At 53.7% G+C, this 51,971-nt stretch overlaps 2 protein-coding genes across 3 annotated transcripts; one reads left to right on the plus strand and one right to left on the minus strand.

The window, feature by feature from the left end:
* Positions 1 to 2,915: 2,915 nt before the first annotated feature.
* Positions 2,916 to 14,993, minus strand: MYBPH (myosin binding protein H). Of its 2 annotated transcripts, none has more exons than XM_069875639.1 (11): positions 14,517 to 14,993; positions 14,151 to 14,285; positions 12,078 to 12,245; positions 8,910 to 8,998; positions 7,739 to 7,934; positions 7,269 to 7,408; positions 6,960 to 7,119; positions 5,741 to 5,877; positions 4,895 to 5,081; positions 3,708 to 3,749; positions 2,916 to 3,166 (listed from the first exon to the last, which is right to left on the minus strand). In XM_069875639.1, the coding sequence occupies exons 1-10, from the start codon at positions 14,803 to 14,805 to the stop codon at positions 3,739 to 3,741; spliced, it is 1,512 nt and encodes a 503-aa protein (XP_069731740.1). In that variant the 5' UTR covers positions 14,806 to 14,993; the 3' UTR covers positions 2,916 to 3,166; positions 3,708 to 3,738. The 2 variants fall into 2 exon arrangements, with proteins under 2 accessions (XP_069731740.1, XP_069731741.1); XM_069875640.1 differs by having other exon boundaries at positions 2,916 to 3,169.
* Positions 14,994 to 30,004: 15,011 nt separating this feature from the next.
* Positions 30,005 to 43,942, plus strand: DENND2D (DENN domain containing 2D). The gene is made up of 12 exons (XM_069875642.1): positions 30,005 to 30,072; positions 33,997 to 34,181; positions 35,138 to 35,250; positions 35,358 to 35,427; positions 36,509 to 36,586; positions 36,681 to 36,821; positions 39,206 to 39,354; positions 39,675 to 39,852; positions 40,345 to 40,386; positions 40,720 to 40,810; positions 41,826 to 42,065; positions 43,673 to 43,942. The coding sequence occupies exons 1-12, from the start codon at positions 30,009 to 30,011 to the stop codon at positions 43,732 to 43,734; spliced, it is 1,413 nt and encodes a 470-aa protein (XP_069731743.1). The 5' UTR covers positions 30,005 to 30,008; the 3' UTR covers positions 43,735 to 43,942.
* Positions 43,943 to 51,971: the final 8,029 nt, after the last annotated feature.

Genomic DNA, 51,971 nt, shown 5'->3' on the forward strand with positions numbered 1-51,971 from the left:
CAAGGTGATGAACCCACCATCCACATGGAGCAAAGGGTCAGTCTCCAACCCCAATGCTACCAAAGAGGGGAAAGAAAATCCAGAGTACCCTTTGCTGCCTCAGTTTCTCCCCACAGACCCCAGCAGCACCCATCACCTCTGTGACCTGCACCCAGGCAGCTGGGTCTCCTCCACGTGCCTTTTCTCTCCTTTTACTTTGGCTTTGAGTCATTTTTCCCTCTTTTCTCCTGTCTCTCTTCTGTGAAAGGCAGAGGCAAGTGTCTCCCAGCTGATGTTTGTCTCATGTCTCCCACACTGCTCCCTACCGCCCTCCCTCCCTGTGCAGCCAAAGCCTTTTGACCCAGACTTTGTGGGTTAATGCCTCCCATTGCCCAGTTGAGTAGCAAGGTCCCTGAGGTTTGGGGCTGAGCTGGGGGAAGCTGCAGGCCACCTTGTTGGTGCTGATGTTGCCACAGAGGCATTTGCTTACTTCTTTAGATCTTCCTAAGGTTTAGCCATGGACATGGTGCTTTGTTGGTCGTATTTGAGGATGGCTGGAGATGAGCCACCGCCCCCAACCAGCTCTGTGGTCACTATGGATGCTCAGTCCCGGCTCTGCAGCAGGGCTGAAGTGGTGGTGAAAAGAGTTAATTTGAGTTAATTAGGATTTTTTTCTTATCAACATCTTCTGTTCACCAGTCTCCCATTGGAAACACACTTCCTATGACCCTTGCTCTGCCCCAGGAGGGTTGTGCCCCTCAGACGTCACTGACAGGCAAAGCCACTGCAGCGAGTTCCTGCAGGGGCTGGGAGGGGGTGTGGATCAGGAAAGGACCTTGGATGGCTGAGATTTACGGGTGGCTACGGAGAGCAATGTCACACACACGTAGCATGGCCAATAGGGCTGCTGGGTGTCCCCTTCGCCCATGGCTGCAACCACCTGGAGGGACCTCCTCCATTTCTCTGAGATGAAGAGGAGGGTAGCAAAGAAGTGGGGGAGGAAGGATGGGAGCAGATGAGGGGCTTACCCTCCCACATTTTGCATGGGCCTCAGTGTATCATCTCTAGGCTCCTGGCTTAGACCACACCTGGCAAAACAAGAGCAGAGCAGAACAATGGCAAGGAGAGGAGCAAATCCTTCCTTCCCTTGGGCCTCAGCATGAAAGAGGAGGCTTCCCAAGGTCCTCAAGGTGAAGAATCCCACATCCTTTATCAGTAGTGCCTAAAGATGTTGCAATCGAGGCTGGCACAGACAGGACCCCCCTTTGCCATTCCCATGATCTACACAGGAATAGCTTCACCGCAGGTTAGGGCTGCTGCTTACAGGGCACAGGAATGATTCCCACTTCCATCTCATTTCTGCAAGAGGCTGCTTTCCTGGAACTGATGCCTTTGCCTGATCCTTGCTAAGGTGCCCAGAAACCTGATGACGGGGATGCTCATAAATTAAAAGACACGTGGACGATTGCTTTCAGAATAAACATCTAGTGGATTTTTCCACTCCATGCTCTCCAGACCTTTCCCGGGGAAAGTTTGCTAAAAGTGGATGCTGTTACCCTCACTGGTCCCCCGTGGGGTTAGAGACAGAGTCTTTGCCCCGTAGGGCTGCAGTAAGAGTCTGGAAAGGGCACGGTGTGCAGCATAAGACAGCCTTGGAAATGCTGCTTCTCCCTTGGGTTAGCGCAGCCCCAGCCAACACAGCCTGCTCCCCACCTCTGTCCTCCAAGGCTCCCACCGGCCAAAGCCACATGCCAAGATGCCAGGGACATCAAGGGGAGCAGGATACCCCCATCAGTGTCCAAGGCGGTGGGAGAAGATCTCTCTGGACTGCGCCCTCCACACCATCATCGCTGACACCAACCACCTCAGTGACCCAGCCCGACAAAAACCAATCCAACGATGCCCTCTGATGGTAGAAATGATGTGCGCTGCGGCCAGTGCTGAGCCCCTGGGGTACCCCACAGACTTCATCTTGGGCACGGAGAGTAGGTGACTGGGGGCAGTTGGAGACAAAGCAGAGGGGCTGCAGGAGAGATGCCATAGGCACAGTCTGGCTTTGCTCTTCAGTGGCACTAAGGCTGGGAGGGGATCAAATCTACAGATGCACAGGCTGGATTTGCACCCGTGCAGTGCCACAGCCTGCTGGGCTGTGCCTTTCTCAGGGCAGGATCTGGGTCTGTCCCCATGACCGACCTCGCATGTGGCCGGGAGAGCCCCTGCCATCGCCCGCATGCCAGCACGGGCAGCACGGTGCGGACGGAGGAGGCACACGGCGATGCTGGCCCCTGCTTAACAACGCGCTCGCTCAGCTTGATGGATCTGTCTGAGCTCTCTGTTAATAAACAGCGTCTGACCCGAGCTGTCCCAGGGCTGGGAGGGACAAGTCATTTTTCTGCACAGGAGTTATCAGTACCTAACGGGGCTAATTCATCCTCATCTGGATAATGTATCAGCATGTCCTGCCCCCATCATCTCGTGCCATGGGGAGGGCATGCTGGTGGCAGCGCGTGGCGGGTTCACTGCATCACTGCCATGGATAAAGAAATTTGGCTTCGATGAAGATGAATCAACATGCCGCAGTTTTGATGTTGCTGTTTTTTTCTTCCCAGCCAGAATCATTCTCCAGCTGCAGAAGGAAACTTTCCCCCATTCTATTCCTTGTTGGGTTGCTTCTGGTTTAGTCATCACCATATGCACTTGTCACAGCTTAGCCCCAACCTGGCTAATTTTGGGCTAATTATAAAGGAGTCCTTTGTTTCCAAGCTCAAAACCCATCTTCATGTGTATTATAAAGCCAGTCCTTTCCTCCTGAGCTCAAACCACATCTCCTCCACCCATGGTTTGGTGGGATGCTATATGAAACTACAGCATCCCCAGCAGCTCTCTCCCCTCTACCAGCCTCAACACAAGCCAACCCCACAACAAAGAGAATAGAGTGGTTTGGGGTATTTTTTATTAGGACCAAAGCCCCTCAGATTGGGTTTTATTGTCGCAGCTAAGGACACATTCAGAGAGGACTATGTCACAGCAGGATGAGGTGCAGCCCCGCTCCGACCACAGCCAGAGAGGAAGGAGGCCAGCAGGCAGCAGAGACCATGGCCAGGAACATCACCATGTGCCATGCTACTGCCCAGCATCTGCAGCATCCACCTGGGTTAAAGGAACGAGCTGAGTCCTGGGAGCACCCCTGCTGAGAGACCAATGGTCAGGGACGAGAGGGGAAACCACATCCCAGCTATGACTCCAATGCAAGGCAAACCCAGCCCAGCTCTTCCCGCCTCTCCTGCTCCACAAAACTCAAGTGGAACTCTTTACCTCTGCTTTTGCACCCCACAGCCCCATTTCTCAACCCTTTAGACCTGCCCCAGCCCCTGTACCTGCCCCTCATCTGCATCCAACCCCTGGCACCCCAGGTCTTCGGGCTCTGCCTGCAAACTGGGTCTCTGCCCACTGCGCTGCCCATGCACTTGCCAGGCACACCAGTCACCACGTGGATCTTCATCCTCCTGGCCATATTTGCAGCCCTCCCTCCACCTTGCACAGGGCCAGGTTTCTCTCAGGCTCCACAGCATCCCACCCCACCAGTGCATCTCCAGCCCTGGGCTGAGGAAGACCCACGCTGGGGCTCCATCAGCATGTGACAAGGGCTTATCTAGGACTCTCAAACCACTCCACCCCGATGAAGTGACCTGCCCTCCCTCCACCCCACAGCCTCAACCCAGACCTACCTTGATCTTTGCCTTGCCCTCTGATCTGTCCTCACTGGGGCACTGCAGGAGAGCACAGGAGACATAAACCCCCTGAACTCCCCTTGTCTCAGCCCCCTTTTGACTTCCAAAAGTAAGCCAGGGCATAACCAGCCCACTTGCATTCCCACACCAACGTCCACCTGCCCTCACCCTCCCTGTGCACATGCACTCCAAGCCATCACCACAGAAGCATCACTGCCTGCTTCCATCCAGCACGTCCCCGAGACCCAGCCTGGATGAATCCCAGGTGCATTGTGTCTCCAGCGCAACAACAAGCTCATCCTCCTGGCTGATTGCGTGGTGCTGGCTGCAGCTAGAGCCCTGCCTGCAGGGCAGTGTCACCCGCACCGGCTGGGTCAGCGCTCGCTGCACCAACGGGAAGCCCTGGCATCGGCTGCTGCAGAGCCAAGCCCCAACCCTGTGCCACACCAGCAGCTCTGCACCTTCAGAAGGGACCGAGAGTGCCAGGCGCCTGCTGGATTGGAGCTGTGCTTGCGTGGGAAGTAGGGCAGAGCATGTCTCGGGGCAAGCATGTGCTGGGAATCCATGGGAGGAGAAATAATATAAATAACACGTGTCTGAGGACACACCGCTACTTGAGGAACGTGCATAGAGTGTGTATGGGTGAGCATGCAGCCTCCTGCATGCCAAGGCAGCTCTGCAGCAGGGAAGAGAGGCATCTCTGGGAGGAGAAAAGCAGGGCACCTCCATACAGGGCTGGGCTGGGTGCTCTGCTGAGGCAGGGAAATGTGAGCTGGAAAGGCTGGTCAAGATCCCAAGACATAAATTAGAACAACCCACGTGCAAGTGGAGGGGATTCAGCACAGAACACAAATGCATGGCTCGCAGAAGCCTTGGGACATAAGTGCTGGTGGGCATAGTGAAAGGCAAGTGACTGTCCTGGCCTCCACCAGCACCTCTGGCCCTTGGGCTCTGTGGTTTCTAGTTTCCTTCCCATTTTTTTGCTATGAATGTGGAAAGGAGGTTTCAAGATGCTTCAGGACAATAAACCCAAAAAGCCCTAAGGTCCAGCTCCATGGAGCAGCCCCAGGCTTCCCCACCAGCAGGATTGACACAAAACAGGGACAAAACACAACATTGTGGAATTGAAAACAGGAAAAGACAGACAACGAGAATGGCTCCTCTATCTCCTCGGCCAGTCTTACCTTTCACGTCAAGTTTGCAGTCTACTGAGGCTTCCCCCAAGGGGTTCACAGCTTTGCAGGTGTAGATGCCCCCATCGAAAGGGCTGGGTTTGCGGATTTCCAGGGAGCAGACACCTTGCTCGATCATCGCTATGTATTTTGGGTCTTCCCGTATCTCCATCTGATTTTTCATCCAGATAATTTTGGGCTGGAAGGCAGCAGGATTTATATACTTGTTTAAAGCAGGGAGAGAAATGAGAAACCTAACCAGCCCCAGAATGCAACCACCTCCCTCTGCCTTTGTCTTGGCCCTGCCTGAAGCTGGTGGCCATGATGTGATTCACTGTCGGAAGCGATCTGAAGGGCTAAACCACCCATTCTTGAGTCCTAATCACTGCCCCAAGTGTCTTGTGTCTTCCTCCAGTGAAGAAGGAAATAGGGCATGGCTTGAATTAAGACCAATCTCCCATCCTCATGGAGCCCCATAACCTCATCCAGCCATAACCTGTCAGGAAAACCTGTCTTCCAACACCTCCAGCCACCTTACAAAACCTTGGGATCATAGAACCAAAGAGGTTGGAAAAGACCTCTAAGATCATCCAGTCCAACCATCAGCCCAACCCCACCAGGTCCCCAAGTGACACAGCCACATAGTTTTGGAACCCCTCCAGGGATGGAGGCTCCACCACTGTCCTTGCCAGCCTCTGCCAGGGCTTCAGTGCTCTTTCAATACAGAAACTTTTCCTGATGTGTAATCTAAACCTCCCTTGGTGCAATTTGAGGCCATTTCCTCTTGTCCCATCTCTTGTTACTGCCCACAGCTGGCTGACCATGTGTGGAAGTGACATTGTCCATGGAACCACTGACCTGGGGGAAGCCCCGGACGCAGCAGAAAAGATGTGTGCTGTAACCCCGGGTGGTGGTTCTATCAGTCAGGGGCTGGGTAAATTTTGGAGGCTCCATCATGTCCCGCTGGGGGATCTTCTCTGGCTGGTAAGCAGCTTCTAAGAAAATAATTAATTCTAGGTTGAAGCAGAGCTCAGGCTCCTGAGCTGATAGGCATGTGGTTAGGGGAAGTCACCCCAAGATACCCCAAAATACCCTGCTCCCTCAGAAAATAATCAAGACACCAACTAGTTTGACTCAAGGAATTGGCCCTCAGGTCAGAACAGCCCTGCCTGCAAATCCTTTCTCATCCAACCATGTCACGTCAGTGCCTATAGCCCCTGTGGGGGACAAGGGAGATGCCAATGAGCAAACCCACCCTGTGATGCATGCTATGTGTAGCGTGTCAGATCTAGGCTAGGCGACTCTCTGGATCTCCTACTCCACCCCCAAAATTCTGAAGTAGGAGCTAGAGGTAAGCTCTGCAGATGCCAGGGACCCCAGCTCATTGTGTGCTACCATGGAGCAGGGTGGAAATGGATGGATAGCAGGGCTGAGGGATGCTGGATTAAAGATTTGGCCCTGAGACAGACCACAGCAGGAGTCTCTTCCTCTGCTGCAGAGCCAAAGCTGAGGCTGTTCCTCTCCCTCCTGCTTCGATCTCACCCCAGTGATAACCATGTCTTGTTCCCTCTCGAGGCACTGACCATGGCACACGCTTTCCCCAGAGAAGAAAGGAGGTGTAGAAGGAGGGCAGAGGACATCTGGACCTCTGCCCTGGGAATGCATGGCTTCACCTCTGCAGGGCTCATCCTGGAGACCAGCCAAGCGGCATCACCACTATAGCGATGAAGCCTCGTTAGCTTCAATGGGGATAGAATCATAGAGTCATAGAGCCATAGAGTCATAGAATCATGGAATGGTTTGGGTTGGAAGGGACCTCAAGGTCCTGCCATGGGCAGGGACACCTCCCACTGGATCAGGGGCTCCAAGCCCCATGCAACCTGGCCTTGAACCCCTCCAGGGATGGGGCAGCCACCTCTGCTCTGGGCAACCTGGGCCAGGGCCTCCCCACCCTCATCATGAAGAATTTCTTCCTAATGTCTAATCTAAATCTTCCCTTCCAATTTAAAGCTATCAGAGATAGGACCCCTCTTGTCCAACACCACCCCTGACCCCTTAGCCAGGGCCTTGTCCTCACTTGTCTTCTCGATATGGGCCACCCCAGAGGTGACGGCTGCTTTCTCGCTCAGCCCGCAGGCATTTTCTGCAAATACCCGGAAGGTGTAGGTGTTGCCAATGATGAGGTCAGAGATGGTGCAGCTGGTGCGGGTGCAGCGCTCCAGCGCCGTGAACCATTTCTGGGAGGAAAAATAGAGAGTGTTGAGGAAACACAGGTTTTCCAAAGAATGGAGAAGGTGTAGGGCGAGAGAAGGGTGTGCAGCTCCCCTTGGTCCATCAGGGCATCCCCAGCACTGGGGCACAGGGAGCCCAGGAGTGCCCAGCTCACCCCACTCTTCTTGTCTGACTTCTGCACCACGTAGCCCTTGATCTCGGAGTTCCCGTTGTCCACTGGGGGAGTCCACTCCAGGGCCACATTGAAGCCCCACACGTCCACCAGCTTCAGGTTCCGTGGGGGTCCAGGAGGCTCTGCAAATACAAACTCTCACAGGGTGGCATCCTTATTCGCTCTCCTCAGATTCCATGCCTTGGTAATGCCTTGCACCTCAATTCTAATCTCTTCTCACCCCACTGCAGCACAGGAGGGATGAGAAGCTGTGTTGGGCATGGGCTGGGACAAACCCTCCAGCTAAATTTCACCTCCATAATCATGGAGAAAGTTCCACTGGAAAGAGGACTCCAGAGTCCCTTGTCTTGTTGCTGGTGCTTTCCCATCCCACCCAGAACAAGAGCTACCCCCAGCCAAGGGGCAGAAATGACCCCCAGTGCAAAACTACAGAGACTCATCCCCAGCCTTACCGATTACTCGGATGTCCAGGGTCGTCTTGTCCTCTGCTCCATTGATCCGCACAGTGAGCTCATACTTGCCCGAGTCACTGCGCTGCGCCTGACGGATGTAGAAGATGGTGTCCTTCTCTGTGTTGCGGATGTTGATGCGGCTGGTATCCAGAGGCTGGTTCCCCTTGGTCCAGATCACCTCAGGCTTCGGCTTTCCCTGGAGCAATGCCCACAGGCAGGTTAGGGGCCACTCAAGCACACGGTCCCAACAAGTCCTGCTGGGAAGGATGGGTGGGCAAAGCCACTCCACTTTCTCCAGGCAGCAGTGGCTTGGATAAGGCCTCCCATCCAGCAGTCCCCACAGAAGAAACCGCAGCCAATCGCTGCCAGCATCACTCACAGGAAGCCACCAGGCTCCAGTGATGCTGCTGCTCCCCTGAAGTTCCCAGAGAGCAAGCCCAGCTCTACTTGCCCAGGGCATTGCAGGCAGAGCTGTGCTCCTGTTGCAGGAGGGACCTGAATTCATCATCCAAGGCCAAGTCATGCCTGGAGGATGGCCACCCCAGGCTTCCAGCTGCCTATGAGACATAGCATGGATGTGTGCCTCATCTCAGAGGCAGTTTTCTGCCCCTTGCTCAGCCCTGCTCGCACAGCATGTGCCAGGTCTGTTTTTTTTCACACCAGATGCAGTGGTGGAGATGCTTTGGTGATGCCCCAGGCTGCATGCAATAGATAGCTGAGGAGAGGTCCTCCAGCCTGCCCCACCAGTGCTAGCATCACTCCCCCCATCACACAGCCCTGGGGCTGCCCTGCTTCAAAGGCCATTTGGGGATCTCCACTGTTGTGCTGCGGGGTCCTGTGGTAACTGCCCAGATCCCTGCCGGGCTCGGCCAGCAGCATGAGCTCAACAGGGCTCATGGGCTGAGAAAGCAGCAATAGCTGGCCCATGCCCTAGTGTGTTTGAGATTGTCCCATTGCCAACACCATCAATAAAGACATAGCAGGAGAAAAATGAGGCCTAGGCAGGAATGGGAGAGAGGTTCCCACCCCATCTCCCACCCATGAGACAAGGGGATCAGGAAAAACAGCCCACAACAGGCCCCAGGCATGTCATGGTGGCTAAAGAAGTCACTGTAGAAGTTAACCTGTGGTGAAAAAGGCTGAGGGATTAAATATCAAATTGTCCACCTACCTGGAAAGGGATCATCACATTCACAGCATCGCCAACACGCCTGACGTAAGTCTGCCTCAGGTGACGTGGCATGCGGATCCTTGGGAGCTCTACAGACCAGAAAGTCATGCTATGGGGCCAAGGAAATCACAGCTCCCAACAGTGTGACCCACCCCACACATCCCCCTGCTTGGCCACCAAAAACCCCACCCAAGGTCACAGCCACCTCTTCCCTCTCATCTCCTGGACAGCGTTTGCTTCCCTGCAGGAATGCGTCCAACCCACCCTATTGCCTGCACCCCAAAATCACATCCATCCTTGAGATACCAGGTCACCAATCCAACAGCACCACCCCGAAGGACCATTTCCCCTCTTCGTTATAGCCAGGCCATGGAGACCAAAATGGACTTAACCAGAACAGCCACAGCACAGTCTATATGGTAGCAAGGCAGAGTACAGCATCTCCCACTTTGGAAATATTCCACCTCCCAGGTTGGAAAGCAGACTTTCCAGAGGCACAGAGCCCAACTTCCAGCAAGGACAAGGCTCAACAGACCTCTGCCTTCACTGTGCACTCAAGGCCATTGAGAGACCAAGGTGGTGCATCGTTACTCACAGCAGAGCTGTGAAAGCCCCAGGCTTAAAATGAAGGCTAACGTCCCCAAGGGAACATAACAAAGATAAGCAAAAGACCCACTGGAGAATGCTGATGGAGCATGTGTCTCCTTCCCAGGGTGAAAATAGCAGCCTTGTAACCCTACCGGCTTGGTGCCACTTGGTGATCCTTCTGGAGAGGCACTGGGTTTACGTGAGCCCCTCATAAAAGAGCTGTATGTCTCTGCTTGGATTAAACATGCTGGAGCTCAGCTCTGGGGAGGGGACATGGACAGAATTAAAGTGGGACTGAGCAATGGCAAAACAGCTGTGAGCATGAAACGCCGGCGGTGGGCTGGGGAGGGCAAGGAGATGCTCGGCGGTCCGAGGTGGCCCCGTCAACAGCTGAGAAAGTCTCTGCTCATGCTGCTATTCAGTCAGGGATCCACACAGCAATGCTACCACTTGGGCTTATCAGTCTCAGCAGGGCAGAGAAACCTGACCTCCATGGAAGAATGTTAATTCATGGGTGTTTTCCCCGGCACATTTTTCACTGGAGAGGCCTGGCCGAGGCTGGTGGCCCAGGTGACACGCTGCCATGGGTGGGAAGGCATTTCTCCTGCCCCAGCTCCCTGCAAAATGCAACTCCCACATCAAACCTTCTACTGGTTTCTCCTTGTCTCTCTCCACTTCCCAAACCCACTCGTCCCACCTGCTGTTAAACTCTCTGCCGTCTGTACTGCTGCTATTTAAAATCCCTTGTGATGCTATAAATGAACTGGTGAGAGGTACAAAATGCAGTCCCCAATAAGTTGTGAAGACCAGAGGTAACAGATAGGGCAGAGAGAAGCAGACTCATCCACCCAACACAAACCAGCACCACTGGGGTGGGCACAGGGGGCACGGGGATGTTGAGGGCTAAATTACTCTTCAGCAAAGCCAGGCACAGGGCTGGTTTTAAATGAAATGAAAATGTAGGCAAGTGCTATTTCATAGAATCATAGAATGGTCTGCGTTGAAGGGACCTCAAAGACCATCCACTTCCAACCCCTGTCATGGTCAGGGACACCTCCCATTGGATCAGGGTGCCCAAGAGCCACCCAACCTACTGCTGATGAACACTTTCAGCTGGCAAAAAGAAAAGAGAGAAGGGGAAAAAAACAGTAGTGCGGAGCAAAAGCAAGTTGTTTTGGGGGTTTCCCAGCTCTCTGGGTTTTACATTCCTCAGCCAGTACCCACAGCTGGAACAAAGCTCAGACGGCTAGGACAGGGGGGTTGAACAAGTGGCAGTGGTGGGTGACACTAGAAGTAGGAAACATGAGCTGTGTATTTGGCATCTTATGCCAGTCACCCGTGCCTCGGTTTCCCCAGTTCCACAGGCAGGCTGGGATGGCTTTGAGAGCTGGAGGTGACCATGACAGCATACACCAACCACTTCCTCCAAGCAGGCTGAGAGGACAGACCCTGCAGGATCCTTTCCAGATGCTGACAGCCTTCTCCAAGCCTTATTCTAGGAAAAGCTGACAGTTCCTGGAACAACTTTCTTTATTATTACTATTATTATTTTTAAGCAGCTGAAAAATCCGAGATGTTCTTCGAGTAATAGGAAACCTCATGCATTAATAATTCCTTGTAAAGGGAAAATAAGTCTATATTTGCTGTTTGATAAGTGGAAACCAGCCTTGCAACCGTCCATCAGCTCCAGTATATTTGCAGCACCCTGGGAGGAATGCGAGTCTTGCTAAGAATGGGAGCAAGCCCTTCATTAGTGAGTTCAGCATGGTTAAAGTTCTCATGCTCCAGACACCAGCTCTTGACTTTCCTTAGGTAAATAAACAAAGCCGGCCAATGTGCATGGGATGGCAGATTAGAGATGTATGCACGGCCAAAGAGAGGAGACGTGCTGACAGTGAGACTATTTCTGAGCTCTTGCAATGAAATGGGAAATTCATAGGATCAGAGAATTATGAAATGGTTTGGGTTGGAAGGGAACCAAAGCTCATCCAGTTCCACCTTCCTGCTGTGGGCAGGGACACCTCCTGCTGGATCAGGTTGCTCAAAGCCCCATCCAACCTGGCCTTGAACACCTCCAGGCATGGGGCAGCCACCGCTGCTCCTGGCAACCTGGGCCAGGGCCTCCCCACCTTCACAGCAAAACATTTCTTCTGAAGATGTCACCTCAGTCTTGCCTCCTTCAGCTGAAAACCATTCCACTTGTCCTATCCCTGCACTCCCTGATCAAGAGCCCCTCCACAGCTTTCCTGGAGCCTCTTTCAGCACTGGAAGCTGCTCTGAGGTCTCCCCGGAGCCTTCTCTTCTCTAGGCTGAACAACCCCAACTCTCTCAGCCACTCTGCATTTTGAGTCCTTCACCACTAATGCTTCACCATCTGCAAGATCAATTTCTTGAGGTCAGGAAGTTTCTCCATCCCACCCCAGGGGAACTGAACACAGTTGTGGAGAACAACATCTCAGTCAAAAGCTGGACTGTCGTGTTTGATAGGGCAGAGGCTGCTCAGACTGCAGGGATGGACTGTGATTGCTTTGAGCCGCTGACAAAGCACACAGGAATATGCACGGCAGGAGCAGCACTTACGGAGGATCTCTCTGATGAGGACAGGCTGCTCCAAAGTAGCTGGGACACTGGCACCACTTGCGCTGACAGCCTTCACTCGTACATGGATCTTGTCACCGGACCTGAGGTCTCGGATTGTGTATCGGGTGGAAAGAAAAGGCTCCTCGTTCGCAGCTGTCCAGTCTGCACCTACAAAGAACCCAGCAGAGCACTTCAGGCGTGCAATGAACAGGCAGCCACACAAAAAGCAGGAGCTGGGGCTGAAACTCAGAGGCAAAGAACCTCTTCCTTGCAAAGGCTGCATGCCTTGGGGCACCAGTCCCAAAAGGTGTTCTAGAGGGGCGGCTGGGCACCCCACACTGCCAAGGAGTGAGGGTACAAAACCATGACAGAAGGTCAATTGTTGAGCAGGAGGCTATTCACAAGTAAGAAAAGACATGAAAGCGAGCAAATATGGTCCTTGCTAACCTTCCAGATATATTTCTGGAAGTAGTTAAGATCCTTTGACCACCCTACCAGCCAGTCTGCTCCTCTTGCTGCCCCAGGATAACTCAGGGCTCACCATGTTCCCCCGTGCATCCTCCATATGGGGCAAAGTCTGCTCATCATCTGCCACCAGCCAGCTAGACCTCTCTAACCGTTCTTCCTGCTTGGAAGCGGCATGCCAAACTCAACCAAGATGTAGAAGCCCTCCTACATCACCCTTGCAATGTGCCAAACCTCTTAAGAGATTTGTCAGTTAGAAAACAGACTGGTCCAGTCACCAATGGGCTGGCTGTCCCAGGCAGACAACTAGAGCAACCCATGTGTCCCAGGGTTTGCTGAGCCAACATGTGCACCTTCAAACCAAGAAGGTTTTACTGTCAGTACCATCAGACCAGCCAAATCCCACCAGCTCTTCTTTCCCTTCACCACTAGCATTATTCAACCAGCCCTTACTCAAATCTCCCCATGGTTTAGACAATCAGGGTCTTGCAGCAGCCCAAACAGAGCAATCATGGAGTCCATGTGGTTATCATCAAATGAGTAGAGCTGACCTGTTATACAACCAAGCTCAAAGCAAGCCAGGAGAGTGTCCAAAACTGTGACCTTTGGGTGGCTGTCAGCCAGCATGCTCCAGGAACAGCTTCATCTTTCCTTGTCCCACGCAAGGGCCTCCTCATGCATCCCATCCAGCTGTTGTTACCTCCTCAATCCCCAGCCCAATGATGAAAGCCTCCCATGATGAAAGCCAAGCATGTGTTGATCACGCCTGCTACAAGCTATACAGCTGAGTGTCGTAGTAGATCAAGTTCCCCAAGGCCCATGGATCACCTGGGTCTCCCAAACCACTGCAGCCTCATGCAGCACCCAGCCCAACAGCCCCAGCCTCCCCTTGCAGATCCCCCATCCACACAGGTCATTCATTTTCACACCAAAGCCTAGCAGAGCTTCAAGAGAACCCACAGAACACCAGTCTTTTCCACCGACAAAACAAACCACAAACCAGCAAAGTCCACAAACCAGCAAAGCAACTGGAGAACCACAGATAACTGTTGCATCCCACTAGTCCACCTCTATCCACTGCAGCCATTCTCCTGCAGGCACCTTGAGCCCCAAGTCATTTGGCAGAGCTTGCCTCTTAATGCATGCCAGCCCTCCTCGTGCTGCCCAGGGTCTCCTCCTCCCTCCTCCTCCCATCTTATCCCCATTCCTTCTGCACTTCATTTTGGGCAAGCATGGGAAACCTGCATCTTCTTCCTCCTGAGGTCTCGAATCACCATCCCAGCCCCAGGTCTCTGCAGAACAGGAGTTCATCAGAGACCATTCTCAGCGGATATGCTAGTCTCTCCTCCACCCTCTAGATGGACATGGCAGCAACATTAAAACTTGTCCAACCCCCAACTAAAGACATCACTACTATCTGAAGCCAATGAGAAGACCCTTTCCACCAGGTGGAAAAAAAAGTGACCATTTAAAATGAACCCGTTTGGGCAAGGAAAGGGAAATGGTGCCCAGGGAAACGTGCTGCCAGGTTCTGCCCAGCTCCGTCCCATGTCTCTGCAGCAACACACCAGCACTCCATGCTTTTAAGGCAGGAAAGCCCAAGCCTACTTCCATCTTTGCAGATCTCCACCACATATCCATCCAGGCCCGACCGGCCTGTCTGCTCCGGGGCTTTCCAGGTCAGCGTAACCGAGTTTTCACTTACTTCTTCCACAGTCAAAGACAAGGGGGAGCTGGGTGGCTCTGTAACAAAACCACAGTGGTGACGTCAGGCTCTCAGGCTGCTGAAGGACAATTACCCAACTTCCATGCTGGCCTTCAGCCCCCTCATCCTCCCAGTCCCCCAGCCCTATCCCCTGCAAAAATATCCTTCATGACTTCATCCCTCCATCCCTTCTCTCCGTCACCCTCACGTGCCTCCTCCCAGCCTCACATATCTCCTCTCCCCTCTTTAGTGTCTGGTCCCATCCTCACCTGCCTTTGGTTTCTCAGGCTTAGGTTCAGGAGCTGGGGCTTGGGGTTCAGCTGGAGGTGCCGGGACACCTTCCTCAGGGGCTGGAGTTCCTTCTGGCATGGGGGCAGGAGCAGGCTCGTCTGCAGGGGCTGGGGGCTGCTCCGCGGCAGGGGGATGCTCTGAGGCTGGGGTCTCTTCAGCAGCTGGAGCTGAAGCTGGTGCTGGTTCTTCCTTTGGGGTTGGCGCTGGCTTTTTCTGTGGAGCTGCTGGAGCTGGGCTTGCGGCTGGAGGTGCTGCTTTGCCAGTCATTGCTCCAAAGACTGGGGGATGAGGAAGAGGATGCTTTGGGGTCTCTGCTCTGGGCCAAAGGTCTTTCCTCCAGATATGGAATCTCGACTCTGAAGCTGGGGTCCCTGCTGTGGATCAGGCGTCTCCACTATGGATGGATGAGCTCTGCTTCGGGACAGCTGTGCTGGGAGGAGGGAACCGGGTCACTGAGCCAGAACAGGGGCTGGGAGATTTTTATAGGCTTCGGCTGGCACTTGTCACCTCCCTGCAAACCAATCTGCCTGCGCAGGCGGGGGCTGCCAGGAATAGCCACGGGGACCTGCACATTCAGCAGCACGCCCCTACCCTCTCCTATGGGGCTGCAGCATTTGGTTAGGGCTCCCCCACCAGCCCCCCCAGGTTCACATGGAACCAGGCAGGCCAGGACCAGGTCACTTTTCTTTGGAGACGTGGCTGCTTCTCCCAGCACCAACACCCCTCTAGCAAAGGGCTTCCCGGCCTCCCACTGCCACCTCCTCAAACCATCCACTGTCCCCCCGGGTCCTATTCCAGCCTCCCCATTAAGCCTGTACCCCCATGCCTTCCCCTAGCCCCCATTAACACCAGACTGGCCCACCCCAATCCTCCTTCTTAACTGACCCTCCTAACCCATCTGCTCCCTCACACGGTCCTTATTGTAACCCCGGACCTCTCTGCTCCCCCATGTCCTCCTCCAGGCTCCATCTCAATACTAGAACTGTTAAGGTTGGAAAGCAACTCTTCGGATCACCTGAACCAACCCAGCTGCTCGTTCCCTTGCCCCACATTCCTGGAGAAGGTTAATCACTGGCCAGCCCTGCACCGTGTCTTCCATCCTCTGCTCTGCTCACAGGACCTTGCCCATAGAGTTTACTTGTAAGCAGCTACCATTCTGTTATTCCCCAAACTCAAATTTGCCCCAAAGCCCCCCTCTAACCCAAGAAAGCCCCTTCAGTATCATAAGATGTAACCCCACTCTCCGCCTGCCTGTCCTTGTTCCCCTCTTAGCCATGCTGTGCAGGAGACACTACTAAAAATGTCTCCATAACCTATGGTCTAATTCCCTAACCTTCTTCAAATTTGGATCGACAGTGTTTTCTCCTGTTCCCCAGCTACTTGCCTGCCTCCAAGGATGCTCCTACAGAGGAGCTAAGCAAGTCCAACCCACCTGGGCATTGGTCCAAAGGCTCATGGTTCAAAGGCCCCCAAAGAACACCTTGAATATGGACATCAGGGCCCAGGGACACCTCTGAGGCAGCCAGAGCATGAAGCTGTGTCCTCTGACAGGGCCAGATGAACTGAGTCTTGTTGACAAAGGGGTGGTTTTCCAGGTGGGGGGAGCTGTGGTCACCTGAGAAGGGGAGGGAGAGAAGAAAGAGCAAAACCCCATGAGCTAGGCTGGTCTTTGAAGGGATGGAGATATCCCAGAAAAGAGCCATGGGGCTCTGAGGGTTCCATCCCAGCTGGACTGGGTGGGAAGAGGGTAAGGAGAGAGGAGGTCAGGGCAGCAATACTGGCTCTTTAGTCCATTGGGGGATCACAGGGGTGCTGGGTTTGGCCAGACACTAGGCTCGTCACCTATCAGCAAGACAGCAACAGGCAAGTACTGATGGTTGCAGGGAGACATTGCCCCAAGGACCAGTGCCCATAGTGCTCCTCATAGACAGCAGGATGTGGAGACGACAACTGCCAGCCCCTAGGAAGAGCACAAAGGAGACCCCACACTTACTGCTAGCCCAGTTTCTCCTGTAAGCTAAGGAAGTTCATCATGCCATCAGCCTTACAAGTCACAGGGGGATCAGGTAACACGAGTGCAAACCTGGTCCCCCATGGTCTCCAATCCTGCCCAGAGGCTGCAGCCTTGCAGCATGACCTTCCTGCTCCAGGGAGAGATATTTTTTTCTCCCCTGGTTATTTCAGAAACAGTGTTTGGCAGTGGGACGAAGCCAGGACAACAAGATTTGGTATCAGTATCGCAGAGAAGGCATTTTTCCTCCAAAGCTATGTGATAACCCAGATGTTCCTCGATTACTTTCACCAGTGAGGAGGAACATGACTAAGAAAGTCTCCTCCTTCCCCAAAATACCTTTGGGATGCCTGAGGGATGAGAACCCTGAGGCAAGAGAGAGTGACATGGGGCTCCCAGCCATTTTTGCTGTCTGCAAGCCATGGATGGGTGCTGGCTGTCCCCCTGGCCACCAGAGCAGCTCAGTGTGACGCAAACTTGTCAAGTGGGTCATGAACCAGGAACTTTTCTGCAGCTGCTCTAACAAAGCCTTCTACAGCCCTGCGCCCCAACACAACAAAGTAGGACTGGAGGAAATTGTCCATCTGTCCTTCTCCAGCAACCTTTGGCTCCTTTGTGAGTCTTAGGCACCCAGAGGGGAGGATTAGACAAACTCTGGTTTCTCCATACCTTGGCCCACAGGGATTTCATCCTGTCAGATGTTCTTGGCACTTCCTTGACTGCCCAGCATTCACACAGCCCATGCCTTGATGACTTCTTCCATCAGCTCACTTGTGGCCACCTCCAGACTCCCACAACCATCAGCTCTGTTCAGAAGTCTTCCAAAGTCTTTCCCAAAGGCAATCATGAAGTCTTATCTAAACCAAAATGCTCTGCAAAAAAGCAGCTTTCTTTTGATTTTGTGTTAAACCAAGCAATTTAAAAAGCTCAGAAAAAAAAAAAATCAATATCCAAACCCAAGCTCATAAGGAAATGAGCTCTCAGATTTCTCTCCCATTTCAATTTGGGTGAGTGCAGTTGGAAATTATTTTCCCCGGGAAGACTATCAAGGCAATTATTTTGCTTAAAGTTCTCAATTTGATCAAAACTTGAGTTTTTCAACCTGCTGAATGATGTTTAGATGCCGTTTGCTCTGTTGACTCATGGATGACTCATAGGTTAAAAGAAATGAATCAATGTGGTTTATCACCCAGACTTATCTGGGCGGCATTACTGTAGTATATTGGCATCTCGTTTATTCACACATTGCCTGCAGGACCGTAGTATGTTGAGTGAACTCAAGCATGGAAACACTATGCTCCCTGCTGTAGGTGACAAAGGCATCATGGCAGGCTGCAGAAGTCTGAAGTCAAAGGGTTTTCCATAGGAATCAGACTCTGGAGCCAAAGGTTTTGTTACCCACTGCGATGGCTTCACTTGCAAAGCAGGGAGGGAGAAACTGCATCTGTGGAATCATTTCACCAACAAGGACTGGAGTAGGGGGTCTCAGTCCCTGACTTTAGAGGAGCTGGAATGCATCTGGCAACAGAAACAGAAGGAAATGTCCACCAGTGCGGCTCCTCCTCCTCAGCATGGAAAATAAGAGCACATCGAGTGGGCTGTGCTGGCTGTTCCTGCAGGCAACTGGGAGGGTTGAACATTAAAATTTTAGTGATAATTTAAATCTCAACACATTTTTGCCTGAAACTCCATGGGATATAGCTGAAATACAGAATATTCATGCTTTCCAGTGAGAAAAGATTTCTTCTCATCAGGAAGCAGATATCTCTTACAAATTGGGTTTGACCCATATTTCCAGCCCACTGCACCCATTATATTGCTTTACTTATCTTCCAGGTGTAATATAGGTCTAACGAGCGTATCGTTTCTTCCTTAAAGGATCAGATCTTCCTCAGGCCACTGTAATTCAAGTCCCCCGAAGATGCAGCACGGTCATCTTTCAAGTGGATTTATTGATGGGATCCCATTTTAAAGAGATAAATTTTGTTATACCCCAAAAGCATCAGGCCTACCCATTGACTCAGATTTGCCAGTTTAGGAAAACACAGCATCGAGGATCTGCCAGGTGGGACACGGGAAAGCCTCGGCAGCTCTGTTCCCCATCCCAACAGCTGATGTGTTGGTGCAGGAATACAGAAGATGCCTCTGACAGCTGGGGGAAATCCTGGAGGCTTTTGGAGATTAGGACCAGCCCCTAAAACAGGCTCCAGGATTAGACAGGAGGTGGCGAGACCTTCCCACTTGCACATCATAAAGCAAAGTGGAGATGCCAAAGGCCCAGAATAAATGATGGGCCTGTGTCGTCCAGGTGGGAAGGGTTGAAGTCATAACATCCTCCACGCTCATCTCCTTTTGCCCTTGTCCTTGTGAACACCTCTGGAGACCCCGTGTGGGCTCTATGCAACCCAGGAGGACCATGAAAGCAGCAGTGTAGATGTCACACACTGTTACCTGGGCTACTGCTGACTGGCATCATGAGGTATCAGAGCATGGCATCACGAGGCCCTTGGCACAAGCCATGTGCTTCACTGGAGCAGAGAACGGAGCCAGGCTCCAAGCAATGGTATCATAAGTGTCAACAAGAAGCTGTCACCCATAGCCTATATCAGGGTGAGGAAGGGGACACCCAGGACTGACAGGGTCCCCATTATCACCCCCCAGTGGGATTTATTCAAAGCCATCCAATGAGAGAAAGCAGGGTCCGTCCTCACCTCCCTACAGACACATCCAGCCATGAACATGATTCATGGGCTGTGAGTCCATAGGAGACACCACAAATGGCTGGAAAAATGCCCAGACCCCCTGGACTTCAGCAGAAAGGAGATGCCCAGAGCCCTCTCAGGGAGGACATTGCTGCTGCTGGTTACAGATGCAGCTGGAAACGGGTCCTGTGTGGGGCTGTGTCCTCATTTCAGCTCCTTACCCTGCTCCTGACTCTGCCTGTCCCCTTTCCAGGTGGGGTTAAGTCAGTTCTCCAGAAAACCAGGGAGGTCATATGGAAAAAACACAGCGCCCCACCACAAATGTCAGCAGGGTTGAAGCTCAGGTCTGCTCAGCACCACGCCACATCTCCCCGGCTCCCAGCAGCATTTCCAGCCTCCGTGTCACCGTGATATTCACAGCGCACTGAGTCAAGCAGCCGGGGCAGGCAGCAGGTGGGCTGGGACAGAGGCAAGATTTCCACTCTGTGTCGCACACAAGTGGACACTTACTTCACCCCAAAGCAATGACTGCAGGCCGGGGCTCCTGGGGCCAAGCTGGGATGTGGGCTTGACCCCTCTCTCAAAGCCCCCCTGGGTATTGCTCATTGCAGTGCCGTCCTGGAACGGGAGTTGGAAAAAAATACTGCTTTAAAATGTCCTTCTCTGGTCTAGAAAGCCTGGCCAGACAACAGACATGGTTAGCATGATATGGGGCATCCCTGAGGTCCTACTGGGAATCCCTTGCTGGGCACAGAAATGGGGTTCATGCAGCCCAGCTGCACACTCCAGAGTTATCCCTGTCGTGTGGTTGCACATGAGCCTCACCAACACTCAGTTGTTGTAACTCAGTTGTTACAGTTTGATTAATTATCGAAACATTGAATCATAGAACCACTAGGTTGGAAAAGACCTTTGAGATCATCGAGCCCAACCATACCTGTCCGCTGCTAAACCACATCCCTGTGCACCCCATCCACTCAGCCTTTAAACCCCTCCAGGGATGGGGAATCAACCACCACCCTGGGCAGCCTCTGCCACCACCTGAGAACCCTTCCAGGGAAGAAACTTTTCCTGATGTCCAATCCGAACCTCCCCTGATGCAGCTTGAGGCCGTTCCCTCTTGTCCTGTCCCCTGTCACTTGGGAGAAGAGCCCAGCTCCCTCCTCTCCACAACCTCCTTTCAGGTCGTTTTAGAGAGCAATGAGGTCTCCCCTCAGCCTCCTCTTCTCCAGGCTAAACAACCCCATGTCTCTCAGCTGTTTCTCATAAGACTCGTTCTCCAGCCCCTTTCCCAGCTCTGTTCCCTTCTCCAGATGCGCTCCAGGACCTCAATGTCTTTCTTTTAATGAGGGGACTAGAATTGGACACAACAATAATCCTTTCTTCTTAACAAGGGTTCTCAGGCACTGTCAGAGGCTGCCCAGGGAGGTGGTGGAGTTCCCATCCCTGGAGGGATTTGAATGCCATGTGGATGTGGTGCTTAGGGACACAGTTTAGTGGTCGACGTGGCAGTGTGAGGTTAATAGTTAAACTTGGTGGTCTTCAAGGTCTTTTCCAACTTAAATGATTTTCCAATTCTCTGATCAGGCAGGCTGAGCAAGGGGCTCATGCACCAGCAGCTCCGCCAGCACCGGCTTACGGAGCAGCACAGAGAGGGCCTGGAGCAGCAGCCTGTCCCCTGGGATCAGGAACTGATGATGTACACAGGACCTGCGGCTGCAAACACCTAGCACCACCTCCTTGAGGGGGTATTTTGGGACTATGATGGGATAATTACCCTCTGAGCTGTCAAGGGGAGGGAAACAGAGAAACCCGTGTGGGGATGCCTTCGTTTTGCCCAGTGCATTACTGGGAACTGAACCAGGGAGACCAGTGCCAGCTCCATATCCCCTCCAGCAGAGGAAAACCCATTGTGGAGGGGCATCACCCACTGCCTCCAGCCCAGTGATCCCACCAGCCCTATGCACGGGGCCATCGCACATCACAGCCACAGCGCGAGGTGGGCAGCACCCTCTGACTCGGCGTGGGGACCCCCATCAGCTGCACCCAGGGCCAGCCAGGACAGGATGTGATGGGCTGGCAGAAGCCCTCATGCACCTTGCACTGCCTCAGTACCTCCTGTGCCTCCAGAGCCCAGAAGCAATGTCAAAACCAGGGCACTGCTCTGCCTTTGTGGATTGTTTTTCAGTTCTGCCCTACCTGTGGGGATGACAGCAGGAGCTTGCCCAGGACAGGCAGGCAGAGAGCCCGCAGGGGCTGAATCCATCCCTGCTGTCCTCAGCCTGCCAGGGGTCACCTCTACTGAGGGCTGGGGACAGCAGCTGGGGACGCCAATAAGGCTCTGTCACCACCTGCCCTGCCTGGTCCCACTCTGCAGCAGAGGAAGGCTACAAACAGCAGCTTGGGTTTTCCCTTCTGCATTAGAAGGCAGGTGCTCAGAAACTCCAAAAACATTGCAAGCCACCCTTGCTCTTTTATCCAGGACATGCACAAACGGTTGTCACACCTGGGGGACAGAGCCAACCACCTGACTGCTTCTGTCCCTGAGCTGTGGCAACAAGCGTGGGGCTGGGAGGCTCTGCAGGAGAAGGGGGAGGACACAGCTCAGCCCCGGGCTCCACTGGCACTGAGAGTGAATTTCTTTATCATTAAGTATCATTAGGTTGTTGAAGGGCTGGCTATCGGCTGCCCACAGCAATGCTGTACCCAGACCCTCACTGTACCCGTCTCCACACCCGCAGTCCCAGGCAGTGCCAGTAACTGCTGGTCCCCAGGAGGGTGTTTAGCCCTGACGTAAGGACTTCAAGGCACTGGACCCCCTGCCAGGGTTACCGTGCCATTGCCCAGTTACACCCCAGGCACACGGTTGCGGTCTTACTTGGCTTCCAGCATCCCCTCAAGTCCCCTTACCTCTATCAAGGAGGTAACACCTTAAGTGTTCTTGAGGCCATTGCTCCTCTCCAGTCCCTCCTATAGGACCAACGCTGGACGCTGGTGTCTGCAATTCCCCTTCCAGCTCCTCCCTTATTTTCTCACATCTCAAATGCTTTCACTTGCACTTTGTCCTCTGCTCTCCTGTCCGCTTCTCCTACCTTCACCCTCCAACCTCCTTCTCACCTCGTGCAGAGTCTCTGCAGGACACTGCTGCTCTCCACCCACCACAGCTGGAGCAGCCAAAAACTTGCCTGGCTGAGAGCAGCACAGAAGACAGGGACCAGCACAACGTCCTGCCCTGACGGCCCTGGCAGCAGCCGTGTTCCAGACGGGGCAGCCAATAACCCAAGGAGGTCATAGAATCATGGAATCGCTAAGGTTGGAAAAGACCTCTAAGCTCATCCAGTCCAACCATCAACCTGTTCACACCGTGCCCACTAAACCATGTCCCCAGGTGCCACAGCCACACAATTTTTTAACCCCTCCAGGGATGGAGACTCAACCACCACCTCTTCCAGTGCCACTTACCCTTCCAGTAAATAAAATTTTCCCAATACCCAACCTAAACCTCCCCCGGTACCACTTGAGGCCATTTTCTCTCGTCCTCTCCCTGATGCCAGACTGGTGGTGGTGGTGGGCACTGTAAGGGCTTCCCACACCCTGCCCAGTCTGAGGGTTTTGGGGAGGGCTGTCCCTTCCTAGGATGCTCTGAAGCAAATGAGATCTTCTCCCTTACAGGGGTAGCATGACCTAGCCCCACTCCCTGTACCTCTCTAACCCAGGCACCCTTGTTTGGGAGCATCCCTGCTATGTCTCCCTCCCTGGAGATTCGCTGGATCAGGGGAGGTTTGGACCATCCCCAAATCCCAGTGGCTCACTCCAGGACCCAGCAAACTGGGAATACAAACCAGTTTGGGGCTGTCCAAACGTGGCCCAGCTGCACCCTTCCCTGCTGCCACCAGGGAGCAACATGGGGACATTTAATCGGGTAGTCCTCATCTCGGCTCCATCTGAAACCCTCCAGATACTGTTCCAGGCTTTAGGAAGATGCTGTTTCTTTTCTGCCTGGTTCTTGGTGTCCTCGGTGTCCCCACAGCCAGATTTGACCCAGCCCTGCTTTGGATGCAGAGGCTCCACCTGTCGCAGGGTGACTGATGCCATGGTTGGGGCACCGAGCCGCTTATCCCTGCCCTGACCACCCTGGTTATCCCAACACGGCACAGAGTGACAGCCCTGTGCCTTCCCTGGAGAAGCATCACTCCAAAGCATCTTCAGAACAGCTGGGTCAGGACACGGGCTTCAGAGAGCAAATGGGGTTTGATCTGTTGATCCAATCTCCTACAAGGAAACAGTCATGGAAAAGGATGCCCCATCCTCCTCCTTGTCCCTGTGCATGTCAACATGGGAAGGACACATATTTTTACCAGGGAAGGCCACCACCTCCATGCTGCCATGACCAAGGAGATTCAAGGCTGGGGTTGGCAGCAGCTTTTGCCATGAGCGCATGTGATGGGCTTGTTCCCATCTGCTGAGGGTTAGGAGGTGGCAGAGATCCCAAGGGATCTGGGAACAAGGCGGAGAGATGGAGAGGTGCCGTGCCTCCCAAGTGTTGGCCCGTAGGATGAAGGAGAACTTCTCCAATGAACAGCAAGACAGATGGAGGTACTGTACCCACCACCTGCCCCATGAGAGAATTCACCCATTCCAGAGGCTGGAAATGCCCCAAGAATGCACCAGGCAATGGTAGCCAGAGGCGTCGTTCCTGCCCAGCACCTGTAAAGCCCTTGAGGATCCCATGGGTGGTAAAACACCACAGGAATGCAAAGCAACGTGCAGGGCTCTTGCCCAGCCCTGGGTGCCACTGAAGGTGAGAAGCTGATTTAATTTCACAACCTGCAAAGTCCCTGGGGAGGTGAACACAGCCACGCTGGACACCAGGGCTGGTTATTTTCTGTCCCTGCCAACATGACTTGCAAAGCAAAGTGTTGGGGCTGTCCATGAGTTCACATCTTCCTGCAATCCAGGTCACAACCTCCATCCCACTTGGACAAGTGAAAACACCCTTGGCAGTCCCTTTTTTCTGCTGCTCATGACTGTGTTCACCTCTTCTTTGCAGGGCATAGGAGAAGCTGATGTCCTCTTGCACCCCTGCATGGCAACCAGGAGGGATGGTGGGGGGCCAGACAACAGAGGGAGCTGCCAGCGACCAGTTATCTGATCCCGGCAGCCCCAGTGTAAACTTAGCATGGCCTTTCGGAAAGTACTTGCTGTAGCAAAACACGCAGTAAATCACTGTTCTGAATGCCAACAATATTTTGAGATTAGCAAATCTAACAGAGCTACTTGGGTTAAAGCTCAGTTTGGGGTGGTGTTCTGCAGCCCTGCCAGTGGAACTGGGGGGCTCTCAGCATCCCACAGCCCCAGGGGGTTGCACCAAGCTGCAAAGCTTCTCAGAGATGGGACAAGGTCTGGGGTCAGCACAGGGTGTGTGGCTACAGGACATGCAGGTGCCCATCCCATGCTCCCAAGAAGCAGTACTGTCCCTGATTTCCCTGCCCAGCTTGGAAAATCCCATTTCCTCCTCTTTTTTAATTAAGTAGCAAACTCAGCTCCCCACTAGCTGCTCAGCCCCCTCCACCATTACCCCACACTCCCTGGGGTGAGGCAGCATCACCCTGCCCAAGGTTCCCCTTGTCCCCAGCACACTGGCAGGACACCAAATTATGATGCTTCAGGGTGGGGACATCCAGGTCTTTGTAAATGCCACCCAGGAGGTTGGATCTCAGTGTCACCACCTTCCTCCAGATATGTCACGAGTTTCCCAAGCTCAGCTGGGGGCTAATTCTACATCAAGGTCCTGCCTGGGGGACAAAGAGGAGGGACAAGGGCTTTGACTTAGCCAGGAAAGGGGGCAGCAAGCACCTGGGAGCCAAACCCAGGGCCTTCCAGATGGAAAATCAGCCACAGGCTTTGCATGCTGCAGGAAATCAACTCCTGACACATGCTCCCAAGGCCAAAGTGGCCCAGAACTGGCATTTTAACCCAGGACGAGTGACTGGCTCAGTACGAGAGGGACTGGGGAAAATCGCATGCTACACCTGTGGCCAGGCTCTGCAGCTTGACCCTTTCCATCTATGGATGCCCGCTCGCAAACAGCAATGCCAGCCTGGGCAGGAGCTTGTAAGCTGAGACGTCTTTGCACCTTCTGACCATTAAGTGGCTTTGGAAAGGAGCAGTTCCCCTGCACTATATTTGCAAGGGGGCTGCAGCCCAGCACCAGTCCTCCCTGTCTGCCCAGCACAGCCTCTGCCAAACATCACCTTCAAGAAACCCCAAAGGTGGATTGAAATACTTGCAATTAATACCATTACATGGAAGGAAAAATGGTCAGATTAGTTTTGTTTTCTAACTGCTAGGAGTTTTGCAGCCCTTTTCGTAACCACCGTGCAAGAAACAGTCCCTATGGCTCTTCTTCATGCAAAAAACATGCAGCCTTTGGAGTCTGTGACTTGGACTTGGGCTCTCTGGTACCACAGGACAAGAGGAAACGGCCTCAAGCTCTGCCAGGGGAGGCTTAGGCTGAACATTAGGAAAAAAATCTCACAGAAAGGGTTATTGGGCACTGGCAGAGGCTGCCCAGGGAGGGGGTTGAGTCCCCTTCCCTGGAGGGGTTTAAGGCACAGGTGGACGAGGCGCTGAGGAGCATGGTTTAGTATTTGATAGGAACGGTTGGACTCGATGATCCAGTGGGTCTCTTCCAACCTAGTGATTCTGATTCTATGATTCACAGTGATCGGAGCAGGGAGGGCTTTGGGGATATGGGATGCACTTTCCTAAGAAGCCATGTTGGTGTCCTGTGAGAGCTGACATCTCTTCTCTTTGCCCAGTCTGGGTCTGCTTTGCTCCTGGCCATGGGTGGAAGCATCCCAGCTGTCTCTCTTCCCCCCCTTTCTCACAGGTTCCACAACCATCAGGGGGAAGAGGAGCAGGTAGAGGGTGTTTCAGGGCCCCAGGTTTTGGAGAGCTGGGAGTGATCACAAAGCACCAAAGAGGGCAGTGAGTGAAGCATCAGTGGCAGGAACAGTGCAAAGACAAGTGAGCTGAACCCACACTTCCTCAGCCCAAGTGCAAATCTCTCTGGAGCTGAATAACCAGAGAGAAAAATCCTGGAGGAAGTTTCCCCTCTCATAAGGTCTCCAAGAGACGTTTCTTTGCTCTAATGCTGCCATCCAGTGGGAGAAACTCCCTGGCATAGGAAAGCCTGGAAGCGAGGGCCTTGGGGTCCGCAGCCCGGAGGGGGCAGCCACCACACCACCAGCTGCCCTCAGGCACCTCCCTGCCAGGGAAGTTGTGGCCAAGCCCAAGCCTCCATCTCCAAGCCCTCACCCCAGCCTGGCTGCAACGGGCAAAATGAAAACCCCTCACATGCCACATGTTTGAGATGCCCCAGCACCTCCCAAAACGCAGCAACCAGTGAGGGGACAGGGAAGGGGTAAAGATGCACCAGGATGAGGCAAGAGGAGACAGCTGAGCCCTCCTCAGGAGGAGGAGGAAGGCGAAGAGCTGCAGTGCAAGCAGGATCCCAGTGGCAAGGACACCGCAGTCTGGTGCGATGCAGCCCCATGGGATGCTCACAATGGTGTCCCCCCAGCCACAGGATATTTGTAGTCTAAGCACACCCCGCCTGCAGAAAGCCAAATTCCAGAGCGTATTCATCAGCACTGGGGCTGCAATAAGGCATAAAATCAAATACAAAACTCCCTGGGCTTGGTTCAGGGAAGCAAAATGACTTTGGCAGCAATGACTGAGCAGCACGACAGCAAGTGCTGCATCCGCGGTGGTGGCAGCTCTGGGCTCCCACAATGTGCCCGTTTGTTGTCCCGGTGGGCGGCTGGCTTCCCGCAGAAAGGAGCTTTCAGTGGGAATATTCACAAGTTCAACCTCTTTCAGCAGGGCAAGGTTTGCTGGGTTGCACGACAGGCACAAAGAGACAGTGTTTCCTCTGGAGCCATGGAGGTTTTCTGTCTGGAAACACGAATCTTTTCTTCCAAGACGGGATCACAGGCAGAGACCTGCCTCAAAGGGTGAAAGCAGGAAAGATCTGTGTGTATAGGGAAAAAAAATCAAAGAACTTAGGGGTTTCTTTTGGCTGAAGGCAGCAGCTGTTTCTCCAAAGTGGCTCCATTTCCAGGAAAGCAGGGATTTTCCTTCAAAATCAAGGGGGAAATCCCCTAACTTTTCATTTTCCCTTCATGCCAAGAGGAAATTTCTCCTGGGAACAAGCCCTGTGTGCAAACAAACACACTGCCCTCACCTCCGGGAAGCACAAACACTCTTCCACCCACTCACCCGCTGATCTCAGCCAGAAAGCAGCGCCCAGACCAGCAATTCCCTGATAACCCCAACAGGCAGCAGCATCCTGGCCAGATTCTGAAAGCATTTGCCATCTCTGCAAGCTGGCAAAGGCCATTTCTCCTGGCTACAAACCCACAATCAAGCTCCAGCCCACACGCAGGGAAGGGGAGAGGATGGGAGATGTTGCAAAACATGAAAGGAGGAAGTCTGGTGGAGGAAATCACATCTACATCTGCAAACAGCCACGTGCCAGCATTAGGGCTGAGAACTGCGCACAGCTCATCACAACTTAGGTCCTCGTAACCCACAGCTGTGCCCGAAGCCCCTTCTGTCTGTTTAATTATGGCAGAAGTGCTGCAGAGGAAATGTTAGGGGTGTGGCTAAGGATGGGAAAGGGGAAATGTTTAATTAAAGATATCACTGGTTTTAAAGAGACTTTGCTCGTTGATGGGTTCACAGCAGCAAAACCACCCAGCAGCTCCACAGGCATTCCGGCTGCATGCCCAGGATGAGGCGGCTGCCGTATCGCAGCACTAATGAACTGCTCCTCCTTCCTGTAACGAAGACAGATGGCAACCGGCCTCAAGCTCAAGAGTTGGCCAAGGTGCCTCTGAGTCATTCTGCAAGGGGGAATAAATCTCTGCCTGGTGGAGAAGCGCCAGCCCAAGGGAAAGTACAACCCAGCCAGCGTTCCCAAATGGAGTCAGGACAAGCTCACAGCTGATGACCATGGAAACAAAAGCACAGTGGCACCATCAGGGCAGCTCAGCTGACTCCCCATCACATTGTGGAGCAGGACACCCCAAAATCCTCCATCCGCAAGCCCTGCAGCAGCTGTGCTGAGCACTATTCCTCACACTTGATGTCTTGACAGGGAGAAAAGGGCTTGGAGGAGGTGGGGAGGCCAGAGCTGGACTCAGGCCGGGATGCTGGGGGTATGGGACAGGGCGCTTTGTCCCCTATGGTGTAGGACAAAGCCACCCCTTGTCCATGGGGTCCCTGCTCCTACTCCCACCCTACTCTGCATGCCAGAATGAGGGTGCTGGGCTGCCTCTGTCCCCAGTGTGCCAGTCACCCCTTTGCCCAGGGTGCCCCTATGCCGCCGCCAGCTCCCCACTGGGATGCCGACCACACGCACAGGGATGCACCCCTGCTCACCTCCCACCATGCCCAGTGCTGCCAGTATCCCCACGTCTGGTGCTCCCAGTTCCCCTAAGCCCAGCTCCTCCAGGTATCCTCGATCCCAGGGGTGCTCCCAGCTCCCGCATGCCCAGTGTCCCCGGGACCACCCGGGAAAACTGGTTGGCTGGAGGGTCCAGAGAGTGGTGGGAAATGGAGTTAACGCCAGCTGGAGGCCAGTGACAAGTGGGGTCCCCAGGGCTCAGTGCTGGGTCCAGCCCTGTTCAATGTCTTTATCAATGACCTGGATGAAGGCAGCGAGTGCACCCTTAGCAAGTTTGCAGACGACAGTAAGCTGGGTGGAAGCTGGATCTGCTGGTGGGTCAGGAGGCTGCAAAGAACAGGGTGGATCCATGGGCTGAGACCAATGGCACAAGGTTTAACAAGGCCAAATGGCGGGTCCTGCACTTGGGGCACAACAACCCTGAGCAGCTACAGACTAGTCTGTCTAGAAAGCTGCCTGGAGGAGAGGGACCTGGGGGTGTTGGTTGACAGCGACTGACCATGAGCCAGCAGGGGCCCAGGTGGCCAAGAAGGCCAATGGCATCTTGGCTTGGATCAGAAACGGCGTGGCCAGCAGGGCCAGGGAGGTTCTTCTCCCTCTGGACTCGGCACTGGTGAGACCGCTCCTCGAATCCTGTGTTCAGTTCTGGGCCCCTCACCACAAGAAGGATGTTGAGGCTCTGGAGTGAGTCCAGAGAAGAGCAACAAAGCTGGTGAGGGGGCTGGAGAACAGGCCTGATGAGGAACGGCTGAGAGAGCTGGGCGTGTTCAGCCTGGAGAAGAGGAGGCTGAGGGGAGACCTCATTGCTCTCTACAGCTACCTGAAAGGAGGTTGTAGAGAGGAGGGAGCTGGGCTCTTCTCCCAAGGGACAGGGGACAGGGTGAGAGGGAATGGCCTCAAGCTCCGCCAGGGGAGGTTCAGGTTGGACATTAGGAAAAAATTCTTTACAGAAAGGGTCATTGGGCACTGGCAGAGGCTGCCCAGGGAGGGGGTTGAGTCCCCTTCCCTGGAGGGGTTTAAGGGACGGGTGGACGAGGTGCTGAGGGACATGGTTTAGTGATCGATGGGAATGGTTGGACTCGATGATCCGGTGGGTCGTTTCCAGCCTAGCGCTTCTATGATTCCCCGTGCTCCCGGGACCCCCACACCCGGTGCTCTCGACTCCCCTGTTCCCAGCGCTCCCGGTGCTCCCGGCAGGCCCCCCCGGTTCTCGCTGCCGCCCACGCCGGGCGGGTCCCGGTGCAGGTGCTGCCCCCGCCCCGTCCCTCCCCCCGGCCGGGCCGGCATGGCCTCCATGGCCTCTCTCGGCAGCTTCTGGCGGCGGAGCCTGCGGCGGGCGGCGCGCGGCGGTGAGCGGGGCCGGGACGGGGCTGCTTCGGGTGTTCGCGCCGGTGTCGGGGCCGGTGTCGGTGCTGACGCCGTCCCGGGGCCGTGGGAGCCGGCTCCAGCCCCGCATCCCGGGAGCTGCCCCGCATCCCGGGGCTTCAGCCCAGCCCGGAGCTGCCCCGCATCCCTAGGGGCCCCGGGGAGACCAGGGTCTGCCCCCCGCCCCCAGGCTTTGCCCCCCCCCCAGGCTTTTGCCCCATCGTCCCAGGCTTTTGCCCCCCCTCCCCAGGCTTTTGCCCCCCACCCCAGGCTTTGCCCTGTCATCCCAGGCTTTTGCCCCCCACCCCAGGCTTTGCCCCCCTCCCAAGGCCTTTGCCCCCCCATCCCAGGTTTCCCCACCCTTTTGCCCACCAGCACCAGCGTCTCAGAGCTCGCAGGAGGGTGGCACTGAGGGCATCGGTGGGAACACGTCCCCCCGGGGCAGGGCAGCCTGGCCGGGTGACAGCAGATGGGGCAGAAATCAGTCCTTTGGGATTTAGTGCAACAGAACTGGGAAGGGGCTGGAGAACAGGTCTTATGGGGAGCGGCTGAGGGACCTGGGGCTGTTTAGTCTGGAGAAGAGGAGGCTGGGGGGACGCCTCATCACTCTCTGCAGCTCCTGCGAAGGAGGTTTTGGTGACGTGGGTGCTGGGCTTTTCTCCTAATTAACAAGGGATGGGACAAGAGGAAATGGCCTCAAGTTGTGCCAGGGGAGGTTTAGATTGGAAATATTTTGGGAAAAATTTCTTCCCTGACAGAGTGATGAAGCCCTGATGGAGGCTGCTCAGGGCAGTGGTGGAGTCTCCATCCCTGGAGGGGTTCAAAAACTGTGCGGCCATGGCACTTGGGGTTAAGTGGGCATGGTGGGGTTGGGCTGGATGAGCTGGGAGGTCTTTTCCAACCTTAACAAATCTGTGAGTCTATGATTTGTGAGTTTTTCTCAGGTATGGGCCGGGTCGTCGGGGGGTTCTGGCTAGCCCTGTCTCCAGGCGCAGCAGAGCAGGTTGGGGCAGGTTTTAGGGGTCTGAGTGCAAGTCCCCCCACCCCTCTGATTTGTGCTGGCTGCCTCTTGCTGTGGCTGTGAGAGGTGTTTTTCCAAGCTTAGCAGAAAAGGTTCGATAAAGCAAAAGCCATTTCCTCTCTGCTGGGGTAGGTGGGTAGCTGCACGGTGTGGGAAACAGAGCTCCCTGCAAACCCTCATGCCAGGCCAAGAGGTTTTGGCACGCCGCAGCCCGGGAGTTTTCCAGGAGGAAAGAAACAGGTTATGCCACATTGCAGTGTGGGTCTGAGTGCAGCCCTGGGCAGATAAGAAACCCCCACGCTTGTTGGGGAAGCTGTTGTGCAGCAAAATGTCTTTTTCTTTGAACGCCGGCAGCGCCAGCGCCGTTTCCGTGTGGGCCAGGGCACAGCGCAGCAGCCTTTGCCCCCTCCATGCCTGAGGAGGGAGGGGTGAAAATGCACAGCACCCGCAGCTGCTTAAAATCCCGGAGCTGCGTGGGTCCCCCAGCTGCCTGGGTCATTCCCCTCTTTGCAGGGGATGCTTCTGCTGGTGGGAGGTTAGGGCTCATCCCCATATCTTCCCTGCTTGGGCTACAGGAAAGTCCTTGGCCAAAGCTCTTGTGAGGTGGCTTGTGTCTCCAGGTAACACGTGGGACTCCACATCCTGCCGGTTTTGGGCAGTGCTCGGGCCTCTGATGCCACATTCATAGAATCACAAATGGGTTGGAAGGCACCTCAAAGCCCATCCAGTTCCACCCCTGCCATGGACAGGGACACCTCCCACTGGATCGGGGGCTCCAAGCCCCATCCAGCCTGGCCTTGAACCCCTCCAGGGATGGGGCAGCCACTTCTGCTCTGGGCAACCTGGGCCAGGGCCTCACATTACACCCATCTTATGCAGCATGATGGTGCACAGCCCCGTATGTCTCCAGAGCTTGTCTTCTAGCCCAGGGATGGGGGATTGTGGTCCCAGTGGGATTTAAGCTCTGCCAGTGAGAGCTCTGCCACCAGACCTGGCAGAGGGGAGCACTGCAGAGAGGAGCACTGCTGGGTGACGCCGCGCTTTTGGGTCACACTTCGGGCAGGCGCGTGGGTCCATCTGTGGGACCTGCAGCCCTGCACCACCGGCCCCCCAGGAGGGGCAGGTTGGGAATGTGCTTGGATTCTTTGGAACTCCACGGACGTGATACAAATCCAGCCCTTGCTTGAGGACATGCCTTGTGTTCCCTGAAATGCAGGGTGGGACTGAAGAGGTGAGATTTAACTGGGCTTTCACCTTACCTGCAATGGGATCGCAACGACAACAGCATCCAGTGAGAGTGGGGGACACCAGCAGCCATCGCCCTGCACAGCCCTCATCCCTGGGGTCCCCCCAGCACAACCTCCTGTCCTGGCCCCTTAGGTGAGGTTGAACCACTGGAACACCCCAAGGAGGAGCAGGAGTAGCAAAGTGGACCTAGTCAACCCTTTTCCCTGGCTGGGGCACCTCCCTGGGCTGTCACACAGGTGATTCCCACTGAGGACAAACCAGAGGTGTCTGCAGCTGGGTCCCATCCTCAGGATGCTCCTGGACTTGCCCCTGCTGTGAAGGGACATTTCTGGGATGAATTTCACCTTGCTGATATTACATGCGGAGGTGGAGCAGCCTCGGGGTGCACATGGGGGGCAGCTACGTGCATCTCCCCACCTCAGACTGGGAAAGGTGCTTCTCTTCCTTGAGAAGGAACATCCTATGTTGGGTCTGTGTGTCACCTCCTCAGATGAGCTTTCTGTTCCTGTTGGCTCCCAATGACCTGGAGACTAGAAAGCTGTTTCCAGACCAAATGAGGCAGATGTGGAGCCAGAGGGATACGTAGGTTGGGGTGTCCACCTGCCCTACTTTTGGAGGAGGATGTTGTACACAAGGGAGAGGGATGCTGAGAGCAGCCAGCCATGGGCATCCTTGGCGCTGCTGAGCTGAGGCACAACCAAAAGAGCCTAGGGCCAAACTCCAGGATGAACGGAAGTATTTCATCCAGCCGTGCATTTATTCTCCTGCCTGTCATTCCTAGAAGCAGCTCAAGCATTTCTGTTCCAGCTCCCTGCCATAGTCAGAGCCAAGGCCAAGCCCAGGACAGTTTCAGTGCCAGGAACTGGAGATTTAGAGAGTTGTAAATGGCTGCTGCAAGAGGGAAGAGCTGTGGCATGGTCTGGCTGCAGCCTCCTGCTGGCATTTAACTCCCCCCACTATCTCCATCCCAGGGCTCTTGGATATGGAGGCTTGGGCTCTTCAGACTCCTATTCCTAGTTTGTTGAGTTGTCACTGCTGATGCCCCCCACCTGTCTTACCCAACTGGCTGAAAAATAAATGGGATGTAATCTTGGAATTGCTTTGCTTTGGGAGCCGTGGTTTAGGGGAAACCCTTGATTATCTCATCTGCGATCAGCATTTCCCAGGACTGAGAACATCTGGCAGGGAGAGGTTGGGATTCATCTTACTGGAGCTATTGGAGGTGCTCAAACAAGGTCTGTGCTGTTTGTGGGGGTTTTTTTCCCCCTAAGGAAAAGAAATTAACTGCTCCGAAAGAATTCCCACACCTTCCTCACAGATGTTTGCTGCAGAGACTCTATTCCCACCATCCCATGTGCTGGCTTCGCTTTGGGTGTCCTTCTGCTCTCACTGGGATGGAGCAAAGGATTGCTGGAGGTGTCTAATGCACTTTGATTTCCCCCAGAAGCCTCATCAAAGCTCTTTCCTTTCCATGTCCCTAGCTGTTCACTGTCAGGGAACAAAACGCCCCGTGCACCAGGTCCTGGTTCCCTCCAGCCACACTGGCTGGTCCATGGCTCTGCATCTCCTGTCCTGCCATCAGAACATCTCCTGCCCTTTCATTTCACTCTGCTTTGGTTGTTTTTTTTTTTGGCTACAGAAGGAAAACAAGAGGCTCCTGCTGCGGAGAAAAACCCTTCACAGGTGTCACAGGGGAAGCCAGGAGAGCGGAGCTCTGCCTTCTATTCTGCCGGGCAGTTTTTCTTTGAGTACCTGGTGGTGGTATCACTGAAGAAGACGCTAGATGGACGTTATGAACCCAAGATAACCTATCAGTTCCCGAAGGTACTTAGTTTTGTGTTTCTGGGAAGATGAGTTTTCCAAAATTAAAGTAAAAGAGGGTGTCCTCTGTTGTGAGGACAGGCTAAGAGAGTTGGGGTTGTTCAGCCTGGAGAAGAGAAGGCTCCAAGGAGACCTTAAAGCAGCTTCCAGTGCTGAAAGGGGCTCTAGGAAAGCTGGGGAAGGACTTTTTACAAGGGCCTGGAGTGACAGGATGAGGGGAAATGGCTTTAAATTGGAGGGGGGAAGATTTAGATAGACACTAGGAAGAAGTTCTTCACAATGAGGTTGGGGAGACCCTGGCCCAGATTGCCCAGAGCAGCACTGGCTGCCCCATCCCTGCAGGGGTTCAAGGCCAGCTTGGATGGGGCTCCCACTCTGATCCAGTAGGAGGTGTCCCTGCCCATGGCAGGGGGTGGGACTGGGTGGGCTTTAAGGTCCCTTCCAATCCAAACCATTCCATGAGTCTATGATTCTATGTTGCTCCTGCTCCACCACCAGATCTGGGGTAAGAGAACAGAAAAATGCCCTGTGTCCTGGTGTCACACCAGGTCTTTCCCATTTGCAGGCTGGGGTTGCTGCGACTGTTCATCCCACCCTGCGATCCCAGCCCAGGGCTACAAATCCCAGGAGGAAAATTGCAGGGTGCTCCCTGGTGTCTTTTGCCAAAAGGGGAGCCCATGGCAGTGCAATCACACCGGGGGGCAGGTGGCACAGGAGGAGAGCCCCTCTCTGCAGGCCCTGGGTGCCTCTGCTTTGCTCCACTGTCCTTAAGGCAAAAGAGCAAAAAATTGGATTTTGGGGAGATACCTGTGCAGGGATGTGCAGGCACTCTGCTTCATTCTGAGCTGGAGGTTGCTTTGGGACACACCTCGTTCCACCCTATTCTGTCCCATCATACCCCATCCCCTGGGCTGTGGGCACTCTCCATCCCCCTGACTCTTGGCATCCCTTTGTTCCAGCGTGAGAACTTGCTGAAGGGCCAGAAGGAGGAGGAGGAACGTCTCTTGCAAGCCATCCCCCTCTTCTGCTTCCCCGATGGCAACAACTGGGCCCCTGTCACTGAGTTCACCAGGTACCTGCCCCATTGCGGGGCCTTGGCCGTGGTTTCCCACCACGTGCTCTCACACCCCTGAGGGCTGGAAGAGCCATCCCATCCCCATGTGTTGTCTCTCCTTGCAGTGAAACCTTTTCTTTCGTCCTGACCAATGTGGATGGCAGCAGGAAGATCGGTTACTGCAGGCGGCTGCTGGTGAGCATCCTACCGCTGTACACCCATTGCTGGGTTGGTGGTGGCCTTGCCATCCCATCCCCATGGTGGGACGCGGTGCCATGCCTGAGGAACAACTCTTGGCAACATGCCTTAGAAAGCCACTTTCCCTGACAAAGAGGATGACAAGCAGCCAGGGCTTGCTCAAGGGGAGTTTTAGAGCTTTCTTCTGCTGGAGTATCACTTAGGTGCTAGATGGAGGAAAGCAGCATTTGCTGGAGTCCAGGGCTGGCCTAAAATGCAGCCAGGAGATGTGATGATTAGGAAGTGCTGTTCCCTGTACCAGTTGTCGCGACCTCCCCACTGATCTCCCACAGCTCCTTTCCCTTGGCCACAGAATCAGGATGGGGGTGCGAGTTCACCCATCCAGGTGCCAGGGAGCCAGGTGCCCTCAACCCTGTCCCCAAACATTGCATCTCAGCAGTAGCTGCCTTTCTCAGCTCACGGATTCAGCCAGCCTGGGGGCTGTGTGACATGATGAAGGTCTTTCTTGGCTGCTGATTTACACTCAACCTGTTTAAATAGGGACATAAAGACATGGGGCCGTATGCCACAGCTCGATGACTCAATGGATCTCACCACCCTTTCATTCCCTGGCAGATTTGCCTACTTCTTCATCCAGATTTGAGCTTTGCCTTTCTGAACTGGATCTCTGAGGGCTGAAAGTGTAAACAGTCCCAGGAATTGCCTAGTTGGAAAGAGAAAAACAGTCTGGGACCTCACCCCACTTGTCCCTGTTTCAGTGGGAGGCAGGATTAACCCCAGGGATGGTGGGGCAGGAGGTTGTGAAGGACATGTATCTGGGGTGGAGGAAAGTTTGGGAATGTGCCACAGGGCTTAGCACAAAAATGGTTGACAGCTTTTGCATCTGAATTGTCTTCTCTGGTCCTGGGTACCCTCTGATTTTATAGCATCAACTATGTCCTTGGCCTCCGGCTCTGAAAATCCCCAAGTGGGTGATCGGGCATGTTGAGAGGGGAATGGGGCCAAGAGGTCTCTGGGAGCAAGGAGCTGGCCCAGTGGGGCTGGGAGATGCACAAACCCTTTTCCCATCCTCTTCCAGCCATCTGGCCGTGGTGTTCGCCTCCCTGAGGTCTTCTGCATCATCAGCTGCCTGGGCTGCTTTGGGCTTTTCTCCAAGGTAGGGATGTGGTGACTCCATCCAGCATAGTGGTGCCCGGGCAGTGGTGCCATTGCCTGCTGGGGTTTCATAGCTCACTTTTTTTCTCCCCTAGATCCTGGATGAGGTGGAGAAGAGGCGCCAGATCTCCATGGCGGTGATCTACCCCTTCATGCAGGGCCTTCGCGAATCCTCCTTCCCAGCTCCAGGGAAAACTGTCACCATTAAAAGCTTCATCCCCGAGTCGGGCACGGAGGTTGGTGTGAGGCTTAGTGGCACCCTCTGGGCTGCTCCAACACATGGAGCCTGGGCGATCTCCGTGAGCATCCTCCACGCCTGTGGCACCCATGGGTGTTCCCTGGTGCACTGTTGGTGGGTTGGGCTGCTGGGGGCCTTGTGCCCTAGGTAAATGGGTGTCACTAGGTCCAGGAGAAAAGAGCAGCAAGCGGTGAGGGTGAGGATGGAATCCATCAACACGTGATGCTGCTCCATCTTTGCATCCTTGCAAAGCAGCATCTTTGCAGCTCCATAACCCCTGAGCTGGAGCTGCCAGCACTAAACCTCCCCAAACGCCATTTCTTAACATGTTGGTGCTTGCTCAGCCTTTATGTCAGAGCCGCGCGTCCTGCCGGGGGCCATGGAGCGGGGTTGGCTGCACTCTGGGTGCAGCAGGCAAGGGTCTTAGGGTGTGTGGTGGTGCCGGGGCTGTGGTGGGCTGCAGCTTCCCCTCTGCACCGCGGAGCTCAGCTCTCAGCCTCAGCACCTGCCCCGGGTCGGCATCGCAGGGCAGGCAGCTGCCGTGACGCAGGCACGCGGCAAGCTCAGACCTTACCTGTGGGAAGAGGATCGGGCATGGGCACGGTGCCCATGGGCTAGGCTGCCCACGCACGGCTCAGGCTCCCACAGGCAGAGCCTTGGCTTTTGTCTTTTCTTTCTTTTATGGCAAAGCCAGGGTGGGAAAAGGGGGAGGATCTACCTTGGCCTGGAGCAAAAGGGGCTGGAGAACAAGACTTATGGGGAGCAGCTGAGGGGCCTGGGGCTGTTTAGCCTGGAGGAGGCTGAGGAGAGACCTCATTGCTCTCCACAGCTCCTGGAAAGGAGTTTGTGGTAAGGTGGGTAGTCTCCCAAGTGCCAAGTGATAGGATGACAGAAAATGGCTTCAAGTTGCACCAGTGAAGATTTAGATTGGATATTAAGAAAATATTCTTCACTGAAAGGGTCCTCAGGTACTGGAACCACTGCCCAGGGAGGTGGTAGAGAACCATCCCTGCAGGGGTTCAAAACCATGTGGTCGTGGCACCTGGGAACATGGTTTAGTTGACACGGTGGAGTTGGGCTGATGGTTGGACTGGATGAGCTTAGAAGTCTTTTCCAACCTTAGTGATTCCATGATTCTATGAAAATAACCTCAGTGCTGAGTATCCATCCGCCAGATGGGTCTGAGAGCAAGATCCCTCATTTCTAGTGCAATTCAGAATCATAGAATTATTAGGTTGGAAAAGACCTTTGAGATCGTCAAGCCCAACCATACCTGTCCGCTAATGAACCAGATCCCTGAGCACCTCGTCCACCATCTGTTAAATCCCTCCAGCAATGGGGATTCCACCACCTCCTTGTGCAGCCTCTGCCAGTGCCTGAGAGCCCTTTCCGTGAAGGCGTTTTTCCTGATGTCCAATCTGAACCTGCCCTGGTGCAGCTTGAGGCCAGTTTGGCAGCTGGTTCTCAAACTGCAGGAGATTTCTTCATCCAGGAAGGCTTGTGCAAGGGCTTTGCGCATTGCTCAATGTGTTGGCCCTGGGTCAGGCTACGGGGAGGGTGTGCAAGTTCGTTCTTCGAAAGAGCTGGGCTCTGGGGTGCTGGGCAAGGTTGAAGCAAGGCAAGGAGATCAGTGAGGAAACAGGAAAAGGGGTGCTGGAAGGGCCGAGAGCTGGGAATCACGCAAGATTTGTGCTGGAAAGGGGTTGCAGAGCCCACTAAGCCTGGCATATGGAGGAGGGTGACTCTACCCCTCCTAAAGCTGGGGAGAAGCACTGGGGCTGTGTCAGGAGCTGCACAGTCCTGTTAACCCTTGAGCAGTCACCGTCTAGGGATGCCTGCAGCAGGGCAGGGGGGTGGACTGGGTTGGGGAGACTTGTCTGAGACAAAGTCAGCAGAACAGACCTGCAAATATCCATCAGATAATTCACTTTTGTACCACCCTAGCTAGGAAAAGGTGAACTGGCCCTTCCAGAGAGGCTTTTGAGGAAGCTTTTTATAGCAAAAATCAGGCTGTCATTCCTCCTCCCTATCCTGGGAGATGCTGTTCACAGCTGAGCTGTCAGACACTGAGATGGGGACACATCACTGCCCATCAGGGGCTTGTGGACACTGGAGGAAAGAGACATTTTGGTTAACACTCTAGTGCCCCAATAAATAAATCCCACAGTGCACATTGCTGTTGGCTTCCCCTGCATCCTTAGTGCTGCACAGCCCAGATCTCCAGGTAGGACAAGATAAGGTTTGTCCCTTGCAGAAGGATGTGATGCAGAGGCTGCGAACTATGAGTCATTAATTGGTCCCAAGTCACCTTCTCGGGGGCCAGTGTGGTGTAGGGGAAGCATTGCACCTCCTCACCGGGCTTTGCTGGGTCTCCCTTGGCAGCTCATCGAGCTCACGCGGCCTGTGGATGCCCACCTGGAGCATGTGGAGTTTCAGGCTCTGCTCCAGCGGCTCAGTCCCCACCTCATCTTGCACATCTTCGCCTCTGCTGTGTTGGAGCGACGGCTCATTTTCCTGGCAGAGGAGCTGAGGTGAGTCCTGATCTCTTTATTTAAAAAAGAAAACAACCACAACACTGTTGAAGGAGTGCAGGACACGGCTGAGCTCAAGGTGGGATATTTGCCCAGAGCAGTGGTGGCTGCCCCATCCCTGGAGGTGTTCTAGGCCAGGTTGGATGGGGCTTTGAGGCCTCTGATCCAGTGGGAGGTGTCCCTGCCCATGACAGGGGTGGAACTGGATGGCCCTTAAGGTCCCTTGCAACCTAACCCATTCCATGATTCTGTGGTTCCCTCCATGCAGTGAAATTCCCTTTCCTCATTCAATGCCACCATGATAGCTCCTTGTCCCACAGTGTCCTCTCACAGTGCATCCATGCGGTGGCTGCTCTCCTCTACCCCTTCACCTGGGCTCATACCTACATCCCTGTGGTCCCTGAGTGCCTGCTTGACACCGTCTGCTGCCCCACGCCCTTCATGGTTGGCATCCAGAGGCGGCACCTGGAGCGTGTCCTGGACCAGCCGATGGAGGAGGTATTTTATCTGGGCTGGGGAAAGCTTCTGAAGGGAGCCTTTAGTTAGTCAGTGACCCTGGGTTTATGTTGGCACCGGGGCTGAAGGCTCTGGTTGTGCCTTTTTCTCATCCAGGGAGGCTGGAGATTGTGACTTCTTGCATGTCCTTTCCTATTGGCACCTTGGGATACGCCTGGGTGCTGGCGGCCACCCCAGGACCCGCAGCCCTGAGAAGGTGCCTCAGGGAGCTGCTGTGGGCCAGGCTGGCTGCTGGCATCGTCCCACCCTTGCAGAAGTGGAGAAAGGCTGCGCTGGGACGAGCCACTGAGCCTGGGGCAACCATGGTCCCTGGGGAGATGCCCTGGTCCCTCTGCCCGGGTTCCTCCTGCCCAGAGGGACCAATCCATCCCCTGCCACCCCTGTGGGCTGCAGACAGAGTTTTGACCATAAAACGGGTGGGAGGAAGCCTGGCTGCCTCGGTCAGGTTGACCTGGTTGCTCTCTGCTCTTTCAGGCCCTGATGGTTGACCTCTGCGAAGGGAAGATTCTACAGGCGGTAGGTGCAGGGCGAGGGGTTGGCTCTCCTGGGCTGGGTAGTGCTGGGATGGGTCCCTTTCCACCCTTAATCCCAGCTTTCACGTGCTGGGGGCAGAGACACCTTAGTGACAGCATCCCACAAAGGGATGTCTCCATCCCCTGTGTCTCCCTTCTTGTGAGCCAGAGTGGCAGGGTCTGTGTGTTGCACATCCCGCTCCCAGCATCTCTGCAGTGATAATTAATTAATGAGCTCTGCAGGAAGCCCCGCTTAGGAGCTCCACTAATCATTGCCCAGGGCCATGTGAGCTGTTCCCCCTCGTGCAGGGTGCTCCATATTCCCGTTGCTTTACAGGTTGGCGATGAGGAGGAGATCTTGCCCATCAGGCAGCAGAAAGAGATGCTGACCTCTCTGAACAGGCTCAACAACAACAACAATGTACACAGTAAGGGCCTCTCTTTATATATTATAAAACGAGGGTGAGCTGCCTTCTGTAGATGGGCAGAGTCCTCAGTGAAATGATTGTCCTAGAGACACCTGGCCTGGGATTTTTCTGCCTTGATTTGCAATAAAATGCAGCTACAGGAGACCCTTGGCCTTTCCCCTGTCCTGCAAAACATGTGACCAAGAAGGCCAATGGCATCTTGGCCTGTATCACAAACAGCGTGGCCAGCAGGACCTGGGCAGGGATTGTGTCCCTGGACTCGGCGCTGGTGAGGCTGCACCTCAAATCCTGGGTTCAGTTTGGGGCCCCTCACCCCAAACACCTTAAGTGGTTGGAGCGTTTTCCGAGAAGGTAACAGAGCTGGGGAAGGGTCTGGAGAACAAGTGTTATGAGGGGCGGCTGAGGGCCCTGAGGTTGTTTAGCCTGGGGAAGAGGAGGCTGAGGGGAGACGTCAGCACTGTCTACAACTGCCTGAAAGCAGGTTGTGGAGAGGTGGGTCCTGGTCTCTTCTCCCAAGTAACAGGTGATAGGAGAGAGGGAACGGCCTCAAGTTGCACCAGGGCAGGTTCAGATTGGCCATTAAAAAAAAATTCTTCCCTGAAAGGGTTCTCAGGCAGTGTCAGAGGCTGCCCAGGGAGGTGGTAGAGTCCCCATCCCTGGAGGGGTTTGAAAGACAGGTCGATGAAGTGCTCAGGCATCTCATTTAGTAGTGGACAGGTACGGTTGGTCTTGATGGTCTCAAAGGTCTTTTCCAACCAAGGGATTCTATAATTGCTGCTGAAGCAATGAAGTTTTGCTGATATTTGGCCTCAAAGATGCCACCACCCTGGAAAACAAACACAGCCAAGGCTCCCTCAGCAAAATTAGTCTGATCTTCATTTACTCGCAGAGGGAGGTTTTAATCAAATGATTTCTCAGGGTGCAAACAGAGACTGTGAACCAGCCAGGTTAGAACAGGTCCATCCTATACTCATAGTTCCTATCCCCACATCTCATGCTCCATGTCCTCTTCCAGCATCTGAGCAGGTGAACGCGCTCGTCTCCGAAGCATTCGTGAACTTCTTTGTCCGAATGGTTGGCCACTACACCTCACACATCAAGTGGAGTAAAAATGGCTCAGGCACCTTCCAGGAGCGAGCCTTCTGCAAAGCCATCACCTCCAAGACCAGCCGCAAGTTTGTGAAAAAGTTTGTGAAGACAAACATGTTTTCCCTCTTTATTGAGGAAGCAGAAAAGAGGCGGATGCCAGAGGAAGGTAAACGGCCCCATCCCTCCTTCCTTCTTCAGTCAGATGAGCTCTACAAACTCCTGGGCTGTTTGGTTAGAGGAAAGGAGATGCCTGGTGCCCGGAGAGGGATGCAGCTCAGGGCTGAGGGTGCTCAGGGCAGTGAGTGGCCCCTATTTGCTCTCCACAGCTGCATTTCTCCATCTCTGTCAAGCACTCCAACAAAATCCCTGGGCTCATTTTAGATCTTGTTGCTTGTCTGGGGATGGGGCGGGCTTACCGAGAGCTCAGTGTCCAGGGAAACATGCCAGGGGCAGCACAAATATTTGGCTTGGATGCAGTCAGCAGCAGGGGCCTGGCTCAGCCCTGACTCAGCTCTGCCACCAGCTCCCCGTGGCAGCAGGCATGGTCCTTTCCTCTTCCAGGGGATTTACAGAGCATGGGATAGAGCTGAGCCTCCTTCCCACCCAGGATAAGGACAAACAGGGCGCTAGAGGTTGAGGGAACAGCCTAAAACATCTCTGCTGGCCCCAGACATCCTGGCCCAGGACTTGCCACCCCTGAGGTCTTGCTGCACTTGGTGAGAGTGCAAGAGGGTGCAATCATTGCACTCAATCTGCTCAACTGCTGGAGTAAAGCGCTCATCACCTCAGATGCTGAGAAGCAGATGGTGCCCATAGTGAGTCCCTCTCTGGCTCATCTGCAGCCTGGCTGAGTGACTCGGAGCCCGGCACGACCTCGGCTGCTGTGTTCTCTACACTGTTGGGTCAGGCTTTTTATAGGGCAGACACAGACCTGGATCTGCAGGATTTGGGAGAGAGGGATGGCACAATTCCAGCTTTATTGTTATATTCCCAGTCTACATCACCTTTTTGGCTCTTTGCGTTGCCAAGGTGTCACGCTTCCTCTCTTCCTTGCTTGTTGAAAACACAAAAACTGAACAGGACTGAATGTATGGGTTAAAGACTTGGACTAACCCAGCATAATGAAGCCCATTTGGAGAAGGTGGGAGGGATGGGTGAAATTCTGAAAGGCAATCTGAAGTCTGGAGAACCTCCTGTCCAAGGACAGGCTGAGAGAGTTGGGGTTGTTCAGCCTGGAGAAGAGAAGGCTGCAGGGAGACCTTAGAGCAGCTTCCCATCCTGAAAGGGGCTCCAGGAAAGCTGGAGAGGGGCTCTTGATCAGGGAGGGCAGGGAGAGGATGAGAGGGAACAGTTTTCAGTTGAAAGAGGAGAGATTGAGACGAGATCTTAGGAAGAAATGTTTTGCTGTGAGGGTGGGGAGGCCCTGGCCCAGGTTGCCCAGAGCAGTGGTGGCTGCCCCATCCCTGGAGGGGTTCAAGGCCAGGTTGGATGGGGCTTGGAGCCCCTGATCCAGTGGGAGGTGTCCCTGCCCATGGCAGGGGTGGAACTGGATGGGCTTTGAGGTCCCTTCCAACTCAAACCATCCCGTGATTCCATTCTGTGATTAGGTGCAGCAACACCAGTCTCACCTCGGTCCTCACCAGGGAGCAGTTGTCCATAACCCAGCAGGGTTTGGCTCCTGGTGTCCTTGCACACTCCCAGGAGCTTGGGCAGCCTTGCATCCTTCCCAGACCAAACGCTTCCATTTCACTAACGACCTTTTCTCCTCCACAGCATATTTCCAGCAGAAGATAGCAGAGTACCATGAACAGAAGAAGCACAGAAGAGACTCTTGAAGTCCAGCCAGGGTGCACACAAGCTGGGACCAGGCAGCCCTTGCCGGTGGCACCAACGCTGTGCAGACTCAGGGCAGAGCACGCCGGACTCTGCTGGCTCTGCCTGCCCACTTGTGACTCCTGAGACTCACGGGCAGCACTGAACACGTTTCTAGCCTTTCTTTTTCCCTCAGGGCGTCATTGCACTGGAAAACTCTTTTGCACAGAGCTGGCGAGCAGGCTGTGATTTCGTTTCCCACCTTGCTAGCGACGGGGACAAACGGCGACTCAGTGCCCAGCCCTGTGCAGTCTTCGGCCCCGTCAGGACCTCACGCAGGGCAGGAGGGAAGTCGGGGAGCCGTAGAGTCATTGTTAGAAGGGGGAAAAAAAAATAAGGATGAGTAGGAAATAGTGTTGATTATAATTAAAACAAATCTAGGTTTTACAAATAGGTAACATCCTATTGAATAACTTTGTGAGGTTTCTATTATTAACAGCTCTTTCACTGTGTTTTCTCATTGTTTTGCTAATTGTTAAATACCGGCAGGAACAGTTGCCCTGGGTTTTAGTGGTTTCCTCTCTAGCGACTCTCTGCTTCGGGTGTCGGTACCACTGACAGCTCAGTTTAGCTCTTTAAAGAAACAAAAACATTCTTTTCCAACAGGTTATTTATTCATGCTGTAAGCAAACTGTGAAGGCCACAGGGCTGTGTTTTGTGGGAGAGGGAAACGGACAAGCAACAGCTTTGGGTATGGAGGAAGTATTTGTTAAATCCAGTAGTAAAACATGTCGACATCCTCCTCGTTTATGATGCCAACTTCTTTTGAAGCCTTGCAGTCCATTGAAACGCTGTCTGAAATGTGATGCCTGCAGCAACCCCAAAGCTGCACTGAGGTTCCCCCCTTTCCCTCCTCAAGGGAATAAGTAGCGCAGTGGGGGAAGCTGGTGCTCACTGCAGATCCTCCTGGTTCCTTCCCAGACAAACCTGAGCCAGATACTTCCCCCAGCAAGGGCTGGGGTTGAAGGCAGAGCTTCATCCTCTCCTCTCAGCACCTCTGCTATGAGGCCAGGCTGAGAGTCGTGGTTGTTCAGCCTGGAGAAGAGAAGGCTCTGGGGAGACCTTAGAGCAGCAAAGGGGCTCCAGGGAAGCAGCGGGGGGGCTCTTGATGAGGGAGTGCAGCAATAGGACAAGGGGTAGTAGGTTTAAACTAAGGGAGGGGAGATTTAGACTGGATATCAGGAAGGGTGGGGCTTGGAGCCCCCTGATCTGGTTAAAGATGTCCCTGCTCCTGCAGGGGGTTGGACTGGGTGACCTGTATAGGTCCCTTTCAACTCAAACCATTCTCTGATTCTCCCAAGTGACAGGCAATAGGACGAGAGGGAATGGCCCCAAGCTGCACTAGGGCAGATTCAGATTGTACATCAGGAAAAATGTCTTCACTGAAAGGGTTTTCAGACAGTGTCGGAGGCTGCCCAGGAAGGTGGTGGAGTCCCCATCCTTGAAGGGGTTTAAAAGACGGGTGGATGAGGTGCTCAGGGATCTGGTTTAGTAGTGGACAGGTAGGATTGGACTTGATGATCTCAAAGGTCTTTCCCAACCTAGTAATTCTAAGATTCTATGACTCTCCAGGATGTTCTAGCCAAGCTCCTATATCACTCAGGACCCACTAGAGCTATGTTAGCAAAAGCACAGTTAATACACCTTTTGCAGTGGTATTGAATGTGACAGTGAGATTGTACATAAACATAGTGCATAAGCAGGCTGGCTGCCAGACAGCATTTGCTTTCAGAGCTGTTGAGCATCTAACGAAAACAAGACAGATGTAAAGGGCGTTTATTTTAGAAGTGATGATTTGTGCAGTCAGGCACAAACGTACGTGACAGCAACACAATTTGGGCAGAGGGCACAGGCTGAACAGAGGTGAAAGCACAGCCCTTCTGAGAGAAATCTGCTGAGGTTTGTCCAGCCCCACATGTGTTTGAGGAGGGAACAAGAATTATTCATTAGGAAATAGAGAAGAGTTGGCAACATGCACTCACAGCCCAGAAGGCCAGTGTGTCCTGGGCTGCATCCAGAGCAGTGGGACCAGCAGGGCGAGGGAGGGGATTCTGCCCCTCTGCTCCACCCTGGTCAGACCCACCTGGAGCCTTGTGTCCAGTCCTGGAATCCCCAGCATAAGAATCATAGAATAACCAGGTTGGAAGAGACCCACTGGATCATGGAGTCCAACCATTCCTATCAATCACTAAACCATGTCCCTTAGCACCTCGTCCACCCGTCCCTTAAACCCCTCCCGGGAAGGTGACTCAACCCCCTCCCTGGGCAGCCTCTGCCAGTGCCTGACGCTGTTGGAATGAGTCCAGAGGAGGCCACAGAAATGATCCGAGGGCTGGAGCACTTCTGCTATGAGTACAGGCTGGAAAAGTTGGGGTTGTTCAGCCTGGAGAAGAGAAGGCTCTGGGGACACCTTAGAATCATAGAATCACTAGGTTGGAAAAGACCCACTGGATCATCGAGCAGCTTCCAGCAGTGAAAGGGCCTCCAGGAAAGCTGGGGAGGGACTTTTTAAAAGGGCTTGGAGTGACAGGATGAGGGGAAATGGCTTTAAATTGGAGGGGGGAAGATTAGATTAGACATTAGGAAGAAATTCTTCACAATGAGGGTGAGGAGGCCCTGGTCCAGGTTGCCCAGAGCAGTGGTGGCTGCCCCATCCCTGGAGGGGTTCAAGGCCAGGTTGGATGGGGCTTGGAGCCCCTGATCCAGTGGGAGGTGTCCCTGCCCATGGCAGGGGTGGAACTGGATGGGCTTTGAGGTCCCTTCCAACTCAAACCATCCCGTGATTCCATGAAAAGAGGGGAGTTTTTAGCACCATGGGGATGTTCTCTGGCTCCACAACTTCCCCCTCCTGGGTAGAGAGAGTGCTAGAGGTTAACTACAGGAAATTAAAGGTTAGTGGTCTCTTGTGGTTTTTTTTTTTATTTAAATAAGTTCCCCAGCCAGCTGAATATTGTGTGGGTGGAAAAATCACAGGCACCTAACATGAACTGTTTCTTTCAGGCCCACCTGCCTCCCCATCTCCTCCGTTCATCACCACTGTGAGAAGATGCCAGCCTTGCTGGGTGTGAAGCATTAACACCATCTTTTTGAGAAAAATGGGCAGTGGTCCTGGGTTTTGCAGTGGCTCTTTAGAAAAGAAGAATTAGAAATCACATAAGGGATTCTGTGGTTGCGTAATCCCTGCCAGATAAAGATTATTCCTCAGCTGCTGAAAGGAACAGGTACACAAAACCTGACCTTTAAATGTTTAAGGCAGCACTGCAGAGGTCAGCAAGGGTTAACTACAGGGAGTCAGAAGGGTTGCTGCCACCTTGTGCAACTTCTGAGCAAAGAACGTTGAAATATCACGTTAAGTTACTTAAAGCACTTTTCCTTTTAGTCTTGTTCTGGGAAAAGGGATCCATTCCCAGTGACCAGCCCAGAAATGCACCTTCAGAGGAGGGAGCACAGCAGCTCTAAGCCCAGCTTTCCAGTCACTGCAGGAAGACAAGAGGAACAGGTACAGAGGAACAGGAGCAGGCAGGCACTTTTTGGGCACCAACTTCTCTCCCCACCATCCAGCAACAGCTCCAGACGTACGGGTGGTGGATATTCCAGGGACATAATATGCTCCACGCTCCTCTCACACCCTTTCCCTTTCAGTGTGCTGCTCCTCTACCCGACAGCTCTGTCCTTGTTTCCTAAACCTGCATGACTGATGCCATTGCTGATCAGCAGGTTTTAAGGGTTTCTTGAGTTGGGTTGGCCTGAACATTGGGAAGTGGCTTGATATGGATATGGAACTGATGGAGTGGGTCCAGTGATCTGAGGGCTGGAGCACCTCTGGCAAAGAGAAGGCTCTGGGGAGACCTTAGAGCAGCTTCCAGTACTGGAAGGGGCTCCAGGAAAGCTGGGGAGGGACCTTTTAAAAGAGCATGGAGTGACTGGACAAGGGGAAATGGCTTTGAATTGGAAGGGGGAAGATCTAGATTAGACATCAGGAAGAAATTCTTCATTGTGAGGATGAGGAGGCCCTGGCACAGGTCACCCAGGGCAGGGGTGGCTGCCCCATCCCTGGAGGGGTTCAAGGCCAGGTCGATGGGGCTTGGAGCCCCTGATCCAGTGGGAGGTGTCCCTGCCCATGGTAAGAGAGTAGAACTGGATGGGCTTTGAGGTCCCTTCCAACCCAAACCATCCTATGATGCTATGACGCTCTATCACCTTGCTTGCTTACTCACCTGACGGGTGCAGTCTGGTGAGAGCTGAAATCCCCTCCCTGTTAATGCCCAGAGGCTGACAGGCTGCACATTGCAACAAGGATTCACATCCCTGTGATCAATCAAGGTCAGTGAAGAAAGAAGACACTGTGCTGAAAGGGCAAATGCTGAATAAAATACCCTATTTATTGCTTTAAATTCCTTCTGCCTCTCTTAAACCACCTGCTTGTAGTTGGGGGCACAGTGTTTGCTGCTGGAGACATGGATAAATTCAGCTGCTGTTTGCCCAGAGCACGGACACATCCAGCTGGGCTCAGGTCACCCTGCAGCTGATCAGCAAAACTCAGTGTATTTTTAAATCCTTCTTCCTCCTCGAGATTTAATATTTGATCTAAGTCTACAACAGTAAATACAACAGTGCCAAGAAATGTCATCCCTGAACCAGAAAAGGCTCATTTATCATGCGAAATGGTTAACGCAGTTCCCAGCATGGCATTAGCCGACTCACACCCGTACAAACCTCTCCCAGGCAGGATCTGGTCTGGGAGTCAGCTCAGGAATTGCTCCTGAGCTGCGGTTCAATTCCTGCCATGCAGCTGCCCTGCGTAGAAGATAAGGTTTGTGTTATGGCATGTGCCACTTGGTGCCAACTGGCCCGGGTGCCAGCAAATAGTCCTGGGCTTATTCCACTACCAGAGCCATCGCAGTCATCACTGCCAAGTGCTTTCAGATCACTCCAGTACAATAACAGACAGCTCCAACCTCACGTCACTTCCCACGCAGCTATAACCTCTGAAAATCATGGAATGGTTTGGGCTGGAAGGGACCTCAAAACCCATCCAGTTCCACCCCTGCCATGGGCAGGGACACCTCCCACTGGATCAGGGGCTCCAAGCCCCATCCAGCCTGGCCTTGAACCCCTCCAGGGATGGGGCAGCCACCACTGCTCTGGGCAACCTGGGCCAGTGCTGCAGCCTTCACCTTCTGCTCTCTGGAAGTGACTAAACTTCTCAGCAGCTCCATCCCAAGCCCAGAGACCAGGCACAGCGCAGCACTGGATGCAGCTCGTACATGCAGGGGAGGAAGGAAAGAAGAGAAAAACACTGGTGTGAAACCAAACCGACACTCAGATGAAACAGAAATAGGCCCTGAGGTATTCTGGCCTGTCTTTTCCCTGTGTTAAACACCTTGCCAGAGCAAGGGAACTCCTTTACTAGTTCTGAGAAGAGGCAACACTCCAACAGCAAGTGGGAATTTTCAGCTTGCCTTTGCGGTTCTCCAGGAAAACTTGCTTCATAGAGAGCAAGTTGTGTTTGTGTTGAGTGGAATGTGCTCAGCCACAGGTGTTCCAAGAAGCTCAACAGGCTGCTCTTGCAAAAGCTCTTCCTTCCAAGCATCCTCTGAACGAAACAGCACGCGATAAAGCACCTCACAAGATCAGGCAGAGTCCACAAGGGTTCCGTCCCCCTTCCCAGCTCCCTGAGCAGCCCTCACTCCCTCACTCAACCTGAGTAACCGAGCAGCACGGAGGGCAGCGCTGTGTGAGCGCCAGGGTGAACTGCATTTATTCCAGTATTTATTACAGACACATACACAATGCCTACACCCATAGCAACACTTTATAGGGCTTCGATTACCCACAGTAACCATTCCCTAGTAACACTGGAACTTTATCAGGATAGAAATGGGAATTTTTCCTGGGCAGCTGAACAGAGAGGGCATCCAAACTTCCAGGCAGGAGCTGTTCTTCCAGGAAAACATCTCAGGAGAAGGTGCCCTGCTGCATTTCCTGAACACGAACAGGCTCAGGTATGTCTCAGAAGTGAAAGTTTGGTCCTACACAACCCTTTAATGCCTTCAGTTCCTCACCAGTCTCAAGTATCAGTGACATATTGTTTACACCAGCTTAATCTGAAACCCACAAAGACTGAGAGCATGATTCTTCTTATCTGCATCTCTAGAAAACCGCTGACACGGCAGGGACTTCCCAAGTGACTGAGTTTTGCACCCACTTCTGCAGATGGAAAGAAACAGTTTGTGAAAGGAGAGATAAGCCCTCCACACCTTCGGACCCTTCCAGACTGTGTCCCACTCTCCACGCGAAGGGCAGTGGCAGAAGCCAGACCATCCCGATCAAACCACCGCCCAGCAGAGCACAGCTAAAGCGAAATATCCTAATTCCAGTTGTGCCTAAAACCATGATGTTAAGGAGACAGCTGCCACCTCACACACTGGAGACACTCCCAATAAAGGCACCTGGACCATAACACCTCCAGGACACTTGAGAGCTGTGGCCCAGGTATGTGGTCAGGACGTGGGGACCAAACGTTCCCTCAGGCTTCACTCTGGCAGGGAACCCCCAGTACAAACCCACCAGGTCCCCAAAGAGCTCCCAGCTGCACTTGCCATAAAATAACTGCTGATAGGCATACAAATGCCTGGAAGTTCAAGGGTGAAGTGGGGAAGTTCACATCAATTCCTCTTCATCCTGAAGGTGTTCCTCCTTCCTGTGTCCTAATCCCAAGAAATGACCTCCAACTCGCTTGCTGAAATGACATCACCTCACATGAAGGAACCAAAACTCTTCCACGCAGAGAAGACCCTGGAGAGAGCATGTCCATGTGCTGAATGCTTGGCTGGAGAAGTCAGCACCGCGGTTCCAGTTCTTGCCCCATCTCAAACAGGGGCCAGCCCCAGTTCTTCCCTTGCAGAGACGAACACACCACACACAACCCGACTGGAGCCCTGTTCATGTTCTCTCTCCATCTCCAGCAGTCCTGTGTCTCTGCAAGGAGGGATCTCTCTGTCCAGGACAGTCTGATGGTGGGTACTGTCCCAGGGACAGGAAGAAGGGGTGCAAAAGCTCTGATTGCTGAAGGAACTGACTTTTCTCTCCCCTTCCTCAGCTAGGTCATCACAGGAAATACAACTCACCACTTGCCAGGGCCAAGAGGGGTTTGATCTGTTGCTCTTGGGGTTTTAAAAGTGACCGTGCTTAACCCTATCAAAGAGCAGACACATGCAGCTGTGCTCAGGTACTGCTGCACCTCAGTAGAGAGGCATTTTCCTACCACTTTGAGCAAGATACTTCATGGGCAGAGGACCGGGATTTCAGTCACCCGCATTGCCCATCCCAAGCATCGTGATAGCCAGGGCAGATCCTGCTCTGTACAGCAACCCTGGGCAATTTGTTCAGGGCTGAAGTTCCCCTGCGTGCCAGGGTTGTGGCACAGCCTGCAGCACTGCACTACTGTGTGATTAAACCCTCCACAACATCCAACCCAGCCTCCCTGAGGCCGTTCACCACAGTGAGTGTGATATTAAAGTAACAACCAAACCCAGCCCACACTTACTGCACCACTGTTATAGTTTGAGTTAAAGTAGAATCAGTTTCTAACTTCAGTGAAGTCTCATCTAAGCAACTTCATTTTCTGGAAGTTAACTGCAGGTTTTTCAGACAGTTTTTCTCTCTAGCAGCAGTCACACGGGGCACCGGGATGCAGAAAGGCCAATGCTTACACTTATTCCTACAGTAACCAAGGCCATCCTCGAGCTGGCAGAGCCATAAGTCAAAGAGGTGAAGAAGGTGAAACCTGCAGGGAGGGGCGGACAGGAGAGGTGATCCCAAACCGACCAACAGAGGATTCCATCCCATACACATCACACTTGGTGTAAAACTGAGAGATCACAAGGGTCTCGCTGTCTTCTTTGATGGCTGATGTCCAGTGAGGGCATTATCTGTCCATCTGCCCCCGACCCCAGATCCGTGCGGTCCTGAATGCAGCTCCCTGAGCTCAGCTCCCTCCCAGCCTCAGACCCCCTTTCCCTTGTGTCTGCTCTGCAGCATCCGGGGGGATGCAGTCATCAGGGGGTGAGGGTGCAATCGCATATATTTGTATATATTTGATTACTTTCTCATTGTTCTAATCACCATTATTATTATTATTTCATTAAAACTGTAGTTTTAGATTCTAACCTGCAAGTCTTTTCCTCTCCTTTCCCTG

Source organism: Phaenicophaeus curvirostris, chromosome 24 (assembly GCF_032191515.1).
Source record: "Phaenicophaeus curvirostris isolate KB17595 chromosome 24, BPBGC_Pcur_1.0, whole genome shotgun sequence".
NCBI lineage: Eukaryota > Metazoa > Chordata > Aves > Cuculiformes > Cuculidae > Phaenicophaeus > Phaenicophaeus curvirostris.

Excerpts from the sequence above, each read along its gene's own strand:
- MYBPH (XM_069875639.1), bottom strand. The coding sequence starts at position 14,805 with ATGACTGGCAAAGCAGCACCTCCAGCCGCAAGCCCAGCTCCAGCAGCT. Across the intron at positions 8,999-12,077 it reads CCTCATCAGAGAGATCCTCC|AGCTCCCAAGGATCCGCATG; the intron begins GTAAGTGCTGCT and ends TCTGGTCTGTAG. Across the intron at positions 7,409-7,738 it reads CCTGGACATCCGAGTAATCG|AGCCTCCTGGACCCCCACGG; the intron begins GTAAGGCTGGGG and ends TTGTATTTGCAG.
- DENND2D (XM_069875642.1), top strand. The coding sequence starts at position 30,009 with ATGGCCTCCATGGCCTCTCTCGGCAGCTTCTGGCGGCGGAGCCTGCGG. Across the intron at positions 39,355-39,674 it reads TTCCTGGCAGAGGAGCTGAG|TGTCCTCTCACAGTGCATCC; the intron begins GTGAGTCCTGAT and ends CTTGTCCCACAG. Across the intron at positions 39,853-40,344 it reads TGGACCAGCCGATGGAGGAG|GCCCTGATGGTTGACCTCTG; the intron begins GTATTTTATCTG and ends CTGCTCTTTCAG.